Below are 72,089 nucleotides of genomic sequence, written 5' to 3'. Positions count from 1 at the left end.
AGCCTCAGTGAAAAATTTTGTGCCACTCATACATTTCTGGTGGGAGTGAAAATGGGTAGAGCCACTCTGGAAAGCAGTATGGAGATTCCTCAGAAACCGTGGAATGGAACCACCATTCAATCCAGCTATCCCACTCCTCAGTTTATACCCAAAGGACTTAAAATCAGTATACTACAGTGATGTGGCTGGCTTTATTTATTGAGTCATGGTCAATATTTACTATGCAGCATGGTCATACCTGCTCGCTACTGTCTGATGGAGATGGGAAGATTCCTGGCTCCTCTTATCTTAGACTTAACATCCTTGACAATATGAATTATTTTTTCCCCAAACATCTGCAATTCAGAATTTATATGCCAATTAGTAGAGGTGGATGTCTATGAATGTTTGAAACAAGGTGAGGTTTCATTCAAAAAGGCCAATAGGAACAGCTTCAAAGGAGGCAGCAAATGTCTGTGCGGGGCTTCCCAACAAAGGAGTCCAGAGCTCTCAGCAGGTCTCCATTCTGTGCTAGGTTTGGCTGCTACCTCCTGTGCTCCTCTGATCCTGCCCCTCTGTCCTGCTTCCTGTGCCACATGCCTCCCAGGTTTGCTCTCCCTCAGGATCTCTGTCCTGGCTGTCATTCTTCCTGGAATATTTTTGCCCCAAGTCAACATGGGCAGCTCCTTCTAGTCAGATCTCAGGCCAAGGGTCTGCTCGTTTCTCTCTCCTTCTCTGCTAGCTGGCTTTCTCTGCTCCCTCCTAGTTTCCACTCATAATGATAATATCCAATTTGCAGCTGGACATGATTTGAGATGGTTTTCACGTCTTGACACCTTCCTCTTCCAACTACAAATCGACAGTCTCCATGTTTCTTGGCTAGAATTCTCAAAATAGTCCTGTCTGACATCAGACTAGGTGAACTTTCCTGGCTCAGGTGTTCATAGCTGAGAGATGGAGAATATGGTCAAATAAGTTCTAAAGGAGCCTATGTGGAAAAGAGGGGATAAAATATTCTTGTCTACTGTAATACTTTTCTGACATCATTGCTAAATTATTTTAGTAAGTCTAGCAGTTCCAAAGTTTGTTCCTTTGGGTTTCTAAATATTAAAATGCAACATCTGATAATAATAATATTTTGTTTTCTCTATGCCTTTTTTCTTAAACAAAAGAGTGGAAGATAAGTTACAATTTTGTGATCCTAGAATTTATTGTGGGGCTTAAATGAGTTAATTCATATAAAGTACTTAAGACATCATTTAGAACAGAGCAAACAAATATTTGCTATTGTTATTATCATTATTATTCATTTTACAGCATATCATTTTGTAAGACCTTGAAAATTCAGAATAGAATTTGGGAGTTGGTGGAATAGATATATGAGGTAGGGAAATAATCTGATGTAAAATTATAAGAAATGAGTAAATTTTTAATTGTTAAATTATAGGCAGGTTACTTTGTTAGATATGCTGAAAAAATTATTGAATTTAAAAGCTGGCTTCCTATGTCCCCACTGAGCAATATTTCTCAGTAAAATGTTAGTTTTCTTCCCTATGTTCTTTTTTTTTTCTGGTACTAGGGATTAAATTCAGGGGCACCAAGGATGAACCATATCCCCAGTCCTGTTTTTTTTTTTTTTTTTTTTGTATTTTTATTTAAAGACAGGGTCTCACTGAGTTTCTTAGTACCTCACTTTTGCTGAGGCTGGCTTTGAACTTGTGATCCTGCCTCAGCCTCCCAAGCTGCTGGGATTTTAGGTGTGCACCACCGTGCCCAGTGCCCTATGTTCTTTTGACCATTGCAGTCAGCATCCTCTAAGCACCTACTATACCCAGGCCTTTATCTAAGTGATACCCATCTTAGATTGGTCTCTCCCAAGATATAACAAGTATTTTCCCAGAGTAAAAGCAGAGGAGTAGGAAGAAGTCAGGTTGCATTGTGTAAGCGTTTGCATGAGGAAATGAGTTCAAATAGTTTGAGTTTATTGTAGTAGTCCCAGGAAGCAACAGTAGGGAAGCAGGAAATTGAGGTAAGGGAAGAAAGAAGCTAATAATAAGGGGAGCCAGTGTAGATTTCTCAGAGTCGCATCAACGGAGCACAAAGGTGCTACTCCTGAGAAGTGTTCCCTCCTTGGCGCTTGCAGCCTACCCAGCACCTCAATGGGCAGATTCCAGTCAGAAGGGAGAGCCATTGGACCAAGAGTGAACTGTGCTGGCTGTTGGAAGTCCTCAAGGAGGTCCCGCAGAGGACAGTTATAGCATCTGGTACAATAGGGATTTCAAGATGGTAGACAAGAAAAATTTCCACAAGACATCTCATTGCATGTGACATATGATTCTGCAGAGCACTTAATAAAGCACCTAGACACTTCTACAGACTTTTAATACAAAAGTGAGCCATGACAAATAGCTACCTGAATACATATATTCTGTGTGCCATGATTAGGTAAGGATCATTAAAACTAATAATACTGTGGATTCTTAACTTTTGTAGTGTTAACTATCTATAATAATCACTTTGATGGTTAAGTTGAAAAAAATAAAGAGGATATAAAATACATAAAACAGCTCCTAATACTTATAAGCATTTAGTATGTGATTGTAAAGTTTTTACTGTACTCATAGTCTAAGTGGGAAAAAATAGTACAAAATAAAACAATGTATGTTATATATAGTAGATTGTATCATTATTCAAAAATATTTTCTGACTCTTTTTAATAAAAAGATGATACTTCAACTTTGGCCATGTTATTGGTTTGGTCAATAAAATGTGAGTGAGAACTGAATAAAATACTTTTTATAAAGCTTGAAGGAGCATTATTTGATCAGCTATTGCTTTTTTCTCTCAACTTCAAGAAGAGCAAGTCCTAGAATGGTAATACTTTTCTATCCTAGGCCTCAGAATGAAGACGAAAGGGGACAAAATGCTGGCCCATGATAGTCAGAATATAAACAAAAAATAAATCTGTTATTGAAAGCACTGACTTAGGGGCCATTTGTTACTGCTGCATAATTCCACTGTGGTTGACTGATAGATCATAATGAAAATACCACGCTCATGACAATTAGTACATATTTTAAGTTTTTTGAATAGAAAGTGAAGTTATGGATCATCTAGCCAAATTATTAGGTGAAATGTCACTGAAAAAGGAAACAAGAAGTATTTAAGTAGTTATAGGCATATGCTTTAAGCAACGGTTCTCAAAACTATCACAATGCTCTATTTTTTGGAAATTTTAATTATTTCATACATTGAAGTGAAATTCATACATGTTATGATCCAATGCATAACTTTCTAAAAAATTATGACTTGGATATGAAGTAGTCCCTCGAAGCTCCTGTTGTTATCATGAGAATATTCAGAAGTAAAATGATTACACTATTAGAGCTATTCTCTAATTAGTCCATTCTAGTTTAAATGGACTAACTGGGTGGTAAATATAGGCACATGGGACATGGCTGGAGAAGGGTCAATGCACCCCTTTCCCTATCTTCCTGGCTGCTATGAACAGAGGAGCACTAAACCATCGCTCTGCTCTGCCATGATGTTCTGCTCTACCCTGGGCCCAAAGCAATGGAGTTGGCTGTCCATGGACTGAACCCCTGAAACCATAAGCCAAAGTAAACTTTTCCTCCTCTAATTTGCTATTGTCAGGTGTTTTGGTCACAGTGACAAAAAAAAAGCTGACTAATAGAAAATTTAATTATTTAATATTTGAAATGAAATTCATACATGCTGTGCTCCAACAACATGCATAACATTCTAAAAATTCAAAACAATATTCTAACCATTACAAAAAGAAGAATTGAAAGGAAAACAAGTTATAAGGTGATATATAATTTGATATCATAATAGAATAAAATATATTTCAATATGTAAATAAATGTAGAGCCATGCCTATACTTGAAGACACCAGTATAATTCCAAAGTACAAGAAAATGAAAGTGCAGAGGCCCAAGATACTTCTTGAATCAAAATCAGTGGTAGGACACTTAATAACAGATCATACTTGTTAATACAATAAAGAGAAAAATAGCCTTAATTGAAGTAGCAATAAAAATATATTATATATTTAGCCATAAAAGAAAATGCAAAAGTATATTTTTCACAAATGACTTATTACTTACAACTCTTATGCCAAAATAATTCACCTTTTTATAATATATGAATATCAAAAATGTATCACATAAAACATACCTCTTCTTTTAAATTTCTAACTTATGACAAATGTGTAAATAAATTTCATATACATGAAAAGACCTGGGGCATACCATGGAATATTACCCAGTGATGAAAAGAAACAAACTATTTTGATACTTTGCAACACTGTAACTGAATCTCAAAGGCATTATCCTGAGTACAACCCAGTATCAAAAGATTATATACTAAATGATCCAATTTATATGACATACCTTAAAAATATAAAAATCTGTATTAAGCTTGACAGAGAACAGACACTCATTGCTGGTGGGATAAAGGAATGGTCAGAGTAAAAGATATGACTCCTTTGAGGGAAAACTTGAGGGAGAATTTTGCAGCAGAACTATTCTGTATCCTGATTGTGGTGGTGGTCACTTGAAATTTACACACGTCCTCAATTCCTATAGCTACACATGAAAGGGAGGGAGGAAGGAAGAAACAAACAAATGAACAAAGAAACAAAGAAAATGAACTCTACTATAGCTTAATTAATGACATTGGAAGAATCAGAGACATAACCAATAGGATTTATGAAGAAGGTTATTATAAGGAATTGTTGGCTCTTGGGGTGATGGAGCCTGGAAGGTCCCACCTTGCCTTGTGAAGGCCAGCAGACTGGATCCCTGGGAGAGCTGATGAAGTTCTAATACAGCCTTCGACTGATTGGAAGAGAGCAATCCGTTTTCCCCAGCATTCACAAATGTAAATGTTGACCTCATCTCTAAGCACCCTCCTAGATGACACAAAACTAGCCATCGTAACTGTGGACCACATATCCTTCTGTAGGCAAATTAATGATGAACAGGGGGAAGTAGTAATAAGAAAAGTCAAGTCCCATCAAGAAATACCCCAAACATACATAAATATTGCACTATGACTTTCACAATTATATCAGGTTTAACGTCAACATATTAAGAGCATGTGATGGGGAAAACAGAGAATTTCTAACATGCTTTGTTAATGAATGACATTTCATGTAATGCCTTAATTTTTTTTTCTGTCTGTTCTTTGAATGACACTTAGTTTTAAGTCAGTCTCTTAAAGGAATCTCAGATTTTCAAGACCCTTTCATTATAGGGGGTCCTCAGTTCACGAGGTACCTTATAACTGAAAGAGTGTACATTGGATATCCATAAAGCAAGGGCACAGCTTCTTTGCTGTACCCAGGTTTTATGACATAGTGTCATAAAAACAAGAACCACCTATACATGTTACTCAGTTACAAATGCAAACTGAAACAGGTGTATGGATAAGCAGCTCTAGTACCACAATAACACTCTTGACAACAATGTGAGTTTCTACAATTCTAAACAAAATTTCTAAATAAAAGAAAGAACAATTTCTTCCTAGTTCTCATGAAGTTTTAATCCCTGGAAAATTCAACATGTATTAAGGTGTAGAAAAATGCTTTATGTTTATATGTATATACTTCAATACCTGTCTGCTAAATGTCAGTAGAATGCCCCTATTATTGTGATACACAAAAATCCCCCCACAAATTTGAAAAATGCTTCTAAATAAGGATGCCCTCCAGGGAAATCATTATTTAAGCTCTAAAAATTTATCATGAAGGCTATCACTGAAAGTTCTGTTGCAACTGAATTTCAGGAGACCTATTTTTCTTACCAAAATACACAAAGTAATTCGTTTCAAGTTTAGGGAGACTTGAAATATAGATTTCAGGTTAAACTGTTATAAGACCTTGGTCCATTAGCAGTTCATGCAGGGAGAAGGTCTTCTTTTATTTCTTACATATAGTAGATGCTCAATAAATTTGAAATCTAGGGTAGGTTCAGATTTTAAAAGCAAATCATTATTGGCATTATTGTATTATAATTCCTAAATTGAGTTTAGTAAAAGGGAGAATCAATCAAAAACTATATTTTCTTCAGTTTCTTTGTTACTTTCGGTTATCTCATTGCTACTTTACATCAAAACCAGCAACACTACAAACTGTATTTCCAAGGTAATAGGAGAAGTAGAATCTTCAAGAGAAGCTATTGCTTTTCAAATAAACCAAAGCAAGGACTGATGGAAGGTGAAAATCTTGACCTTGGAATCATGCATTAGATGTAAATGCATTGTGTAATTCACCTCATGAGCAATAGATATGTTGCTCTTCTGTTTTGTTTACTTGTAAACTAAATCACCATAACATGTTACTAAGACAGTATGTATAGCTGTTATCTCTGTAAATATTTTGGTATCCTATTAAAATGACAATTTACTGCTTCAGTTATGCTTCTGGTAACGTCATTTGTTTTGAATCATTGAACTAACTGAGACAGTAGGGGCCTTGATTATAACATGTACTGTCACTATTTCTGGAATAAAATACAATAAAATGAAGGGATGTGCTTCTCAATGATTGTTTATTACTTGATAATCACAGAGCCCTTGTAGCTACTCTCTATATTTCAAGAACTCCTATTTTTTCCTCAGGATCCAGCAGTTCTTTGTTTTAATTTATTTTCCTCTTAAATACCTCCTGCTATTTAGGCAATAATTCCTTCTAAATCAATTGTTAGCAGCAGTTAATGACTGGTTGGTTAATTAATAGCTCAAAGCAAAGCTGAGGGTGTTCTCTGTTCTAACAAACCACCAGACTCTAACTGGGGTATTATTGTTACTGTACCCTGTAATCAGTGACTTCTCACAGCCTCGCTGCCATGAAGTATTTTAACAGAAAGAATGAGTTGAACGGGAAATAGGAGACGGCATCATAAAATCAATCATAAGTAATATAGACATTTTAAAATTATTTGCTTGTCCAAATGATCCTTATTTCCATAGGATGTGCCAGTAGACGGGGTAAAATATCAGCTCGTGCTGGTAAGTAAGCTCATTTAACTGTAGCAGATTCCTCTCTTTAATCTCTAAGCCTCTAAGCCTAGAGTAGCTGCAGAAACCTCATGGCATTCTGAACGTTTTCTTTTTCAAAATTGTAGTCTTGAGCTCTGCACTCACTGACAGCAGAAAGAGAGAAAACACACTGCACATTTTCTGCCTGAAAAACATGGTATACTTTGTGACACCAGATATGCCTTCTATATAGCTAATAGGGAGAATGTGTGCTTAATCATTAGTGTGAGCTGCTAAACACCAAGAATCTTCCGTTCTATTCCTAATACCTTCTGCCTTACTCTATGTGCTCAGAGCAAAGGAGTTTAGCAAAGTTGTGTTTTGTATGACAACAACCCTATCAACCAACCAAAACTAGAGAGGACAGATATTCTGTAAGTCCCCCAACAAAAAGCTTAGAAATGCTTAAATGACCTAAAGTTCTACCTCTTCTAGAAAAGTATTTTATGAACAGATTAAACTGAAATGAATGTCAGGAAGATATTTTGTAGTTGACTAAAGCGATGCTTTCATTTTTCTAGACCCTCTTTTCAACCATCAATCCCCTGAGATGGTATTGGCAAGATGGCTTTGGTGACATCATGACCCCCCCCCCTTTATATTTGCAAGACATTGATATATACCAGGGTTAAATGATACCGTGGGGAGTTGAGATGTAAATGTTAGCCACCATTTTCCTTCTACATTTCAGTGTAAGAAGTGATTTTTGGGTGAAACATGAGACTATTGTGAAGGAGTAAATCTTCAATCTCCATTTCTGGCCTTTGCTGACAACAGAGCTTTCAGAACTGATAACAGAGGAGAAACATTGATGGAGCTGAAACTAAGAGGGGAAATTATGGGTAGGGAAGACTCTGAAGGGGAAAAGAGATGGAATATATGTAAACCCTGGAGTAAAAACAAAAAACACAAATAGACAATATTACCAAATGTACAGACAGTGAGGGTCGTATTTGGATGGTACACTCTGGTGAAAAACCACAAATAATGCTTTTGAATGAGTCAGAAAGGAAATAAAATGCAGAGCTCGTGTCCCCTATTTTCTGACAGGATTCCAAGCTTGGTTAGCAGGCTGTTGCTCAGATTTTTTTTTTTTTTTTAGTAAAGTTTACTGCTTAGAGCTCCAGTACATGTATATTTTATTATTTTTGTGATTTCTAAAATCTCATAGTTCACTGAAACTGCCCTGGAATGACAGAATAAACATGCCCATTAAGATAATAAATTGCCAACAAGCTTCCTATCTGCAGAGATGATTAACAACTCAACAGATTAAAACATCCACAGAAATGATTTTTTGACTAAACTGGGTTCTCAAGTGGATTACCATCCCATGAGACTACTGGTAATGGTATAAGCTTCAGAATATAATGTTTCCACCAGCGATATTACAGATATTCTTTACTTTATATCCATTTTAACAGTATTCTCAAAATAGGGAGAGTAGATTTATTTACATTTTGATAGGGGTTTATTTTCTTAATGTTAATATTAATGGAAAAATAATTATCTTTGCTTGCTGCGTATCTAGTTTATTCCCAGGGCCAGATTTTATTTCATTTAATGTTAGCAATAAGTCTTTCTGGTTAGTGTTATAATGTACATTTTATGGTGCAAAGTGAAGACACCAAGGTGTGGAGGTGTTTAGTGACTTGGCCAAGGTCAGCTAGCTGGCAGTTAGCAAAGCCAAAATTTAAGCACAGGTCTGCCTGATTCCAACAATTTCATCCAAGTAAGGAGCAGTGACCTTGGACTCTCACATCCATCTCTAAATCAAAGTGTGAATTTATAATGGTGACAGTTATTTTTTTCATCTCTCAAGCCCTATCCTTGTACCATGTTTGTTTTATGTTTTCTTAAGTTTTATGTGCAACCATCAAATTATCTGGAGAAACAGAAATAGGGAATGCAAAGCGCTTCTTGCTTTCTGAGGTCTCTAGGTTAAGAATTACATGGCTGATCCTGAAATAGAATTCCCTGCCTCAAAGCTCATCCTCCTGGCTGAACCAAGGGTCATTCTCAGGACATGAATCCAAGTACTATGGGCATAATGAGGTTTATTTTACTATATTCAGTGACTTAACTGAGAATCAACAATAGATGAAAATGTCTTAATGCAGCTGCAGAAGTTCTAGGCCTAATAATTCTGCTGAAGAAAGACTGGAATTGTTCACCTAAGCATTCACATGTGAGAATAATGCAACATGAGAATCAACAGCCACAACAGAATCTGTGAGTCTTGAATTTAACAATATTACTTCTACATTTGTTAAAACAAAGGGAACAAAAATGTTTTGCATGTCTTACTTGTATCATGCAGGGCATCCTTATTAAATTAGCTTGTATTTCATGTCCATCACCCAGACTTCTCTGCTCTAAGGCAGGTTGGCATCTAAAACTGCCACAACTATTAATTAGTAACGAATTGTAAAGCTAAGCATAATCTACGAATCTATGAGCCCAGGAGTACCTTGTGGCAGATCACAGACTAATATTTTTATCAATTGGGGCATGTTTACTTTATGTAAAAATGTAAGAAGAAATAAGCCATGCACAATAAATTTGTTTTTTTGCGTACAACTGAGTCAACATATTTGGCTTTTAAACCACACTAATTATTCACACAGTTGTAAATATTCAACATACTGCAGCAGTGGAAACTAATGCAATAAAAATAATTTTCACACATTTTCATATTCTGTGGAAATTGTTCTTCCAATTCCCTAAGTTCCCATATTCTGATTTATTAGAAAATGTTTATTCTCCACTAAATTATATTCAAAGTGATATATTTTCTATGCCTTCATTTACATCATCAGTAAATCATAATCTAAAAAGTTGTTGAAAAGCATAGGAAGTAACTTGGGCTCAGCATCTGATTTTGCAAGTTTCCAATTTGCAAAGAGAAATTTCAGGCTATGATCCAATTTTAGGAAAAAGAACTGAGAAGTCAGGCTCCCCCTGGGGAAAAATCATGCTAAAAAGAGCTGCTAATTGGAGTGGGGGACTTTTAGTCTTGGGGACAGCTTAAAGAGCACATATAGATAAGACATCAACTGAGAGAAATATGTTCCTTGTTAGAACCTTTGTTTACATTTGACTAGTGAGTGTAGAAGAAAATGGAAGAGGAGAAGATCTGGGTAAATCATGTCCCAAATGCCAGTAGAAGCATTTGGTTCCATCTCCTCCATTAGGTGAGAAAAATAAGAACCACCTCTTCATTTTTATACATAAGCAGAGAAAGGAACCAGTCACTCTACCCTATTTTTAATATGAAGAATAAGAATAGAAATTCTAATGTGTCTTCAAATAAACAAGAACAACAACAACAGCAACAAAAAATCTGACAAATCTCAAGGAAATCTTCATAATTTACAATACTGTCTTAAATTGTTTCTTCTAAGATGTACTTTTCCCAAAGAGGGTGTTCCAAAGTTAGACAGTTGTAGCCAACAGAATAGACTCTGCAGAATTGAAGGAATAGCATTCAGGAGTTCCACTGTAGTTTAACTACTTGCAGGGTAAAAAAGTTTGTGTTTGATTATTCCTCAGTCTTTTCCAGTCACTTTTGATTCATTCGATGGTGGGGAGAGGAAGGTGGTTTCTTGGAATGAAATGGCTGGATCACTACCCTCCTTTCTCTTTTCATCTTGAGGGTGCTCATAGTAAGAACCTCAGTACAGACCTTCCTGCCTTTTGCTGACTTAGGACAAGAACACAGAGGCCAAACTATCTGGAACATATACATCAAGTTGAAAAAAATCTTATGAAAAAATATATATTTTAGTGTTCTACCCAGGTAAATATCTTTCAAAACCACCTGAAGAACCAGATTGAAATTCTGAATTCACAGATGTTTCAGTTGCATCACAAGAAGGTGACAGGATGAGGATCTGTGTCATGGGCTATAAAGCTTATGGATAGATATTTTCCAAGTCTGTGATAATTTTCCAACCTGACTCCAAGAATGTGCAAATCCAAACTGAACAGAATATGCTCTGCTTTGGAAAGAAAGGAGGTATATGCATACTTTGGAAAAATATCCATCCAAGATAGTTTTTACATTTAAAATAGTAACTTATATCTATCTGAAAAAAACATTTGTTAAAGAGTCAGCTCGGGCCTGAAAGGAATCAGGTGAATGTGAGTTAACTGGGCTCAACAAGGGTTGGGCTAATAGTCAGCATAACAGATGAGTCCTTGGATCCTATCATTGCCATATGCCAAGAATTATTTAGATTTTATGATATGCATGGTCACAGTTTAAGGATTTTATTTTCTAAGTTATTTTCAGTATGGACATTCAAAACCCAACTTTTTGTTAGTTTGATTTTTTAAATATTTTCTATTGTTTTCATTCTTTATTTTTTTTAACTCACTTGCATCATCTATTATTTACTGGCTACTTTTTCAGGTATGAGAGCTACACAGATGAACAAAAATAAGCTTTTTGCCTTCAAGGGACTTCTGATATGATTTGACCTACCCTATGTTAAATAATCATTTGATAATATTATTGGAGTAATTTGAAAGTTTCATGTGTTTTTTCCCCAGAAAAGCCTAAAATAGAATAGTTTGCAGAAACTCTGAAAGTTAGACACAATTTGAAGAATTCAGCTAATTTTTTTTTTTTATTTTTACTGGAAATCAAGCAGGCCAGCAGCTCCACTTGGGCATCTAGTGCCATTATGAATTATGAAGCCCATCATATTCCTTCCTGTGTAACTAACTCATACTGAGAGCTCACTATAAGTAATTCACATTGCCAAGTTCATTATTTTATTTTCTCATAAAATCTCAAGATCTACACAGGATTGGAAGTTTCCTGCCCTCCTCACAGGAGAGTATCATGTGAAGCTAGCAGCTTGGCAGGAATCTCACAGCTCTTTAAATATTACTTCCTGGCTAGAAAAAGAGTCTAATTCTATGTTCTTCATAGTGTGTAACTCCATGTTGGTGCACCATAAATGCTAAATACCTATAATAACCGTGGTGGTAATCAGAATTTCTTCTCATATAAACTAGTTTGTCTCAACCTTGTTTTTACCCTGTGTCTCCTAGTATAATTGTCTGGCGTTTTCCCTGCTGTTCTTGTCTCTTGTAATTACATCCTACTGACATGTCTCTTAAAGCATCTTAAAGTAAATGGAAGCAAGACTTAATTCCTTCTGCACAAAAGGAGCAGCAGGATGCAGGTGCCTAGCAGCCAGAATAATAATCTCAAAAGGAATAAGCAGGGTCTTTCTTTCCTTGCTCATAAATGCAAAAGAGGAAGAAGGGAAGGCAGGAAAGAGGAATTTGCTAGCATAAGTTGCTGAGGAGGGAAAACACAGCTTGTCTTTGTTTTCTTAGTTTCATTTCATTTCAACTACAGCAAAAGTTCATTGCTTACCATTGGGGAAGGTACACAGACGTGCATATAAATGTCATTTATTGGCATATATGGAGTATATGTTTCACAGAAAACATACACATGTGGCCAGGTGGCAAACACAAAGTTGACCTCTTTTCTGCCTTGCAGTTCATCATGCTGATTGAAAATCAGGCATTTTCTAAAACTATGGCTTTCACAGCACCCTGAATTTCATAATCAGGTGGATCTAAGAATACTGAGGTGATGTTAACTGTTGAAGCACCACTAAGGTTGTCATAACCTAGTGGGCAGATACATTAGCTTAGGTCCAGAGTAGTCTATCTATTACCTCGAGTACAACATAGTTACTTAAGCATGAAAATAAGGAACAAACATTGACTGCCTACTGTATGCACATTGGCTTATGATGCTTCATCTGATCATGCTCCCAACTGTATAAGAAACTATACCAATCTTCGTTTTCCAAATGCAATCATCTAAGAGAGGAGAAGTGTTAGGCCAAGCCAAGATTATTATTATTATTTTTTTTTTTTTTTTGGAGATGTGGGCTACAGGAGATTGAATTCAGGGGCACTCCATGACTGAGTTACATCCTCAGCCCTATTTTGTATTTTATTTAGAGACAGGGTCTCACTGCATCACCACACCCGTCCAAGTCAAGATTTCTGCTTGGGTCTGGCTCTGCTTTTAGTGTCCTCCTGTTGACAAGTGCTAATGATTGATTTGAGAAGAAACAAAGAAAAATGAAAGCTTGAGTCCATATTGTTCCAGGCTTCATTAAAATGAGACACACAAAGTGTGCTCCCATGTGATGGAGAAGCTGACAGCTCTTGCTAGGAAGGAGGAACTTATGTTCAGTGACTAGAGATGTCATCCTTTCCTTAGCCAACCATATTACGTTTTCTGTAGAGTATAATGGAGTGATGTCTGCAAGAATAGACAAAGTACAAACCTATCAACACTAATCAGCCTTATGACCTCAAACACAGGACTGATCATCAGTGGATGAAAAGCAGTCTCTATAGGACAGTACTTCCCTAGAGAGTGGGTGAGCTCCTTACCCTTAGCTGAATGGGGAATGCCTGATTTTTCTTTGTTTTTGCCAGTTGCTTAGCAGACAGAACCATCTCTATACACTCAAAAATACAAATATTCTTTGTATTTGTATTGCCTGAAACACCTTTCTTTAACACTTCCAGGAGAAATTCTGATTGTCCTTCATGTTGAGCCTTGTGTGCTCTTCAGACTGTGAAGAGAAGTAGTCATTCCATCATCAGTTCTCTAATTTACTCTCCATTAGAAATACATTGTTTATTACATAATCCTATACAGAAGTTGTTAAAGTCATTTCCCCAAATCATCTTTGTATTCCCAGCTTTTGGCACCTTGCCTACCTAATACATAGTTGATATTTGATGTATAAATGAAAAAAGTGAATAAAATTCCAATTTGAGTTAACTCTGGGTTAAGTAGACATAAAGGCCCATTCATGAAAAAAGGTCATATGTTGGTCCATCTGAAATGAATAAGTCTTTCTTTTTCCTTTCTTTTCCTCCCCGTTTTTGGGTTGGCTACTTGAGAATAGATGTTTATATTTAAAAATGATGTCACCCCAAAAGATCAAGCACTGGGCATAGATTCTGTAGAATCTTCCATACCATGTAGAGAAATCCTGAAAAACTTTTGCTTAATATCCACACACGTAAGAATGGGATCCTAATTAGAATAAGATACACTCTATGTATATAATGTGTCAAAATACACTCTATTGTTATGTCTATCTAAAAAGAACAACAACAACAACAAATACTTGTACAATTTTCCAAAGTCAGTATGTAATGTTAAACCCATTTATATATTTTTATACCAATATTTTTTTTTTTTTTTTTTTTTTTTTACTGTTATTTTTTTTTTTTTTTTCTCGGTAACCAATACTTTTATTTATTTATTTATTTATTTTTTTTTTGCCATTTATTTTTTTTTTTTTTATTTTTTTTTTTTTAATTTTTTATTGTGGGTTGTTCAAAACATTACAAATTTCTTGACATATCATATTCCACACTTTGATTCTAGTGGGTTATGAACTCCCACCTTCACCCCATACACAGATTGCAGATTCACATCAGTTACACATCCATTGATTTACAAATTGCCATACTAGTGTCTGTTGTGCTCCGCTGCCTTTCCCATCATCCACCCTCCCCCCTCCCCACCTCTCCCCTCCCCTCCCCTCCTCTCTCTCTACCCCCTCCACTGTATAACCCTGAGGGTCTCCTTCCATTACCGTGCAATTTACCTTCTCTCTCCCTTTCCCTCCCACCTCTCATCCCTGTTAAATGTTAATCTTCTTCTCCTGTTCTTCGTCCCTACTCTGTTCTTAGTTACTTTCCTTATATCAAAGAAGACATTTGGCATTTGTTTTTTAGGGATTGGCTAGCTTCACTTAGCATAATCTGCTCTAATGCCATCCATTTCCCTGTAAATTCTATGATTTTGTCATTTTTTAATGCAGAGTAATACTCCATTGTGTATAAATGCCACATTTTTTTTATCCATTCGTCTATTGAAGGGCATCTAGGTTGGTTCCACAGTCTTGCTATTGTGAACTGTGCTGCTATGAACATCGATGTAGCAGTGTCCCTGTAGCATGCTCTTTTTAGGTCTTTAGGGAATAGACCAAGAAGGGGAATAGCTGGGTCAAATGGTGGCTCCATTCCCAGCTTTCCAAGAAATCTCCATACTGCTTTCCAAATTGGCTGCACCAATCTGCAGTCCCACCAGCAATGTACAAGTGTACCCTTTTCCCCACATCCTCGCCAGCACTTGTTGTTGTTTGACTTCCTAATGGCTGCCAATCTTACTGGAGTGAGATGGTATCTTAGGGTGGTTTTGATTTGCATTTCTCTGACAGCTAGAGATGTTGAGCATTTTTTCATGTACTTGTTGATTGACTGTATGTCCTCCTCTGTGAAGTGTCTGTTCAGGTCCTTGGCCCATTTGTTGATTGGGTTGTTTGTTCTCTTATTGTCTAATTTTTTGAGTTCTTTGTATACTCTGGATATTAGGGCTCTATCTGAAGTGTGAGGAGTAAAGATTTGTTCCCAGGATGTAGGCTCCCTATTTACCTCTCTTATTGTTTCTTTTGCTGAGAAAAAACTTCTTAGTTTGAGTAAGTCCCATTTGTTGATTCTAGTTATTAACTTTTGTGCTATGGGTGTCCTATTGAGGAATTTGGAGCCCGACCCCACCGACTGTAGATCGTAGCCAACTTTTTCTTCTATCAGACGGCGCGTCTCTGATTTGATATCAAGTTCCTTGATCCATTTTGAATTCACTTTTGTGCATGGCGAGAGAAAGGGATTCAGTTTCATTTTGTTGCATATGGATTTCCAGTTTTCCCAGCACCATTTGTTGAAGATGCTATCCTTCCTCCATTGCATGCTTTTAGCCCCTTTATCAAATATAAGATAGTTGTAGTTTTGTGGATTGGTTTCTGTGTCCTCTATTCTGTACCATTGGTCCACACGCCTGTTTTGGTACCAGTACCATGCTGTTTTTGTTACTATTGCTCTGTAGTATAGTTTGAAGTCTGGTATCGCTATACCGCCTGATTCACACTTCTTGCTTAGCATTGTTTTTGCTATTCTGGGTCTTTTATTTTTCCATATGAATTTCATGATTGCTTTCTCTATTTCTACAAGAAATGCCATTGGGATTTTGATTGGCATTGCATTAAACCTATAGAGAACTTTTGGTAATATCGCCATTTTGATGATGTTAGTTCTGCCTATCCATGAACAGGGTATATTTTTCCATCTTCTAAGATCTTCTTCTATTTCTCTCTTTAGGGTTCTGTAGTTTTCATTGTATAAGTCTTTCACCTCTTTTGTTAGGTTGATTCCCAAGTATTTTATTTTTTTTGAAGATATTTTGAATGGAGTGGTTGTCCTCATTTCCATTTCAGAGGATTTGTCGCTGATATACAGGAATGCCTTTGATTTATGCGTGTTGATTTTAAATCCTGCCACTTTGCTGAATTCATTTATTAGCTCTAATAGTTTCTTTGTAGAGCCTTTTGGGTCTGCTAGATATAGAATCATATCATCTGCAAATAGTGATAATTTAATTTCTTCTTTTCCTATTTTTATGCCTTTAATTTCTTTCGTCTGTCTAATTGCTCTGGCCAGTGTTTCGAGAACTATGTTGAAGAGAAGTGGAGAGAGAGGGCATCCCTGTCTTGTTCCAGATTTTAGAGGGAATGCCTTCAGTTTTTCTCCATTCAGAATAATGCTAGCCTGAGGCTTAGCATAGATTGCTTTTACAATATTGAGGTATGTTCCTGTTATCCCTAGTTTTTCTAGAGTTTTGAACATAAAGGGATGCTGTACTTTGTCAAATGCTTTTTCCGCATCTATCGAGATGATCATATGGTTCTTATTTTTAAGTCTATTGATGTGGTGAATAACATTTATTGATTTCCATATATTGAACCATCCTTGCATCCCAGGGATGAATCCTACTTGATCATGGTGTACAATTTTTTTTATATGTTTTTGTATCCGATTCGCCAGAATTTTATTGAGGATTTTTGCATCTAGGTTCATTAGAGATATTGGTCTGTAGTTTTCTTTCTTTGAAGTGTCTTTGTCTGGTTTAGGTATCAAGGTGATGTTGGCCTCATAGAATGAATTTGGAAGTTCTCCCTCCTTTTCTATTTCCTGAAGTAGCTTGAAAAGTATTGGTATTAGTTCTTCTTTAAAGGTTTTGTAAAATTCTGCTGTATACCCATCGGGACCTGGGCTTTTCTTAGTTGGTAGTCTTTTGATGGTTTCTTCTATCTCCTCAATTGATATTGGTCTGTTTAGGTTTTCTATATCCTCCTGACTCAATCTGGGCAGATCATATGACTTAAGAAATTTATCTATGCCTTCACTATCTTCTAATTTATTGGAGTATAAGGATTCAAAATAGTTTTTGATTATCTTCTGTATTTCTGAAGTGTCTGTTGTGATATTGCCTTTTTCATCCCGTATGCTAGTAATTTGAGTTCTCTCTCTTCTTCTCTTCACTAGCATCGCTAAGGGTCTGTCGATTTTGTTTATTTTTTCAAAGAACCAACTTTTAGTTTTGTCAATTTTTTCAATTGTTTCTTTTGTTTCGATTTCATTAATTTCAGCTCTGATTTTAATTATTTCTTGCCTTCTACTTCTTTTGCTGTTGTTTTGCTCTTCTTTTTCAAGGATTTTGAGATGAAGTATGAGATCATTTATTTGTTGGTTTTTTCTTTTTTTAAGGAATGAACTCCAAGCAATGAATTTTCCTCTTAGAACTGCTTTCAATGTGTCCCATAGATTCCGATATGTTGTGTCTGTGTTTTCATTTATCTCTAAGAATTTTTTAATTTCCTCCTTGATGTCTTCTATAACCCATTGATCATTCAGTAACCTATTGTTCATTCTCCAATTGATGTATGCTTTTTCCTTCCTTCTTTTATCGTTGATTTTCAGTTTCATTCCATTATGATCAGATAAGATGCATGGTAATATCTCTACTCCTTTATATTGTCTAAGAGTTGCCCTGTGACATAATATATGATCTATTTTTGAGAAGGATCCATGTGCTGCTGAGAAAAAAGTGTAACTGCTTGATGTTGGGTGGTATACTCTATATATGTCAATTAGGTCTAGGTTATTAATAGTGTTATTGAGTTCTATAGTTTCCTTATTCAACTTTTGTTTGGAAGATCTGTCCAGTGGCGAGAGAGGTGTGTTGAAGTCTCCCATGATTATGGTGTGGTGGTCTATTAGACTCTTGAACTTGAGAAGAGTTTGTTTGACGAACATAGCTGCACCATTGTTTGGGGCATAAATATTTATGATTGTTATGTCTTGTTGGTGTATGGTTCCCTTAAGCAGTATGTAGTGTCCCTCTTTATCTCTTTTGATTAACTTTGGCTTGAAATCTATTTTATTTGATATGAGTATGGACACGCCTGCTTGTTTCCGAAGTCCATATGAGTGATATGATTTTTCCCAACCTTTCACCTTCAGCCTATGTATGTCTTTTCCTATCAAATGCGTCTCCTGTAGGCAGCATATTGTTGGGTCTTGTTTTGTGATCCATTCTACTAGCCTGTGTCTCTTAATTGGTGAGTTTAAGCCATTAACATTTAGGGTTATTATTGAGATATGGGTTGTTCTTCCAGCCATATTTGTTTATTTCTGTTACTAAACATTGTTTGTTTTCCTCTTTGATTGTTCCCCCCCCCCTTTACTGTCCTACCTCCCACTGTTGGTTTTCATTGTTTTTTTCCATTTCCTCTTCCTGTAATACTTTGGCTAGGATGTTTTGAAGAGATGGTTTTCTAGCTGCGAATTCTTTAAACTTTTGTTTATCGTGGAAGGTTTTAATTTCATTCTCCATCCTGAAGCTTAATTTCGCTGGATACACAATTCTTGGTTGGAACCCATTATCTTTCAGTGTTTGAAATATGTTATTCCAGGATCTTCTAGCTTTCAGAGTCTGTGTTGAAAGATCAGCTGTTATCCTGATTGGCTTGCCCCTAAATGTAATCTGCTTCCTTTCTCTTGTAGCTTTTAAAATTCTCTCCTTATTCTGTATGTTGGGCATCTTCATTATAATGTGTCTAGGTGTGGATCTCTTATGATTTTGCACATTCGGCGTCCTGTAGGCTTCTAGGATTTGGGATTCTGTCTCATTCTTCAAGTCTGGGAAGTTTTCTTGTATTATTTCATGGAATAGACTGCTCATTCCTTTGGTTTGGAGCTCTGTACCTTCCTGTATCCCAATGACTCTTAAGTTTGGTCTCTTAATGTTATCCCATATTTCTTGGATGTTCTGCTCATGGTTTCTTAACAGTCTTGCTGAGCTGTCTATGTTCTTTTCAAGTTGAAATACTTTGTCTTCATTGTCTGATGTTCTATCTTCTAAGTGTTCTACTCTGTTGGTAGTATTCTCCATTGAGTTTTTAAGTTGGTTTATTGCTTCCTGCATTTCTAGGATTTCTGATTGCTTGTTTTTTATAACCTCTATCTCCCTGTATAGTTGATCCTTTGCTTCCTGGATTTGTTTGCGTAATTCGTTGTCGAAGTGATCTTTCATTGTCTGATTTTGCTGTTTAATGTCTTCCTTGATACTCCAGATCATCTGAAGCATGTATATCCTGAATTCTTTATCTGACATTCCATCTGCTGCAGCTGTTACCTCTTCTAAAGTTGCGTTGACCTGCATTGCTTGTGGTCCTTTCTTTCCTTGTCTTTTCATACTGCTTGCGTATCTTTCCTGCAGGTGCGGGCGGCGGCTCTGCTCTCTCCTTATTCCAATTGGGGTGTCGTGGCTACCACGCCGGCAGGTCACTGGGCCTGTTCTGGGAGCTGGTGGCGGCTCTGTTCTGCCCCTACTCCAATTGGGGTATCGTGTCTGTCGTACCAGCAGGCCACTGGGCCTGTCCTGCTGGTCGGTCGCAGATCTGCCCACCTTTCGGGCACGAGTGGAGGCTCTGCTTTGCCCCTACTCCAATTGGGGTGTCGTGACTACCCCGCCTGCAGGATGCTGGGTCTGTTCCTGGCAAGGGAGGCGACTCTGCTCTGTCCCTACTCCAATTAGGGTGGTGTTTGTACCCCGCCGGCAGGCTCCTGGGCCTGATCCGCCGGTCTGTTGTAGGTCTGCCTACCTTGAAGGCGCTGGCGGCGGATCTGCCCTGCCCCTCCTACCACGCCTGCGGACCCCTGGGCCTGATCTGCAGGTTGATCACTGGTCTGCTCACCCTGCGGGCACGGGTGGCGGTTCCGCTCCACCCCCACTCCAATTGGGGTCACGTGACCACCACACCGGCAGGGCCTGATCCGGGCGTGGGATAAGGATCTGCTCTGCCCCTACTCGAGTTGGGGTGACGTGTGTACCACACTGGCAGGCCACTGGGCCTGACCCGCCAGGCTGTCACAGGTCTGTTTACCTTGCAAGCGCGAAGGGCGGCTCTGCCCTGCCCCTCCTACCACGCCCATGTACTACTGGGTCGTGGGTCTGCCCACCTGGCGGGTGTGGGTGGCGGCTCCGCTCCGCCCCCTTTCCAATTGGGGTCACGCGGTCACCACGCTGGCGAGCCGCTGGGCCTGCTCCGGGGGCTGGCGGCGGCCCGGCTCCTTCCCTCCGGCTCGAGGACAAATTGAGGAGACTCGGGTGACTGAGCCTCACCCCCCTTACCAGAAGACCAACTGCTTATGTCACCGCTGGTATTGATGAAGATCTCTCCTCCACCGCTTTCTGCTGACATCAGATCTCTGCCATGTTGGTATCCTATGCGAATGGCAGCATTTCGTTCCCCTTGCCAGGCAACCCAAGCAATGGGTGAGTCCTGACCTGCCCTCAGCAGGACCCGGACCGAGACACAGTTTCCGCGGGCTCCTAGCCCCGGAACAGGGAAGTTCCGGGAGCCGGAACTCGGCCGCTCCGTGCTCGGTGTAAGCTCCTATAAGTGTGCCAATATTTTATTGAGCATCTGTGTTATAAGTAAGGAATTTATCAATGAAAGCCATAGTCTTTACTTTCAAGTTTATAGTCCAGTGAAAGGCATTTTAAAACATAAAAAAAAAAATCCTTCAATTACAATGATAGATAAATACAATTGTGAAAAGTGATATACAGAAAAATATGGACAGTAATGTAAACATATAATAGGAGAAACTCATGTTTACTGAAGGGGTGACCTTAAAAAATAACATGAGGTAAAAGCAGGGCATTAGGTAGTCCAGAAAGTAGATTGTGCTAGCTTGGGCTATAGTTCTGACAGAGCAGTGGATTCATTTAACACATCTTTCAAATTTTTAATCAGTAAGACTTTGTGACTGGACAGAGAAGAGTGCTGGCAGAGAAGCATGATAAAGATGACTTTCTGTAAATATTGTAAGATAAGGAACAATGATGAGGAACAATGGGTCCAGGAAGAGTGGGTAAATATGAGGAGTTCAATCCTGAACAAGTTTACACAGTGTTTGTATGAGTTATACAATGGAAACAAAACTAAATAAATAAGAATTTCATCAGCCTTCAAATGAACATTTAAAACAGTATTCTCCACTATTCCTGGGAAGTCCAAGGATAGTAATGGTTTCCCAAATCTTAAATATCTCTGTACATTTTTTTTTTACTTGTGATTTAAAAAAAAATTGATTTTTTAAAAAAATAAATGACAGCAGAATGCATTACAATTCTTATTACACATATACAGCACAATTTTTCATATCTCTGATTGTTTATAAAGTATGTTCATTTTGATAAGTCCCTATATTTTGAATCGTAGCTCCTTAAATTAAAACTTTAGGAAAAAAAATACTAATTTCCAGTCTTCTTTATAGGTAGAGTACAGTCATGTCCCCTAAATTCCATCAATCAGATGTACCTGCTGAGACTCTGTTTGGAAGTGAGCCAACAAAAGCAGAAAGCTGGGCACCCATTTTCTCGTGTGCTGGTATTGTTTTGAAGTTGACAGTGACAACAACAACCCTAATAGTCCAGTTCAGAAGTAAAGTTCTGTTATTGTTCCTGAATGCTTAGAGCCAGTTTCTTCAACTCCCTCAATGATTCTGAGTAGTGTAATATTCCCTAGTAATTTCCATTCTGCTTAAAATGGAAAGAGTTATTTTCTTCAATTAAAACAATTCAGTCTGATTAATACATAGAGGGCTAATTAGTAAAGTAATACATATAATATTAATCATAATAATATATACAATATATTACTATATATAAAATGTATTACACATTATTATATAATAATTTTATAAATTATAATACATAGTACATATTATAATATATAGCATATAAAATATTATATATTTGACATATAATATATATTGTAATATAAAACATACTATATACGATATATTTTTATGTATAAATAAATATAAATTACATATAAAAAATAAAATGACACATATCTCTCAAAGAATGGAAAATATCACACAGAGATGCTCTGAAGAAAATAACTTAATAATTTTTAATTTAATAATTAACTTCATAGAATTAAAAGAATGCCACATAAAAGGGAAATAAACTTTCAAAACTTCAGGAAATAAATATAGAAGCTAGTCCTAATAAGTCTATTTATAAATGGTGTCTAGGAGACAGGAAAGAAAAATGGAATGGAAATCTATGTATATAATTCTAAGTTTAACAGATGGAAAATTATTGCATAACACTCACACTCACACTAGGCTTTCAAATTTTCAATTTACATTCAATCCAGGAAATAGCTGCCATACAAAGCCCATTAATGGAAATGTCTGAAAGGGAATTTCATAGGCTGCAGTTTATATACATAAGTTCATACATTTTCCAATAGGTATACTTACCTAAAACCAGGAAATCAGTCTTGCTCAAACTATAATTAAAAATCAAGAAAATTCAAGAATTTTAAAACTTTAAATGTAATCCTTCCATGTAATTCCTCCCAGCTAAACACAATGCTCAGTCAACCACCTGAAGTCTACTCAAAGATGATATACCAGTTTATTAAAATTTGAGGAATTTTTACCAAACCACCAAAATTAGGCTGTAAATAATATATTGCTGTCTTACATACAGGTGCAGATTGTCTTAAGGAGAACTAATTTTTATTTCATGCAAACTACGTGCCCAGCCCCACATTGAGTACCTTTTTTTTCTTTTATAATAACAGAGAGAAAGATGTTTATGGAGAAAATTAGTAGCACATAATTTGTAAGGCGACAAACCTGAGATTCAGGAAAACTAATTGTCTGACTCCAAAGCCTAGCTTTCCCCATCATAGCATACCATTTCCATCAAGATGTAGAAGCCTCAAGTGCCAGCTTCCTGCCCCTACCAGTTAACATTTGTTTTACCAGGTCTGGCCTACACAGGAATGCCCTCTTCCTCTAAAAATTAGATAGGCTAGAAAACCTTAGCTCCATGATTCATTTTTTCCTGGCTATAGTTTGCCCCACAAGCTTTAATCTTGCAGAGGCTGAGCCTATTTTCAGTCTGTGAGGACTGTTTTCAAATGATCTATTGAATTAATCTGAGTTCTCCACTAAACACTCCACTTTCATCCTTCTGTATTTTCAGCCTGTTTCCTATCTAGTCCATTCAACCTAGATCCTACTTAAGCACAGTCATAGACCTGAGGTTAGATTTTTCACTCCTTTTTAAATCTATTTAAATCATAAAGGGCAAGGGAGTAAATTCTCTACTTGACTTTGATTTTTTTTTAATTTATCTCCAACAATTTTAAAGTTCTGTTAAGTTTAGTACTTCGACTAAGTACTTCCAGAATGCGCAAACAATGGTGTTATAACTCTCTTTAACTAGAAGCCATTATTTAAGAATTGTGTGTGTGTGTGTGTGTGTGTGTGTGTGTGTGTGTATATATATATATATATATATTACTATAAGTAAGTATATACACATTAAACAAAAGATCCCCATTGAAACTTTAGCATTATCAACAAGTGACATTTATCTCACTTTACCTATTACAAAGCACTTTCACTTTCATATTTATTGTCTATTATTCATTGTAAGGTAGTGAATACATGTATGAGCCATAATTAAAGAAGAGTAAAGTTTCACTTAATGATACAAACTTAACTAATGGGCCTGCTTTTTGATCCCAAACTTCATTTCTCTGGAAAGTAATCAGCACTTATGACATATATAATAAACTATCCACCCAAATTCACTCAAATACATTAGTGAAACATTACGTTTCTGATAATAAGTTTAAAACTTACATATAAGGAGCAGAAAAACATTTTACCATAAGTAAAAAAATATTAATTCTTCATTGAAGTTTAAATCAACAATATCAGTACTTTTGTAAAGCTCTAAATGTAACTAAACAGGTTTGGGGTTGGTTTTTCCCAGTTGGCAATTACATGTGATTGAAGCTGAATTACTGACAGACATGAGACTAGAAATATTTATATGAATGCATGTAGGTCTAACACATTCTATCTCGTTGACATGTAATAATTTACTCACTTTCTTCAATAATGGGCCTATACTACTAAATTAATCCCTGAAGAAATTTATAGTAAAAAAATATAACATATAATATAAGCTTGTAACAGAATTGAATGTGTGCTTATGAAAATAGCTGTTAGTGGAGTTCAGAGAAAGGAGGAGATGGCTGTGATAGGGAGCAGGAATCAGCAATCCATGGGTCAAGGCTGGCCATGTGGCCACCACATGCTTTTGTGGATGAATTTTATTTGAAACAGTCACACCCATATAGAAGCAGTATTTTCTATGGTTGCTTTTGTGTGAGGACAGACCTGAGTCTGTCAGTCCAATAGAGACTTAAGTCCCCAAAGTCTAATATTTACAATCTGATCCTTTCCGGATTACGTTTCCTTGCCACTTTATGGCAGTAGAAGAGCCATATCTGGGTCATACTGGGAAGAAGGTAGAAAGGGTTGAAATCAGGTGATTCAGCTAACACACACACACAAAAAAAACCCCAGAGGTGTAAGTAGGCTGTGACTGGGAACAAAGGATAGTGAAAGTCTGACATGACTCCAAGAGAGAGTGATATTTGATATTTAGGTCATATAAATTTGAAAAGGGAAATTGATACAATTTGATCACCTTTTATACCAGGGTCATTAATTGACTTTTTTCTGAAGATCTTCATGGACAAGCCACTAATGTTGTGACCCAATTAAATCCCAGTGTCCTTGTAGCCTAGATTTGGATATTTTAAAAGAAGATATTATAGAAAAAAAATTTTGAAGCTAAAATTACAAGGAATTGTATTCTTTGTTTTTTTCTATCAATATTAAAAATGATCCCATTTGCAATAAAACCAAGATTTCTAAAAATCCTTCTACTCCTATTTTCTTAATTCCTATCTTTCTCCCTGTCCCTAACCTTTCACCTTCTATTTTCCATCTCAGCTTACTCAATATTTGGTACTATCCCTCCCTCCACACCTCTGCTTTCCTTCCTCCGTCAATTTTCCTCCCTCCCATTTTCTGTTCTTTCTCTTCCAACTATCCATCAATTCTCCTTTATACAATCTCAGGACACTAGAAAAGTGGATTCCCCTTATGGCAGGGGCTTGGAGCTTTTTTTTGTCATTTAAGACTGGCATCTTGTGAGACCTATGAACTCTACTTCAGAACAATGTTTCCAACTGCCTAAAATAAACTTCAGAAGACCATAAAGGAAACAAGATATATTGAAACACAGCTATCAAAATATTGAGATGAAAACTGTGTTATAGGAATAGATGTTTTATTAACACATTTAATAACAGGTTCTGGTGATAGTAGTAACTGCTGCAATTACCAAGTCATACATAGTATAAATAATATTTTGAAATATCTGAAAAAACAAAATATTGTCTATAAATACATGATTTCTATCTGTGAAAAGTCCCAGCATTATTAATATGATTGTAGTTCATTGCTACTTACGTTCAGAGTCAAAAATGTTTAGTTTTAATTAGAGTTTCACAAAAAGAATGATGGAGGTTTTTATCTTTGGGTTTTACTTATCTATCTATTTATTTATTTTACCAGCCCACCCAGTTGGATCTAAGTTAAAAACTGCTTTTTAGTTATTTAGGGAATAAAGAAGGAGAAAAGCTAAACAAAAAAATAAAGGCAAAAATATTTTTCACAGGTAGAAACCTTGAGAGAAGGCTAAGAGTCTTGTTAAGAAATGAAAATTTTTAACCATCAAAATTTTTGAGTGAAAGTTAAATTAAATGTGGGATTTTTGTTAAGGATTAATCTGTTAGCTGCTTACAAAATAATTTGGGGGAAAGGAGATATTATTAAATCAGTGGTAAGGCTTTTATAATAGTCATGCATGAAGTAAACTACATTGGTTGGTTGCATTCAATTTGGAAATAGAACAACAAGTATTACTTGACTTAGTATTTTATTTAACTAACTGAAATTTTTAAATGAGAAGTAGATAACAATTAAGCAAATGTTTTCAAAGAATATTGATTATTTTGTTCCACAAAAGAGTTGTATCCCCTAAATTCTGCAAGACACACATGCACAGTCAGAATCATATACAACTAGAGAAACTAGTAAAATGGTTAGAAATCTACTGTGTTGAAATTATTCAACAAGGGAATTGCTTGAAAATTCTCTCAATACACAAGGATTTTGGAGAATGGTTTATCTGTATGTCATGGAATAAGTATTAGAATTGGAATATAAATTCCCACTGTCATTGCTAACTCTTAGGCAAATTTCTTTAAGTTTCAGTGCTTTGTCATTCTTAAAATGAGAACAATACTAATGATAGCTACTCCACAGGGATATTGAGAGAATAATTACTCTGTATAAGCAAAGCACCAGTCATGGTATTGGATACACTGTAGGTACTTTCTGTGTGTTGATTGTATTTCAAAAATAAGAATGCACTAGATCCACAAATTAAGATGCTATCATTTAAAATCATCTTCAAATGAAAGGTCTCCTATGTTCCCTTTTCTTCTTGAATAAATCATGTGTTTGTTGTCCTAGAAAGAAAGCTATAATTTTCTTCCCCATAAAATTTCCTTGATCCTCAAACAATACTGAGGCTATAGCACTTAAGTATTCAGACTATTAGAAAGTTGATTAGTTAAATTGGGTACTTTGAAAGAATTTTGATTGCATTGTATACTCCCATCTTATTGCCTCGGTACAAAATAATTATACTCTTTTGAACTCAAGGTTTCCTGCACTAAGCCAGCATTCCTGAAGCTGTGCCTTCTCTGTGAAGGTAGAGCTTAATGCTATAAAGTGTGGTTTTACCGTGTTCTCTGGATAATGAAAGCAACTGTTAAAATAAGAAATTTGAGTTCTATGCAGTAGCTGGTAATGCAGCACAGGAAACTGGGGAGGGCTTAAATGCTGGCTTCAATGCTACAAAATTCATTTAAAGATGAGCTGAGTTTAATCTGGAAAAAAAGAAAAAGAAAAATAGCTTTTACACTTTTTTTTTTTTGAAAGGAAAATAGGTACTCAGGAGATACAGTCAGCAGTAAGACTCTTTCCAAAGAAAATATATTTTAATGAATTAAACCTTTTCAAAACAATGGCTGCCTCTTTCCTCAGAGATAAAATGCCGGTCATGTTCCCATGACACATTTTTTGAGTTAAACTTGTATTCATGTTGGATTTTTCTGTGCCTTCCTCAATCTGACTATGACTTTTTACCTTCCAGATTCAAGAAGTCCACAGCAACTTCCTATTGCCCATCACTTCAACTGAGCAAAACAGGATCATACAATTGGAAGTTTAAGCCAAGATGAAAAACAAGCATGATTTTTTCCCTGGCCCTTTCCTGGACAATAATTAGTCTGTTTTTATGTATGATACTTTACTGAGTTTGCCTGAGAAGTCAACAAGCCACCTCTAGTCATTAATATGACACTTTTCCTGATAAAACCACATTAAATTCTCTTCTCAGATTTTACCTCTTTGCATGCCTCTCTGTATACTGGAGTAGGTTTTCTTTGAAGACTGCTCTGGACTCAAACCTCATAACCAACGATTTATCACTTTTCTGCTTGCATTTCGAGAGACTCCTCGTGTTCCTCTGTAGCCCACACACTGACATAGAAACAACACTATTTTTTTCTGCTCCCAAAAGTTTGCATAATTGCAAGAGCTGTGTGTGGGAGCTGTGTAACCATGCTGCCACAGGATGAAAGGCAAAGGCAATTTTTGTAATTCTGCTACAATTTAGGAAAAAGTATTGTAGAATTGCAGAAACAGGACCTAGGAGAATATGGAAAACAGAGGTCACAAATTCAAATGCATTTTTAGTCCAGGTGGGTAAAATTATGTAATGTGGTTATATGTAAGACAACAGAGTACTGCGATCTCTGGTGAATTGGATACAGTAATTGACATTAATTAAACACTGTGGTGTCCAAACAAAACCAGCAAATGAGCCAGTTCCACCCACAGTTTTTTCCAGTTCTGTGACCCGTAACCGGTCAAACTGCTCTCCTCCTACTCCTTTAACCCTCACTCAGGAATATATTCTCCCTCTTGCAGCTCAGATAAGAAAATACTAATATTATACTAATGTTAAGAAATCTGATTTTCTCACCAATATCCAATCCAAGGAAAGGTCTTGCTGTTTGCTTCTAAAATATATCTCATTTCAGTGTTCAAGACAAGATTACTATGAAGATTGTCATCGCCTTGGGTTTTGGCCTACGACCAAAAAAAAAAAAAAAACCTTCCAGCTGATATCTAAGTGTTCAAAATTATGCTTCACACAACCACAGAAACCACTGTCCTTAAATATGTGATAAAATTGTGATAATATACTTTTCTCACCTAAAAACCTGCAGGGAACTTCAATCATTCCTTGTGCTCATTCTAAATTCTTAGTAAGGATAAGGCCCTTTATAAGCACATTCATTTTCAATGACGCTTCCTTATCTCTTAACCCCCTTTGAGCTCATCTCTTATTTTAAGCAAACTTGCTTATTACCCTGGACACCAACCCCAGTTTCTGAATTTCAGCTCATCTTTTCCTCACTTGCTTTTGCCAGAATTATCTTTCCAATTTCCTTTTCATAGGTCTAGCCCCTTGCTCCTTCCAAACACTTCAAACTCAAGAGCTCACAGAAGAAATCACAGAGAAACCTCATAGATTTGGAGTGCATCAGTTATGCAATTACCATCTCAGCATTTCTGGACATACTGAGTTTTAAATCTCATATAGTTGCCCAGCACATAATTACAAGAATTATGCAACTAGAAGTATGGAATAGTAGCTAAAGTACAAATGAGAGTTGGACTGGGTTCATATCTTCACTTCTACTAGCTGTGGGCCCTTAGCTTATCTAATCTTTTAATTCTGTTATTTGTAAAGTAAGAGTGGTATAATGATATTCATGAGTAATTCATTCAACAAATATTTATGGAGCATCTATTCCATGATCCAAAATGTTACCAGTGCTAATGATACAATAGTGAAAATCAAAGATAAAAATATCTAACTATGTGGAGCTTGAGGTTTAGTGACTTGTAGGAAGAATAAATGAGATAATCAATAGATTAGCACTATATTTCTCATAGGTTAAGTAGCATGTGAGTGTCAGCTGTGAACAACATTCTTCAGCTAAAATGATATAGTAACTTGAGTGAACTAACAAATATTTCATGGAGAAAATGTACTATAGCTACAGGGATATCTCTGCACAAATTTAGAGGGAATTGAACTAGATATTGCATTTAAAGATCAGCATGTGTTTGGACAATGATTAACACTTAGTAAATGATTTTTGTTGGTATAGCTGCTGCTCTGGTTGTTATAAATAAAAGCCTTCAAAGTATTCCGGTCCCTAGCATGATACAAGCAAGAATTATTTTCCTCTTCCCTAATTTTGTTCTCGCAAGAATCTAATGCTCCCTTGGGAAAGAAGAATTTGTATGCCACTACAAATACCAAATCACAGTCTCCTCTCTGCAATCATCGTTTTTGCAGTTTCTATCCCTGTAGCTACCTTTTTAATCTTCTCATTTAATGAGGAAATTATGAGTATTTTCTTTAAAATGTCAGTAGTTATGCATATTTGTCAAAATGTAGTTTTCCTATACCAAATGTGGCAGAATCTGTTGAGCCAGGTGCTATATCCCTAGAAACAGCAGGAGTAGGATCAAGAAAATGTGTTCTAGAGATTCTAGAAACACTATTGGCAAGTCTGTCTAGATCTGAGTGATTTAAATATTATTAAAAAGAGAACCTTGAGATCCAGTAATTACTTCCTTTTAGATCAAGGTCACTATGAGAAAAAAAAAAGTTAACCATATTGAGAATTAAAAAAGGCAGAGAATAACAAATCACTGATGATAAAAGAGAGCTTGTGACAGGCCTTCTGTAAGGCCTTTGTGCCAAATGTCCCTGGGCATTATCAGGCAGGAGAGGAGCTCTACTTCTTGGGAAGCAAACTGCTTAAATATACCCCTGAAGTTAAACACCAAGGTTGTCAAAAAGCCTCTTTTGAACTATTTTAAAAGACCTTGGGTACCTCTCAACTCATTCCCTCTTATTTGATTCAGATGTCACTGATATCATTTAGAAAGACCTTAATATATCCTCTCATTTATTCCTCACAAAAAGCCCATTTTCCCAACAAAGAAAATGAGGGTATTCTTGTAACTATGTGGCTGGCAAATTGGCAAAGCCATGGCACAAACCCTTGTCTGTTGAGCTCCATAACTAAGGTTTCATTTTTGTTGGTCCTCACAAATACATGAAGTACTGCAGTTTGGAAATTGGTTCATAAGCATAAGTGTTGGGGAATTCACATCACCTCGCTGGGTTTTCAAGGCATTGTGCTTCTTTGCTTGGGTTTCAGAGTATCATAGGAAGTTGCCCTTAAGGGTATCTGTATGGCTGAGTCATATGGGTATGGAGCAAAGACTCAGGATTCTAAGGACCCTGACCTCTATGCAGCCTCTAGTATAGGACAATGGATGGTATTTGCTCAGATAACATCTGAACAGTCTGCAGAGGATAATTCAGCTCATACACAACTCCAAGGTGATTGTTCCTGCCCATGTGACCTCTTCAAATCCTGTGACTCTGCCATTGCTGTTCTAAGTTGGCAGCTTTGTCACCACCTAGAAGCCAGATAAAAATGCAGAATCTTGGGCTCCATCCCAGACCTCCTGTATCAGCATTTGCATTTAATGAGATCCACAAGTGAACAGTAAGTTAAGAGTTTAAGAAGTTCTCAGATGTATTATTTCTACAACAAGCCTGAGACAGAGGAAATCTTTGTAAGACTTTCTACAATCTCATCTGCCTAGGCCTTTGGACAAGGTTTCAATCCAGATGCCTCTCTGGGAATCTACCTAGTAACAGATCCCAGAGTCTTCTTGTTAAGAATTATCAAGCCTCCTATTCTCATGACCTATCTCCCATCTCCTCTTTACAACCCACAGGATTGTTGTTGGGTTTTTCTTTTTTTTTTTCTTTCTTTCTTTTTTTTTTTGCTTTCCTAATCTGGGTGGACTTTAGCTCCTGTGTACTCTTGGTCCTGTACATTTCATCTGTCCTTACTTAGGTCCACTAAGAACCTACTAAGAGCTTAATCCAAAGAGATTAGGAAACTACCTCCAATTTCTACTTTGCCTCAACCTTTAACTGAAGAAATTAAATAGAAGGACTTCTATATTTGAATTAGGAAAAAAGAAAGAAGCAAATGGCAGGTGGGCTGGGAAGGAGAAAACATTGATGAACTACCAAAAAAAAAAAAAAACAAACAAACAAACTCCACAGCTCTTCTGTATAATGCAAATGTTTGAAGTGCATTTTCAGTAGCATGTTTCTGTTCATGTTACGTAGTGTGTAGATTACAAGAAACGAGGGCCTCGATTTGCTTTATCTTGTTCCCACATAGATGTTAGAAATACTTGTGGATAATTGTAATGGACTTAAAGCATCTCTGGCTTTGAGAGTCATCAACAAGAAAACAAGCTCATTCTTGTCCTCTAAGTAGAGGGGGCGGCAGTGCAGCCTAGCAGAGAGGGCTGACATGCAACTCTAGCACTTATCAACTGGGTGGCTCTGGAAAAGATCCTTAATTTCTCAACTCTTCTTCTTGTGAGTGAACATAATATTGATTAAATGAGAAGATGAATGTAAATGTGAATTCAGTATAGGACATAGGATATACTGAATAAAGATGAGCTTCTGTTATTATTTCTGCATTACACTCACCTAGGCAACTGAAAAACTATGAGAGATTTTGATCTAGACATCTAGGATAGTAGATTTTATAAAAACTTAATTGGAACCATGAGTAATATTAATAATTTTTTCAGTAATTTTTGAGCATGAATTATGTGCTACTTTCTCATACATTATCATCCATATTCCTCATCACTTTTGTGGCTGCTTTTGTCTGTCTCTTTTACCTAATCACCAAGCCTGTTTTCTCTTTTCCCAAGAACACAGAGAGAGACCAGATGGGTAGCCACCCTTGCACATGGGTGGGACCACAGAACAGAGTGGAGTGGAATGTGTGAGTAACATGGCCTCCTCCATGGGCACCGGAGGACAGTATGTTAGAGATACAGGAGCTCAAAGATGGAAAGAGCTGAGGATCTTCATCTCCTCCCCCAGGAAAGTCTCAAAGCAGACTAGGAATGACCATTTTCAGTCTGATATTGGTAGGAAATAAAACTCTCCTATGTTCAGTTTCTGGCTTGTATTTGCTACAGTCACTAATCTGATCATGATTAATTTACGTTAGAGGTTAAACAGTTTACCTAAGGACACACAGTCTATGACTGGGGACCAGGTATTCTAGGTTCCCACAGCCTGTGTTCTCATTCATTAAACACTACTGGAATCAAGATTCACTGTAAGAAAACCAGAGAATGTCTTGGTGTTAGCCACCTAAAAAATTATGCAGAACAATAAATAGTAGCAGGGGATGAGTCTCAAACCTAGAAACACCTAAACTGGATTGTATTAGGGAAGCAAGTGCATGATCAGACCAGTCACCAACCCTGGGTGTTCCCCACAGCTGTCGTCAGCTGCTCTTGGGAAGTGGTAATTTATTAGCAAAACAATTTTGCCTCCAGAACTTGTCATTGATTTTTTTTTGAAATCTGTTGTCAGTTTTACTTCTCTCTTCATGGGGTATTGAACCAGTGAATTGTGTGTTTGGAGCCTCTAATGAGGTTGGAAATGGTCCTGTGAAGTCACCATGGAGCTCTCACACCTCTAATTGAGAATCAAGTTTGAGACTGGGCAGAGATCAGGAAATGTTCTCAAAGTGCATGCTCACACTGGCAGCTGTTTTCTCAAAAGGCTCACAGGGCCTTTTCCCGACCAGAACCTTCAAGAATTAGGGCACATCTGTCTCCACTTGATTGAACAGATATTCTATATTCAAGTAAAATACAATACCTATGGTAACAATGAACACTTGCATGCTACATTTCAGATAACAAAGTACTTTCCAATGTATAGTTTTAGTGTCCCTGGAATGAAGGCATTTTATTAGTGTGATTCCTAAGAATCAGTGAAGTGATTTGGCAAGAGCAGAATAAAACAATGTATGAGCATTGGCCTCTGCACTCCAAAGCCATCATCAAACTATTGCAGCTCTCTGGGCCCAAATTCTCAAAGATCCTTGTCATCTCACAGCAATACAAATCAATGGGGCTGACTGTCACATTTTCAAATGATGGAAGCTGACCTATAAACAGAAAAATTACAGCCTCTGAGTGAAGGGGCTTTTTTTCACCATCATCTCTGCTCTCCTTCCAGTCCACTCAGGAGCAGTGTGCCAGGCTTGGTCCCTTCATATCTGCCAGGTGCCACTGCTTTGTCTTCATAATTCTTTGGTTTAGGTAGTGGTCGACACGGTTTGTGTAATTGATTTTTTTTTTTCAGCTTCCAAGTCAAGAAGCAGAGTTCTGCAGGCTCTGAGCTTCTCCTTCTGCTCAAATCTCAGCCTGGCGAAAGCCAAGTGAAATAACCCAAGCAGAGGGCAAGATGGTTTGCTCTGCTTTGCAACCCTCTCCCGGGCACTTCTCAAGAATATTTACACATGCAAAGGGGAGCATTCAGTTTATTATTTTCAAAAGACTCATTACTGCCAGTTCCATCTCCTCAGAGCTGAACTGTGAATGTGTCTTCCCACCTTACCACAGTATATGGTTAAAAAAAAAATCCAAAAATGGGCTGAAAATATCTGAGCCAACTTTAATGCTTCTGTGAGCACACCGGTGACATCCATGGTGAAGGCAGTGCCAACATTAAACCCAACGTCATGCCTTGATGAGTTAATTGCCCTAATTGAACATTAAGTGCAATGCAGGAAAAGGGTATGTTAATGCACGAGGCTTTATTTGTTCACACATAAAATAAAATGGCAAATGGAGATTTAACATCTCATGAAAATTTGTGCAAAGATAACGTTTAAAGAGAAATAAGAAGTGCTCAGATTTGCAGATGGGGATGTCTCAAAAATATTCATGTTTCATCAGTTTTAAAAGAAAAAAAAAGAGGTAGGAAATAGAACTCTTAGCACAGTTCCATGTCTTCCCCACTCAGCCTGGGTTAGTGGAAAGAGTAGGAGCCCTAGAATCAGGAAGACCTGAATTTTAAATTCCTCTGCCCCTCTTATTGGTTATATGGTGATGGCCAAGACTTAATTTCTGTTTCAATTTCCATATAATGTTGAGAATAAGGCCTGTTTCTCTTGGGATATTTCAAAAATTAAATAAAAATCACACACACACATACACACACAAACACCACAAACACACAGGACCTGGAGTCATTCTTAGTAAACAACAGGTGTTTAATAAATGTCACTTCCCCCCTTCACAGTGCACTGCATTGGAATACAATATTCCAATATTCTGCTTATTAGTAGAATCAAAAAGTGGATAGAATTAAGTGGAAAGAAAATAGACAGTAGGTGGGCTGGGGATATAGCTCAGTTGGTAGAGTTTGCATTGCATGCACAAGGCCCTGGGTTCAATCCCCCAAACCATAAATAAAAGAAAATAGACACTAGAATTTGATGGGAAGGTATTGTAAAAGCTGGCTGAAGGTCAGTGTGCAGGTTGACCTAAAAGTGACAGGACAGAAATAGTGGGTTTCAGAGCCAGCTCCCAAGCACAGGAAAATCCCTGACACCTGCATTGTCCCCACCACAAATGGATGCTAATGAAATGAGAGACTATAGAGATTAGACCTTTGTTATTGCTGGGGAAAGATAATAAAACAGTGGCAACCTACCCAACTCAAGGTGGGCACAGCTGCTGCTTCTATAAATTTCAGTTTAGGTCTCAGAGAAGTTGACTACCAGACTTTCCACTACTCAGCAGCATAGCATCAAGGGCATCCAGAAAGCACCCATATACCACTCACTTAGACACCTACAACTCCACCTCCTCCTGGGAACAGAGGGAGGATTGCCCTTGTTCAAGATTCATATGAGGCTGACCCCATTCTTTACATAAAAAGGATAGAATATTAACACAGCCCTGGACATATACTGGCAGAGGGGAGCAAAGTGTGCTCGGCAGAGCACATCTGGCTCTACGGCCACCTCTATAAAGAAGGAGCCCAAAGGAGGGACCTTGTGTCATTCCTTATTTCTACACACTTCATCCAAATTTCTTTAACTAAAATGAAACTTTTACAGAAACTATTTTACTGTCAAAATTCAATGTAAGATCTTCAACAGTGGATGCAACAGAGCAATGTAAGTTTCCAGAACAAAAAGGGGAATTTTTAATTACAACAGTCATTGCAAATGCTCTTCACTTACCCTCTGACCTCAGCAACTCTCAGCCCTCACTTCCACTTCCCACAATGCCTTTTGCCTCCAGTGATTTACAGTGTTTATATACAAAGGAGTATTTTTGGTTTAAAGAGAGAGTTTTTAAACCAATACCTCATACTGTTTTATTTATCTAGCCTTTCAGTGACATTTCAGTATTTCTTTTCATGAGCTCCGAAAATATGCAGAATGCTAGATCTCTCCCCACTCCAATATTTCCACCCACTGGTGGACACACCTTGTCTAATAATCCCCTTGCCTTGATGTGGGCAAAACCTATGATGTGATGGAATAGTCACTCCTTGATTCTGTTACATTATACCCACACTCACTTATAGCAGGGGAGAAAGATTCTCCTATGGGTTTTGAAGAAAAATAAAAATATTTAGGGTAAGCAATGCAAGCCTCTGTTTTTAATTTTTAATGCATTTACTTTATGGTTTGGATGCAATAGGTCCTCGAAAGTTTCATGTGTTGGCAGCTTGTTGCCCAGAATGGTGATGTGGTAGCTGATGGAAACTTTTAAGATGTGGGCCCCAGTGGGACATCATTGGGCGCTACCTTCACTAGGGAATGCTGGTTTCCTGGACTGAATTCTCTCAAGAGCAAGTTGTTACAATTGCCTGAACTAAACCCCTGAGTCACTCTCTGCTCTCTTCCTTCTGATATGAGGTCATCTGCCCACACACACTCCCATTGTTCTGATCCGCCACCAGGCCTTCATGACAGCCCAGCTGATACCAGCACCAGGCCCTGGGTCTCCAGAACTATGAGCTAAATCAAGCTTTTTCCTAAAGTTAGCTTGCCTTGGTGCCTCATTATCATGATGAAAAGTTGACAACTACATTTTCCTAGAATATTTCACAACTGAGAACCTAGAGTTTGTTTTCCCATTTACAGAGGCAAGCAGACATGCCATGTTGGATGTTTAGTACAGCAAATGTCAAAGTGTGTGTCTCAAGTGGGTCATCAGTGTTTGAAGCAAGTTTTGTAGAACATTTCAACAATTTATTTAATATCTCTGAGTTTCCATTTCACACTTTAAAAACTGAGATAATAATAATGATGATGACGATGATGTTGATGCCTAGATGACATATTTGTTTTCAGAATTAAATGTAGTAATGCCTATTGATTGCCACATAGCCCTGTACCTAGAGGACAGGCAGTCCAGTAAGCCAGCTAAACTTGTTCCAGATGTTTTTCTTTTTCATGGGAGAGAAGACCCATGCCAGACAAACTGGTGCAATGCAATGAAATTCTGGAAATTGTAGTTCAAAGTTATGGAAGGACTCTTTGACATGCAGTGGTAGAGAAGGATGCTTTATTAAGACCTGCTACATGGCAGGGACAATACTTGATTTTTATTGTATAGGTTGGGAAATTTGAATATTATTATTCCTATTCTACAGATGAGGAAACCAAACCTGAAAGACATTAATGTCTTATAGCTGATGAATGGAAGTTCTAGTGTTTATATCCACATCTATCTTATTTTATGTAGAATTCTGTTTACACAAAGAGGGCTTACATACAACTTGTAATTCGCTATAAATTGGGCTATAACCTAATTAATCATCCTATTACTTACTAATAAATATCTATGCCAACCATATTTACAAGTGCATATGATATTTAAAATTGAGTTAATTATATTTTTTGCTAGATTCCCCCAGCCATAGCAACTTCCTTTTCTATTATGAGTTGAATTGTATTCTGTCAAAAAGATAAGTTGAAATCCTAACCCACAGTACTTTACAACATATCCTTACTTGGAGAGAGGGTTTTTACATAGGAAATCAAGTTAAAATGAGGTCATTAGGGTGGACCCCAGTCCAACATGACTGATAACCTTATAAGAGAGGGAAATTTGGACACAGACGCATGTAAAGAGAAGATAATGTGAAAAGACACAGAAAGATGGCCATCTACCAGCCAAGGAAAGAGACCAGGAACAGATTTTTTTTCCCTCACGGCTCTCAGAAGAAACCAAAATCACCTAGATATCAGACATCTACCCTCTAAAACTGAGGGAGAATAAACTCCTATTGTGTAAGTCATTTAGTTTGTGGGACTCTGTTAAGGCAGATCAAACAAACCAAGCATCCTGTGTTAGCCAGCTTTCCATCACTATAAAGAAATATCTGAGATAATTGACTAGTAGAGAGAAAAGGGTGTTTTTGTGGTTCATTGGAGGTTTCCAGTCCATGGTCAGCTGGCCTTGTTCCTTTGGGCCTGTGGTGAGGTAGCACATCATGGTGGGAGCATGTGGTCAAGAAAAGTGGCTCACATCTCATCACTAGGAAGCAAAAGTGAGGAATGGGCTGAGGTCCCACAACCTCCTCCAAGATCATGGTTCTGATGACCTCAAAACCTTTTATGATATCCCCTCTTTTAATCATTTTATTACCTCCCAATAAGCACCAAGCTGGGAACCAAGATTTTAACACATGGCCTTTGGGGAAAATTTAATATCCAAATTATACCAACCCCCAACTTTTGCTCTGCATATTCTTTGTCCAAGTCATTGTATTCACTCAGCGGGCTCTGTATCCACATTTTTCCTAAGTGATTATAGCTTTAGCCTTCTCTGTATGGGAAATTTTATTCTTTCTCCCTTTATGCATTTTCAAGCTTATTTATCCTCTGTGTTATCATTCAATGGCTCTGTCACTAAAACACTTGCAGAAACAAGACTTGAACATCATCTTGAAATATACTTTATGAAGACAGAAAAAAACAATAAGTAAAGATGCATGTTTTCATGTGTTAGACAAATTGAGTATTGGTGAGAAACCTAGTCTGAATTGATTAGAGTTCATCCCCCAAAGAAATAAGCTAAAAAAAAAATCTATGTGAACATATTTTAAGAGAACTTTAGGAAAGTCTGAATTTTATCCTGCAGCCATGAGAAGTAATCAAAGAGATTTCCAAGTTGTTGTTCTCTTTTGTTTAACAGGAGTATTATAATGGATGCAGTCTTTCAGAAAAATGCATTTGGTCATAGTATAAAAATATTGATTAGAAAAAAGGACCACCATCATGGAGATCAGATGGGAGGTTATAAACAGTCACAGGCTGAAATGTTAAGGCCTAAGATGATAATGATGCAACAGAAATAGGAAGAAAAAACATGTACATGAAAATCTTATTTACAAATAATCAATAAGTCTTATAAGTCTTACTAGAATATAAGATGACCTTGAGTTCTCTGGGTGGGAGATGCAAACTTAATTCACCTGCTAGTGAAAAGGAAAAAACAACAATAACAAGTAGCTTACTCTGCATAACATATGCTATTTTCACAGGCCTGCTTGGTGAATAAAATATATATATTAATAGTTATTAATAAAACATTTCTGTTTTCTAGGTATAGGTTAGAAATCTTTTCTCAAATACAGCATGAGTCCAACACCATGTGGAGTTTTTAAAGTTGAATTGCACTTGCTTGTTAAAAGTCACATGCAAAGTATTTAACCTCTATTTTGAGGCAAGAGATTTATTCTTTTCTTCAGAAAGTGAAGGGAAATGTCATTTTTATTTTTAAGAGAAAAACCTGATTATGTTTACCTTGTGTTCACTGAACAAGTGTTCCTCTAGGCAAGTCAACATGTGAGTGTGTTCTGGTGTGTGCACACACCCATTTACACCTGATCATACAAGATATACTAAACTATATTATAAAAAAACTCACTTCTTCAGCACTTTTCAGGTACCATGAAGCTTAGTATGTGCTAAATGATCATCTAAAGAAGAGCCAGTCTCTTCCGTTATTTCTAAAGAATCCATTTTAATATTAGATGGAGTACCTTACTCTGGATCTGCATGAGCAACCGGGCCAGATAACAATGGGAAGACTAAAAACATCTTATGTTTAAATCAATAATCTTAATTAAGGACAAGTAATTCCTCAATCACTTTCTCCCTATTACATTCTTCCCTTGAATTCAAAGAAGAGAAGTTGACAACTAAAGAAAGCAACAAAATGCTGCAGAAATGCCAAGGGCAATTGGGGATTTTGAAAAGGGGGAGCAGATTTTATGGATGGCAAACATTTGCTCATGGGAATGTCAATTTTAAGACTCTGGACATATTTAAAGTGCTGTCACTATCTGAAAAGTGACAAAATAATGTAAAACCCCCAAAGCCTTAAAGTCATCATTTGTTATTATATAACATCCCTAAATCTCAGATCATTGGATGTTACCTTCCCTGGACAAAAGTTCCAAGGTTTTGGCAAACTTTTTTGTGAACTATTTGCTTAACTTCCTGTTTCAGCCTAGGCCAGGCAAGTACAGAACTTCCTCTAGTCTAGAAATGAAATTCTTTTCATTTCAGGGAAAAAGTATGAAAAGAAACAACCTTTGAAAAATGCTGATGAAATGTAACTTTTTCCCATAATAATCTTCTGGCATTTATGACAAAGATCTTCCGTTACTTAAAACTTGCAGTGAATTTCATTCTTGGCGTAGTTGCAACCAAAGAACTGACAGCGGAGGGATATTAATATATCTCTGAGCAGTGAGGGAGCTGTTTTTCAAGTGAGACAGAAGCAATGAGTGTTTGGAATACCTCATACTTCAGTGAAATCCAATTTTCTCTTACAGGTTTCACTCAGTAGCAAGAAGGCCTGAATATTGCAATGCTTAGATTCTAACAGTGCATGAAACAGAAAAGACACTCTTCAGGGATGTTTTGTTTTTTTTGTTACTTGTGAATGTAGTTTTATCTTGTCCAGTTCCAGTGAATTCTAACCACCAAGGTGAGACCTCGGATTTCTAATGATTTGTAGAGAATTATGTTTCCAGTAGTTTTACATATCCATCATGTCTCAACCATCTTGGTTTTGTGGACGCACATTTTCAGGGATTTTCCGGTAGACTGGGTAATACTTTAAAGAAAATTCTTAGATGGTAGAAAAGGGAGGTTTCAATAAGATGATATGGCATATAAGAAAGGAACTATGTACATTTTCTGGTAGGAGGACATTAAAAGGTTCAAAAAGCTTCAAGGATGGAATAAACACTTAATGGAATTAACATTTGTGTGTTAACCCTGCAAATAGGTCCCTACCTAGTCATGAGATCACCATAGGCTCACTGGGGCAATGTAACTTGGAAAGCCTGTATCCTCTATGTTAAATTTTTGATACTAAGGGGAAAAAATCAAACATAAAGAAGGTTGTTATGGCCAGTGAGGTATCTCAGTGGTCCTTTGTAAAGTCTGCCATTATCATGTAGAATCATAATCAAGGATTCAAATCTGAGAGGTAGCTCACAAAAGCATTTTTTGTCTCTTATGTGTGAGTCGTTGTTTTAGCAATTGATAGAAAGTCACATTGTAAGTATGGCAAGAATTTGGGAGAACTTGAATCTCCCAAATGAATCTCTGTTCAGAAAGAATAATGTCTGTTAGTTGAGGAGATTAGGGGACCCTATTTTAAACTCCAGGTTTAAGATATATGTGAAGATAAGTCTTAGAAGGAAATGATCCACTTTCAGGAGTATCCACAAATATGTGCTATATTTATTATGGTTCTAATGGCTGAGAATTAAAATTTGAACCAGCCCAAAGTGGGGTCTCAAATATTTTCTGTATTGTATCAAGAGCCCCCTAACTTTGAGGGGTGAGCATCATCAGTAAATTCTTCAATTACTAGATGGGTTCATATTAGTGATAGTATTATTTTATTGATAAAGAAATTAAAGCAGCCATGTCAATTATTATAGCAACTCAAGTCACAATAGCTAATTATGGAACCAACCTAGGTGTCCTTCAATAAATGAAAGGATAAAGAAAATGTGGTATATATATATATATATATATATATATATATATATATTCAATGGAATATTACTCAGCTTTAAAGAAGAATGAAATTATGGCATTTGCCAGTAAATGGATGGAGTTGGTGAATACCATGCTAAGTAAAATAAGCCAGTTCCTAAAAACCAAAGGCCAAATGTTTTCTCTAATATGCAAATGCTAATTCACAATAAGGGGGGGGCACTAGAGAAGAATTGAGTTACCTTAGATTAGTTAGAGGGAAGTAAAGGGAGGGGAGGGGATAGGAAGGATAATAGATTGAAACAGATATTATTACTTTATGTATATATGTGACTGCATGACCAATATGATTCTATAACATATAAACTCAGAAAAATGGGAAATTATATCCCATCTATATATGATATACCAAATGCATTCTACTGTCATGTATAACTAATTAAACTGAATTTAAAAAAATAAAAATAAGAAAAGCCTTGGCCAGATAGCTAGTTCATGATAAGGTGGGATTTGAACCTGGCAATGATGTATTAATAGCTGATTTTCCTCCTCTTGATATCAAACAACTTGCTACTCTATAACTAGTTGATTTGTTATTGGACACATAATCTTTGTTTAAAAAAGAAATTCTATAAAGATAGTGACATAAGATTTTCAGTGACACCCTGTACTGGAAAATAAAATCCATTGAATCAAGGTGAGTCTAAAGAAACTTTTCCTAAAATTTGTGAATAATATCATAGCAATAGTTCAATCAACAATTCACTAGGGCTAGGGATATAGCACAGTATTAAAGCACTTGCCTAGCATGTGCAGGAACCCTGGATTTGATCCCCAGCATCACAAGAACAAAAGAGAAATAAGAGTCAAACAAAATGCACCATCTTTCAATACATGGATCTTGTTGCATGGTACAGGATGGAATAACCATTTTTCATCCTGAGTACATCAGAAACAATAATGAGTATCAGCAGAAATATTTTAGGGTATAATTATGCTCAGAGAAATAATAATTATTAATTTTGCAAAAAGACTTAGATATTGTTTGAGATAATGAACCATTTGCTATTCTGTTCGTTTTGTTGGCTTTTGAGTCTTGATTTGATCAAGAGAAGACATGTTGATGATGGCACTTAAAATGACCAGAAGTCTGACGTTTAATTAATGGTAGGAAGTGTGTATTTTTTGTTTTAATTTTGCCATTCTGACTTATCAGCATTTCTGTGAGGAGAAATTAAACAGGCCTTTCCTCTCCCAGTAATATATTCTAGTCTCTTCCCCTTCCTCCTTCCTCTACTTTGTCCCACCACATCACTGAAGAGGATATCTGGTCCACTGGATCTAAATATACTGAGCTCCAACCACATTGCTTCCAAAATTTCTAGTAAAATTGATCTGTAGCCATTAGAAACATCCAGAAATTTTGCTCTCAAGGAAATCATGTTTTCTTTTTTAAATCCCAAGATGCCTGTAGGAGAACAAAAGGAAACCTGGTGATACAGAAACCTAAATGACCTACCTAGCAGATATGATAATGTATGCTTTTTTTTTTCTTTTTCCTCCAGAGTATGAACAATCCTTGTGAGTTTTCCTCCTACAGAACAGAATGATGTAGGTTTCAGGCTGCTTACCACCCGTTCCTTGACTTGTTCAGGAATGTTCTATCTCCACTAAAGTGTGCATTATATAAAACAGAATTGATTGGCCTGCCTGTGGTGGTGAGAGGAGTATCTTTGTTTAATTAATCAGTATGTATGTTGAGTTGAAGATTAGCAATTTTTCTATATTCTTTCTAGGGAATGTAGAAAAAAAATCAATGCTCACAAAGATGCTCTGATCCTAACCCCCACTTCCATTTCCTCCTCCACCTTCACTCATTCCCAACACCCTTTAAAGATATCAGACAACTGTGGAATTGGTGCTCTGAAGTCAAGCCCTCTCTGTATCTTTCTCTCCTACACATATACACCACACACACACACACACACACACACACACACACACGAATAGGCATGTTTTCTGCAGCAGTAATCTAATCTGGACACCAATAAGAGCTTTCATAGTCAACTACTGAAAAGAATCTCCAGAGAATGAGAGGTGATGGGAAAGTATACATTGTCCTGAAGTTTCTGATCCCTCTCTAAGAGAGGAGTTATGCTCAGCCAATGAACAGCTCCATGTTCTTCATCCCAGGATTCATTTTCCAAACCCTATGTTCTTTCTTATTGACCACAGTAATATCAGTTATCATTACACACTCAGTCTGGGTGATACGGGAGACTTCCTTTGGCCAAACACTGCAGCTGTAAGTTTTCACCAAAGCCAGCCTGCTCACTTGTCCTTCCCTTTCACAGATACACAGAATAACTAGAGTCCATCCGAGGAACTTGGAATGAGAAAAGAGATCAATTAATGTTGCAGAGACTTTCATGAGAATCTTGTAGTTCCTGGCTTTGCATGATCTGATAGATGCCTGGAAACCCTGATGAGAACTTCAGACGCAGAGATTTCTCCATCAAAGATCAAGTTTTGGCAACCATCCATTTTCCAACTCCACTGTACTTATGTGGACCTCTTGTATTTTAATTATACCAACTTTTACTTATTTAATAGTTTTTCAAGCTCATTTGTTATAAACAAATATTTGCATTTCAAATACATAAAAGTGATACAGAGATTCTTAGATCATTCTAAATAAAATTTCTAGGTTTTTGTGATGCAAATTTATATGGTGGTCAAGCTTGCTATTTTGGAAATGTCAGTGTTTAATATGATCCTAACTTTTTTTTGTAGAGAAAAGCTCATCTTTTTCCACCCTCTCCGGACTTGCTGCTAGCCTTCCTTTCCCAAGGTTGAATTACAATCAGTTAAACATGAGGAAATTTTAAGTTGGGAATAGCCTGCCAATGAAACTCATATGGAATTTCAAATTCTGGTTTTAATCATTAGTTTTGACTTTTTCACTAAGTAAATCTTTATACCAGAATACTCATGAGACAATCCTGAAGTATCATTAGCATAACTGTTGAGCCCTAGGGATTAGGAATAGCACAGGTCTGGGCTGACGTCCATCTGTGCCACTAACTAGCCGTGTGACCTCGAGCCAGTTTTTGTATTTACATGAAGCTCAGGTTGGAGCTCTGTATTTAGCTTTTGTGAGGATTAAATATACTAAGGCATGAAGAATGCATTATTCAATGCCTGGAACATGATCAGTACCCAATAAATATTACCTAATATTATTATATTATTAGTTATTCTTCTTCCCTCAAACATTAAAGAAACTGAACATACATCACTGAATGAAAAATAGACTGGCACCAGAATTTTCTTCATAAAGATGAGGCTTGCAGAAAGCAGAGCAATACTTTTCAAGTTTGAAGACAGTGAGATGTTTTTAATCTAGAATTTTATATCCAACCAGATTACAAATATGCCAGTGTCCACCAAAGACCACCAGGAACATACTTGTAGTTGAACAAGATTGGGTTAATAGATCCTTACTGTAGTAAGGAAGACTTCAACTCATGGAGATCCCTGGGAAAATCTATATGAGAGTCTTAGGAGAGTTCTTGTTATAGGATGTAGGCTTGTTTTCAGAGATTTTGCACTGAGTTCAAGGAAACAGGAGCTTTGGTGCTGCCATCATGTAAGAATGATTGTATGATTAGTTACCTTAACAATTTTTATCTCAGCATCAGATGAAATGAAACAGAGAGGTCTAAAACTTAATTGGTATGGAAGTAACAGTCATCCATTTTAACTAAGAGAAGGAACATTGGATGTTTTTATGATTTTCTCGGTGTTCTTCTGTTATCTGTTCTTAGACATGCTTTTAGAGTGATTCTGCTTTAGTTTTCTTTATTATGATCAGACAGTGTATTGACTTTTGTAAGAAACTACATTCCCTAGGCACTCATCAGACCTCATTAACCTGTAGATCAACAAATCCAGAGACTTTGCACTGGACACTATAATGCCTGAATGAGGCTTCATGTACAGTCCAAGGCTTATTGAGGGAAAGCACTGTCCATCCTATCCCTGCCCTCCCAGGGACTAAGGAGGTCTATGCTCAGAATGGACACTAGCCACTGTGCCTTTCTTTTCCCCTGAAGTTCTTTAGCAACCCTACTCAACAATGGTGTTCAGGTTCTTCAAACCTGTCACTAATAAGGACATACAACGCAAAAAGGAAACAAAGGAAATGACATCACCTACCTTAGGGGAATCTGAAAATGAGGGAGATAGATAACATTTTCCAAATAATTAATATTTTAAAATTATTGATCTAAACTTTTATATCATAAAAGGATCAGAAAAAAGTGAAACAAAATAGAAGACAAAAACTTTGAGAGGAAGGAGGGTGTGGAAAACAAGAGAACACTTCTACACTATCAGGCGGAATGTAGATTGGTGCAGTCACTAGGAAAAACAATATGGTAGTTTTTCCAAAAATAATTACCATATTATCCAGCAATCTCTTCGCTTGGTATGTAAACAAAGCAAGTGAAATCAGTATGTGGAAGACGCATCTTCACTGCCATGTTCATTGCAGTGTGACTCACAAGAGCCAATTAATGGAAGCCACCTAAGTATTGCTCGAGGAATATACAAAGAGAATGTGAGGATATTACATTGTGTGCAAATATATGCACAAATATATAGGTATATATATATATATATAAACATGTGTATAGTATGGATATTCATATACACAGATACACACATACGTATACATATGTGCCTTAAAAGGAGGTTATCATACCTTGTGACAACACAGATGTATACAGAGGATATTATACTAAGTGAAATAAGCCAGGCACTGAAATAAAAATACTATGTGATCTCAGTTAAATGTATAATATTTAAAAGAAAAAGTCAAACACAAAGAAACAGAGAATTGAATGGTGGTTTTAAGGGCAGGGCAGGGAGGAAAAGGGGAGAGTCAGAAAAAGTTACAAACCAGAAGTTATGTAGCATGAATAGGTTTATAGATCTAATGCACAACATGAAGACTAAAGTTACCAATATCATATTTCATACTGAAAATTTGCTAATAGAAGGTATTAGGTGCTCTGTCCCATCATGAACACAAAAACGTGGTGAACTACAGAAGGTAATGAATAGGTTGATTGACTTAACTGTATGAATCATTTCATTATGTATATGCATATCAAAACAGCATGTTGTGTTTCTCATACATATATAATAATAATTTTAAGAATCATAAATCAGAATAATTATGTTATAATATATCAAAAATATTTAATATTCTATTTTGAAATAATATAGCCAACTAAAATCAACTGTCATCTCAAATAAAACACAGACCTAATATAGAGTACAAAAATAAAGCCAGGCATGATGATACACACCTATACTCTCCTCTCAGTGACTCAGGAGGTGGAGGCAGGAGGACTGCAAATTTGAGGCCATGTTCAAACCAGCCTCAGAAACTTAGGGAAGCCCTATCTCAAAAAAGTGATGGCTAGGGTTGTAGTTCAGGGTTCTATCTCTAGTACTGAGAAAAAATTTGAGTACAAAGATAAACATACTATCACTTTTATCATATTCTAAATATGATAAATAGCTTCAAGATTTATGAATAAAGATTTATGATCAACTTATTTAATTGCTCTGTTTGGGGAAAATAAACCCACAAGATGAATTCTGAATCTGGGGAATAGGAGACAGTCCCAAAAAATAACATTTGAAGACTGCATTTAACTGATTTGGATTGACTTGAGACTTGGCTGGCAAGCTACAAAATGAATAGCAACAAACAGTGATGTGATGTTTTGAGCGCCTGATGAGGTGTCCCAGAAGAATTCATTCAATCTCGCTGAATGCACAGTTGAACATCACCCTTTCTGAGGTTGAAACAATACAAATCTTCATAGAAACATTTTCAAAGTCCCTAGAGGATTTGGATTTTGAATTGAATGGGCTTTGGCACAATTTTCCTCTGTTTAGGGATTTTTTTTTACTTAAATAAAAAAGCAGGGGTGTAGGCAGCCCTCCGGTAAAATTAGTCAAATTTAACAAATGAAATTTCGTTCCTTTGCTTGTCTATTTCTATTTACAGATGAAATGTAGGTATAAGAGAGAGAGAAAGCAAAGAAACTCTTCTATTGACTATGAAAGACATCCCAGAAGAGGGACATATGGGAGGCTCTGCCCAGGTGGCAGAGAGGCGAGTGAGGTGGACACTCAAAGGTGAGTCCTGCCAGCTTCCCACTCTCTGCTGCAAGTCTTTAGGGAACTGAAAATTCACTTCTTCTGGCGAATTCAGTAGCCAATTAAATGTGAAAATTCTTCACACCTGTTCCTGTTCCTAAGGCAAAGGGATTCAACATAGGAGAGGACTACAACCATGTGAATTGCAAGTTGCATTCAGAAATTGATTTTATTCTGGTAAAATCATGCCATTAATCATGCAGTGCTTCAACTGCCCCATCTGTAAACATCAAAAATCTTTGCCTACACAGTCCTCACAGGATGGTATTAAGTCCAGAAAGTACTTTTCCATGGAGAAAGGAAATGCATGAACCCAGGATTTTTCCCAACCTAATGAAATACTGACTTTCCTTCAAATCTATGTGGGGATATTATGATCTTCCAACATACCACCTACATTCCAAATATTATCATCAATATTGAAGTTCCTTGTATGACAGGGGTCTGAAAATTCTTCTCGATAATTCAGTCCCATATAATTATGTACCTGATCTAATATTCATTATGAAAAATTAAAGGGTAGAAATCAGTAAGCAATTGAAGCATAATATGCACTCAACTAATTGTCTAGAGGTATAATTAACTAGTTTATATTACTGAAGTGAGGGGCATAAATATAAAAGAATGAATAAAATAATCTCATTCCCAAATGAACAGTGTTACCCTAAAGACCATATTTGCTTTGTTTTTATGATGTGTACTCAGTTTTTATTTGAACATGATGGTATTTTTCTGTGTGAACAAAATATCTTTCTACTCGAGCCAGTCTCTCTCTTCCTGATTTGTGTACAACAAGGATTTACCCTCCATGGTCCTGAACGCTACGGTGACCATGCACATGCCTTCCCTGTCCCTACCACCCCTGTTCAGCACACACCAGAACCAGCATTTTTGCTGCTTTAAGTAAAGGACCCAACCAGAACAACTGTAGGAAGAAAAGTTTATTTGGGGACTCACGGTTTCAGAGGTCTCAACTGGTAGACAGCAGCCTCCATTCCTCAGGGCTCAAGTTGAGGCTGAACATTATGGCAAAAGAGTGTGGCAGAGGGAACCAGCTCACATGATGATCAGAAAGCAGAGAGACACTGTACTTCAGATATAAAATACAAACCCCATAGCCACGCCTCCAATGAACCACTTCCTCCACCTGCGTCAAGTTACCACTCAGTTAATCCCAGATGGGATTAATTCACTGATTAAGGTTAAGGCTATGACCAATCATTTCTCCTCCAAACCTTCTTGCATTGTCTCACATGTGAGCTTTTGGGTGACATCTCCCATCCAAACCATAACTACCTGCAAGAGCAACCCAGGAAGCTAATGAGACCTTATGGTCAAGGTCAGAAGACCAGTTTCTGCTTAAACTCCCCTCCTGTTCTCTGGCTTTTATTCATTTCAGTGTGCACTAAAACTTCCTAATATTTTGAAGTCCTTCTTACATCAGCCCACTAATGTCACTAGTAATTGTTTACTAAAAGAAGACTCTAGTGCCTGACCTAACTTCCTGCCTCATCCTTGTCTAGGCTGCCCTGCTCCCTACCTTGGGTGTATACATCAGTGTGAAACCCTTTCCTAGATTGCATGGCCAACCAATGCCTCCGCCAGACATCTAAGACCCCACCTAAAAGGCCCTAGGTGGATTGTTCCTATTACTTTACATCGATCCCCTGGATTCTTAGTTTTTAATAAAGTCATTTCCTTTTCATCCTTCAGAAATAACAAAGTAGATCTTTTGTTTCTCCTAATGAGAGTCCTCTCCTTCAATAGAACTACTTTAAAAATCCTACCAATCTTTAAAATCAGGTCCAAATTTACTCGTTTTGTTTTCTTGTTTGTTTGTTGTTCTGTTTTTCATAGAAAATGTTGTGATATCTACTAGTAGAAATACCCTGCATTTCCTTTTGGGTATCTCCCTATCATGGTTGTCATTGTCACCGTCATCTCCATCTTTGGACTACCTTAAAAGTTCTAAATTCAGGCTGGTACCACAAGTAGTATGTTTATTTCCAACACCCAACATCTATTAGATATCTATTAGATGCTAACTCCTTGGAGGCCAGAGTACTATGTCTAGGAGTTGTGCCTCATCAATATTGAGCCAGTCAATGACTGACACTCTCCTTCAATATTTTCTCATTCAGTTCTGTAAATGACAAAATGAGAAGGAATGATGAGGGAGTGCAGACGAAAAAGATCAGGGCATGCCAAAAATCAAAGTTCTACTGTCCTATCTTTCCCCTCATTTGCAAACTGATTCTATGCCTTTGTAGCATGTTGTTTCATAGGAAAGAAAAGAATAAACTTGGGGGAGGGCACTTTATGAAGAAAAATGAGGTGAACTGTGTAAGATTGCAAGAAAAGGGAAAGCTACTATTTTTTCTTGTTTTCTAGTTTCATGATTCATTTTCATCTCCATTTTCTACAGAAGACACTAGAAGAAGACAAAAGTATCTAAGTTTTAACAGATTAAGGGGGTGTCAAGTGTGGCTCAGTGGTAGAATTCTTACCTAGCACACACACAGTCTGGGCTGGGCTCAGTCCCCATTACTGCATATATGGCAGATTTAATCCTGTCCTCTATCCCCATAATGAAGTTAGTAAGAGATCAGTCAACCAGGAAGCAAGAATGGAGGGAAGTCCTGCTCCATCCTCCTAATATTTGCCTCTTTCCCTGAACTCACAACTGGTCAGGTTGGGACCATGGTCCTTCTGGGATCTACTGGAACATACAATACCTTGCCATCAGGAAGACCCTCATGGATTCAAAAGAGAATCAAACAGATGACCACTGTTTTCCCAGAACTTTCACTCTTTAATGTACACACAGACTTCACATAATTAAATAGCTGGAAATGTACAAAATGTTATTTGCATATCACACACAGGTGTCACAGTCAATCTTTTCCATTTACAGGGGAAGAATCAACAGCATTGAGCACATATGTATTAAACACTTACTAGTGGCATCACATGAAAGACCCTTATTTATAATGCTTGGCACATATTAAATGTTGAATAAATGACAAAGAATGTATAAATAGCCCCTTGTTAGGAAATTAGGTATTTTTCTTTCTAAAGTCTACTTCTCATTTCACTCCAATTAGATTAAGGAATGTTGCAAAAGTCATTCTATCTTTACTGTGTTGATATACCATTCTTAAAAGCTTATGTACAGACTGGGCCTGGTGGTGTATGCCTACAATCCCAGTGACTCAGGAGGTAGGAGGATTTCAAGTTTGAGTCCAGCCTCAGAAAGTCAGTGAGGCCCTAAGCAACTTAGCAGTATCCTGTTTCTAAATAAGAGATAAAAAGGGCTGAGAATGTAGCTTAGTGGTTACGCACCTCTGGGTTCGATCCCTTGTGTACAAATACACACACACACACACAAATAAAATAACCTTGATGTACAAAGTGTCAAGGGTCCTAAGTGATGATGGGAATCTCTCCTTTTTTCTCCTCAGTACCCATCCTATACAAGGTCTCTCTATAGACTCAATCCCTGGTTTAGAATGGATGATACAGTAGCAAGAGCATGAGATTTAAAGTTCCCTAGATTTGTAATTAAACTATACCAGTGATTGGGCCACCTATATCTAAATCATCTGTGAAACAGAAATCATGGTACTAAGTACATATAACCTCTGTGAGCCTGAGGTGGGAGTACAGACAGAGATATAGTCAGTTACTGGCAGGGAGAACTAAGGTATGTAAATTGCTGCCTAGAAAAATACAAGACTCAATCCTTTATTTATAGGCCATAGATGCCCAAAAGAGTCATGAACTGATAGCACCTTCTTAAGCACTGATTCAAACCAGTGATTAACATTCTTCCAGCAAGTGGGTCATAGAAGAGGACAGGGGCTGCCTGCTTTCCACCTCTTAAATGCCCCAGTGGAGCTGCCCTTCCCACTTAGAGCTCAACTCAGATACAAAGGCACTCCAAGAGTGGACCTACTGTCACTGTCTCAACGACAGCCAAATGGCAGACCGCTGCTGCCTTTCTTTCAGTCTCATTCCAAACCCTCAACTTTATTACACCCTGCAGTCTCTAAATTGCTATGCAGGATTTTCTGAGGACTCGTCTGTGAGAACATCGTGGGCTGTTGGATGTGTGCACGCACTTACACAAATAAGTAATGGAGAGCTGGTTCAGGCAGGAGGACTTATATATTTTTTTCTCAAATGACATATTTGAACATTAAAAGCAATGTATTCTGTTCTCCTGCTAGCAAGAATAATGAAACCAGAGCATTGCCTTCCCAGCAGCTCTTGTCTTTGAATCATGCAAACCAGAAATGATCCTCTGTTTGTAGGCAGTAACAGCCCCCAGAAGCTGCAGGAACATTGCCAAGATCCCTGAAAAAACCTCCACAGCTAATTGGGAACTGGCTTATTAGTGACACTTTTGAGAGTCAGGTTGTCATTGAAGAGAAACGAAGGGGAACACGGTGGGCGCTGTAGCCTGGAATTAGGCAGTGGGAGGAGGGCTGGTTCCTGCTCTTCACAGGAACATTGCTCTGTAATTTTCTCAAATGCTGTGCTCAGCTGCCTTGCAAAAGCATTGGATCTGGGGAGGCTGCAGGCAACACCTTAGCCTCCACTCTCCCTTGAACGGTGCATCCCAGGATCTGCAGTAGGAAAGCTCTGTGGCCATTTCAAAGGTGCCCTGAATTACTTACCACAACTGACAAAAACTAATCTCACCCTCTCAGTTGCCTTTGGACCATGTGCCTACATTCTTCGTGTAGTTAAGTGAAAGTATTTTATTTCATAATCATTAGACAATTTCGGTAGCAAATAACCCCTAAGGCTTTATGTCCATAATAAAATCACAGTAAAAGGAGGAATGAGTTGAAGAACTTTAAAAAAAAAAGTTTTAATTAAGTCAAAATACCTGTCAGGTGAATAAATTAGGAAGCATTACAAGAAATGCATATGACTAGTGGTTTCAATTAAAACCCTTGATTTATTTAAGAGATAGATAGATAGATAGATAGATAGATAGATAAAAGACACAGTGTCGGTTTCAGTCAAGCAGGTGCTGAACATATCTAAGTGTTGCCTCGAAGCTACTAGTGAGATGTTGCTCTGATAACAAAGTGGGTCTTCACTCTTGCCTGTTTACATCATGGTGCCTCATCTGGAAAACACTTCCTGATTTCTGTGCTAATAGGCTATCCCTCACCCAAAAACATTTTTAAAGAATTGAACACAAGAAGACTCTATGACCTTCAGCATTAGCAAAAGAGCTTGTGTGGTAAGAACACACACAGCTTCTGTTTGTTGTACTCCCTACTGGGTGAAATGATGGGATATTGCTTCTGCCCTGTGAGAAAGAACAAAGCCTAGATGCTGGAATTAACTCCTGGAGATCCACACTGGGGTGGTGAACAACCCTGAGGAACTTTTTCTGATAGTACTCAAAGTCTACCTGAGCACAGAAAAATTGGAACGTGAAAAGCATAGTTTGTAGCTACCTATTTTTTGTCTTACTCCATTAATCATCTATCTGATCACTTTCTGCAAATTCATTCTTTTCATAACAGCACTCTAGCTTGTTCACATTCCATAATTCAGCTCAACTTGTGACATAACAGATTCCCTCAATTTTAAGGTACTTCATTTCTCTCTCCAGCTCTTGCTCTGAACACCACATACACACACGTGTATGTGTGTACATACATACACACGTGCATACAATGCATTTTAGTAGCAGACCATATCGGGTTTGTTGACCATTTTCTTCTCTTTCTTCTCTGCTAGCAAAGCTTGCCTCCCACAAGAGAAGCTAAAATGTCAGTTATCAACATTCATAGCTTTCAGAAATAATAATGTGTCACAGATTTAGGGTGGCCATGTGACAGTCATGACAGTTTGATACAGTTGTTGGATGAGGTGTGTCAGAATCCTGAAGCCACAATGTGAAGATGTGACACAATTCTAGAGCAACCATGTGATAAAGTTTATAGGTGACAAAGTGACACAATTTGGGGTGGCTGTGGGAGACTGTTTGGGGTTAGCCATGTATCAAAGTACTTGGGTGGCAGTGTGACACAGATCTTTGGTGGCCATGGAACACAGACCTGGGATGGCAAAATGATGCAGTTGTGGGTATGTGCAAAATTCTTGGGATGGCCATGTGATACAATTCTGGGATTTGTGTGACACGAGATTGTGTGAAATGTCTCCAGTCACTGAAATCTAAAGAATATTTGCTGGAGAACTTCTAGGAAAGACTCTAAAGCATGAGACGGAAAAAGACTTCGCTGGGGCTGGCCCTCCTACTTCTCACCTTTGAACAGACTGACAGAAGTACAGGATGATGGACGCTGCAGCAGTCTTCAAGCTGCAACCATGGCTGACCTTTCATTCACTGGGGATGTAGACAGTTGAAAGCTCCTGGAACCTTGATGGCATCCTGTGCAAGTGCAGCATCCACTGCCCTGCACGTCCTTAGATTTCCTCTTGAGATAATAAACTCCTGGTATTCATGTCATTACACACGTGTGCACTGTTTAGTTATATCACTTGTATACCATTTCACTAAAATAGGAAATTATAAGCATTTGCCTACAGAAATTAAATGTATTTTTTTCTGGCAAAGACACATGCTACTTTTGATGAAAGTTCAGGGCAAAAATACCACTTTGAAACTTCATAGAGGATAACGTGAGTAATCTGCTTTAGTTATAAATAGGATGTAGGCAGAACCCTAGACCTAGAGTAAAGACACCAAGACTTTTTGTTTGAACAAGTAATGTGCTGAAGACTCTGTGGTAAGTAGGGCTACTCAGTGAGCAACCAACTGGCAGAGGAGGCCCAACGGCTTCTGGAAGATTAAAAGTCTCCCAATTCTTGCTCGCCACGTTCAAAAACAGTGAAAACAATCAATTTGCCCCAGGGTATCTATACCTACAACAAAATTACCAACCAAAGAGGGGGTAGTTTCCCTAGGATTCAGTATAGATGAAGCTAAAAGCAATTTCCAATATCTATAATTTGTAGTTTGCACAATAGTTGAGCATAAAATCTAAATGCCTTGGTACTAATGGAAAAGGTTGTGAATAAGCAAGTGTATGAAAGAGCCAGTGGCCAAATTGTATCATCTGTGCAGGACATGGACATGAATAATGGCAACATTGGGATTACCAGATGGCTATTCCCTAGTTGGTTTTTGTAAACGCAAATAGGCTGAATCCCTTATCCCAACTCACTTGGTACTATGAGCAAATGGATGGTCTTGTGGACAAATTGGGACTGAGGAAACCTGAAGACAGAGTTAATGAAACTCTCACTAAAAGACTGGTAGAGGTCAAATCATTAACTATATAAGTGAAAAAAATGAATGAATATCTCAGTTTTCTCACAGTATTGAATATAATAAATATATATTGTCACATATGTGTCTACTTAAATATCCATATGGAGAACTAAATGACAACTTTAAATTACTCCAAAATAAAATAATCAATTGAGCACTTATTCTTTTCGAATATAAACTTTCTGATCTCTGCCAACATGTCTTATTTCAGAGAGGATTCTTTAACATTTAAATAGCTATTCTTCAAGAAACTTTCTGAGGCCAAATACATGTACAAAATATTCCTTACATTTATACTGGTTGTTTGAAGCAAGCCTTCTGTAGCCTTGAAAATTCAGTATGAATATTCAAGATGATAAATAAATAGATATGACTCCTCTAATATTATGTAAATACTGAGGCTTTCTTCAAAAACTAGTTTGTTACAGAACATGATTTGAGAAACACTGATTTAGTCTTAAATATAATGCAAAGATAATAAATGTTTAATTTTTGTGTATATTTTTAAATTAGGATACTCAAAGTTATTCTAATTATTTGAAATTTAACCTGTATCAACTGGATTATTACTCCTCAGAAGTCCCTTTTTGACATCACCACTTTGGAATTTTTAATGTCAATGCATTATTTTGATGGTTGGAGTAGTTTCTTCAAATAACTTTTCAAAATTTGTTCATGGATAATACATTTCCCAATTCCACCCAAATATATGGTAATATTTTGCCTTTTGTTTTATTGCATTATATTCATCTTCACTGAATACAAAATCATTGGGTCTTCAGTCTTACTCTCATAATGCAACTTAAAATATGTTATGTACTACTGTGTACAAGTTAGGAAAAAGTCTGGTTTTGTTCTTCTGTACATAACTATTTTTCAGGGAAAAGAGTGTGATTACACCTATATACCCACAGCCTGTTTGTTTTGGTTTATATAATTTAATTTTTTGCTAGGATGTGTTCAATGTGGGTATCCAAAATAATTTCAAATGAAATTTGCAACATATTTTAAATCCATATGGTTCATTTACTGGAAGTCTCAGTTTGTTGGGGTTTAGACATGAAAAGCATCCTTTTGATCCAATAATTGATACCTTCCCTTCACAACAGTGCTGGCCTTCCCTACTGTGTTTAGTTTCCTAATTGGCATCTAGATTTGACTCAATAAAATATTATATGTTCTAGAAAATCTCATTTTGGTTATTAAAAGATAAAATGTTATCTTTTAATAACCCTATTTCTTCAGCTATATTTGTGATTTTAGAGTTTGAGATGCAGGGGTTTGGAGTAAGTAGCTCTGTGAGCAACTCTCCTTCAGTAGAGATTTCCTTTAAAATTGAGGAACTGGAAAAAAAGGGAAGAGGGAAAACATTCTTACTGTTGCTAACACTTGATTGGTAACTGTTTCCTTGCATGCTTCCCAAACTTGTCCATATTATATCATATATAATATTGTATTTGTGCAGAACACAGGGGAAAATCATGGGAGGCATAATTGGGGCCTCCATACAGCTTGGAAATAATAACTTTTTTTTTTCAGTACTAGGGGTTGAACCCAGATGTGTTTAGCCACTGAGTCACATTCTCAATTCTTTTTATTTTTTATTTTGAGACAGGGTCTCACTAAGTTGCTTAAGGCTTTGCTTACTTGCTGAGGCCGGCTTTGAACTTGTGATCATCCTGCCTCAGCCTCCTGAAGTCAATGGAATTACAGGCTTGTGCAACCCACTCCTGGCTTAGAAAAATACTTTTATTGTAAGACAACAAAATATTAGTACCATTGTTTCAAGGTATCCATGAGGGACTGATGCTAGCATTTCCTGTGGATGCCAAAACCTTTAGACATTCTAGTTCCATATCCAAAATGGAGGAATATTTGCATATAAATTATGTATATCCTCTCCTATGCTTTAAATCACCTCTAGATTACTTGTAATATCTAATATTCTATAAATTCTATATAAATAGTTGTTCCACTATAATGTTCAGAGAATAATGCCCCTCTCAAAATCCCATACATGTTTAGTAAAGACATATTTTTTTCTGAATATTTTCTTTCTGTGGTTGAGTGAATTCATAGATACAGAACTCCCCCCACAGAGATGACTTTATTGGATATATGTTAAATATTGAATCTATTTGTCCTTCCTCAATAAAACATCAATCATATTTTTAATCAACTACTTGATTTTATCTAAAGAAAATGTTAGTACACCTTTAAAATTCTTCCCTCTCATCCTTTTCCCCTTCCATTTCTATGCAACAACCTATGTATTTTCTGTCACTTTGTTTTGCTAGCCTTTTCTGAAATTTTATTAAAGTGTAATCATATAATGTATGTTCTTTTTTGTCCAACTTCTTTCACCTACTCAGCTTTATCATTTTGAGATTTAGCCATGCTGTTGCATGTATCGATACTTAATTTTATTTCCAAGAGTTATTATGTATAAATTAGCTTTACATTGCTGTGACCAAAGTTCCTGATATGAACAACTTAGAGGAGGAAATATTTATTTTGACTCACAGTTTCATAAGTTCTCTCCGTGGTTGGCCAACTCCATTGCTTTGTCCATTGCTCTGATCCTAAAGTGAGGCAGAATATCATGGCAGAGGGGCATAGCAGAAAAAAACTGCTCAGCTCATAATAAACAGGAATGACAGAGAGAGAGAGAGAGAGAGAGAGAGAGAGAGAGAGAGAAGAAGAAGAAGAAGAAGGAGGAGGAGGAGGAGGAGGAGGAGGAGGAGGAGGAGGAAGAAGGACAAGATATGGTTCAAGGACCTGCCCCAGTGATCTACTTCCTCCAGCCATGCCCAGTAATTGGTTAAAATCATTAATCCCTAAAATGAATTAATCCACTAACGAGGTTACTGCTCTCACAATGTAATCATTTCACCTCTGAACATTCTTGTATTGCTTAACACATGAACTTTTGGGGGGACATTAACGTTCCAAAATACAACATATTCTATTGTAGATTCACTTCTATTTGTTTGTGGATTCATCTATTAATGGTTAAATTGGGGGTTTTCACTTTGGGGTTCTGTCTCTCTTTCTTCCCACCCACTGCTTTGCTCTTTGTTATGGTTTAGATATGAGGTGTCTCCCAAAAGTAACACAATGTAGGAAAGTTTAGGCGTGAAATGATTGGGTTAGGAGAGCTTTAACATAATCTGAAAATTAATCCAGTGATATGGATTAACAGAGTGGTAACTGTAAGCAGGTGGGGAGTGACTGGAAGAGATGGGTCAGAGGGGACATGCCTTTGGGATTTACATTTTATTGCAGATGAATGGAGTACTTTCTGCTTCCACATTGCTATCTTCTGAGCTGCTGTCCTCCTTCACAGTTTTCCACCATGATGGGCCGCCTTACATTGGATCCAGAGCAATGGAGTCAGCTGCCTATAGATTAAGATCTCTGAAACCATGATTGTCAGATAAACTTTTCCTCCTCTAAAGTTTTTCTTATCAGATGTTTTGGTAACAAAGGTGCAAAGACTGACTAAAACACTCTTTTAGCTCTTCTTTTTCCCTTTTCTCTTCATGTTTTATAGATTTTAAAATTAATTCTATAAATTTTATTGCCTAATTTTTCATACTATACTCTATTACTATTACTCTTTCTTCTCTTCATTTGGTGGAGTTGTGGTGATCATGCTTAATGTTTCTATCACATGCTCCTATATGGTTTGCTTTCAAGTTGTCATTGTTACTGGTGGTTATTCTCTCTGATTAAACAGTGCCAGGAATTGAACATAGCACTTTAAACATGTTGATTGGGTACTTTGATGCCAAGTTATACCCCCAGTTGGGACACACAATAAGGTGAAAATGATTCTTTGAAAATATCCTTACATGACAGTTTAAGAGATATCCATCCCAACAGATATATAAATTTCAATGTATAAGTACTGAAAAACTGAGAAAATAAGGTGATAAGACACCCCCAAAATTCTTAATTCCCCCTTAATTGAATACATATTTTTGAACTGGAAGACAAACTATACAAAGAACTCAAAAAGTCTGTTTAAAACATGAATAAAAGAAGTGAGAAATGAGCTAAGGAAGACAATACAGATTATTTTTAAAAATGTCAATAAAGAGACATAAATTCTAAAAAAGAACTAAAGAGAAATCTTGGAAATGAAAATGCAGGTAGTCAAATAAAAATTTAATGTACAATTTTACTAGTAGATTAGATTAAATGGAAGAACACATATCAGGGTTTGAGATAAGGCAAATGAACCAGATCTTTCAGATAGTAATTTAAAAAATAAGAAACTATGAAGAGACTATGCAAGAGTTCTGAGGCAAGATTAAAAGACAAAAAATTAAACACTTATGTCATGAGAATGGAGGGGAGATACAAGATAATAAAACAGAAAAATTATTCAGTGAAAGAATAGCAGAAATTTTGCCTAATCTTGTAAGTGAGATGGATATGTAGGTACTGGAGGCATTTAAGACTCTAAATTGACATGACCAAAAAAGAGCTTCTCCATAACATATTATCATTAGAAAGCCAAAAATTTAGGACAAAAAAAAAATCTAAAAAAAAAAAAAAAACTGTAAGACAAGGCTGGAAACGTAGTTCACTGGTCAAGCACTTGCCTAGCACATGCAAGGCTCAGGGTTTGATCCTCAGCCCTAAAATACAAGAAAAAAAAACTGCAAGAGAAAAATTCAAGTCATTTATACAGACAAACATATGGTGGTGGGGGGGGGGGAACAGCATATTTCTCTTAAGAAATTCCACAGATTAGGAGTGCATGGGATGAATTTCAGGTCCTCAAAAAAATAATTGCCAATCTATATTATTATATATGGCAAAGTTATCCTTCAGAATAAAAGAAGAACAAAAAACCTTTCAAAGGTTTTGCAATGAAAGCAAAGACTGGTGGAATTCAAGATACTAAGCCAGCACTGCAGAAGATACTTAAAGGAATTCTACACACAGAAGAAGATGAAAATAACCAAGAGATCAAGAAAAAGAATAAGTCTCATTAAAGGGGTAGATAAGCAATAAAATTGGGAGTGACTCAAACATGAATAAAACAAAATGTCCAAAAGTAATACATACCTCACTATAATAACACTGAATGGTTTTAATTCTCTAATTAAAAGACAAGAAGACTGAATTAAAATTAGACCCAAGTACATGTTTTCTGCAAAAAGCATTTGTTTTCAATCACCTCTACACCACCTTCCTCCTCTCCTGGTTCGCTTTCTTCTACTCTATTGGTGTTCCATGTATTTATTTATTCTTTATTCTACTCTATTGGTGTTCCATGTATTTATTTATCCTTTATTCTACTCTATTGGTGTTCCATGTATTTATTTATTCTTTATTCTACTCTATTGGTGTTCCATGTATTTATTTATCCTTTATTCTACTCTATTGGTGTTCCATGTATTTATTTATTCTTTATTCTACTCTATTGGTGTTCCATGTATTTATTTATTCTTTATTCTACTCTATTGGTGTTCCATGTATTTATTTATTCTTTGTTCTACTCTATTGGTGTTCCATGTATTTATTTATTCTTTGTTCTACTCTATTGGTGTTCCATGTATTTATTTATTCTTTGTTCTACTCTATTGGTGTTCCATGTATTTATTTATTCTTTAATTGATGCATTATAGTTATATATAAAATTTCACTACATTGTGATATATTCACACTTGGACCCAGTATGATTTTTTCAACTGAATTTCTCACTTCTTTCCCTTTCCCTCCTCTCCTTTCCTGACCCACTTGGTCTATTCTACTGCTCTCCCTTCCGCTTTCAGGAGATCATTTTTTAAATTCTTTTTTTTCTCTTCATCTTTTGTGCATGACAGAAAACATCAGACTCTTTCTGATCTGGCTTATTTCATTTAGCATGATATTTTTCAGTTCCATCCATTAATTTACTAGCAAATGACAATCTATTTCTTACTGTATAGGTATTTAAAATTTTATCATGTTATGTATTAAAATTTAAATATATGCAATATTACTTTTATTTTTTCTGATGATGATAATTTGTGTGTTCTCTGTTTTTATCTTGGTTCAAGGGCTATCTATTTACATACACACATGTAAATATATTATATATATTCATATATAAATATGTACAAATGAGATAGATCTAGATCTAGATATAGGTATAGATGATATAGATATAAATACAGATATAGATATAGATATAGATATGTAGGCAGTCCTAGGGAATTGAGTCCACGGTTCAACATATGCTAGGCAAGTGCTCTGCCACTGAGCTATATCTCAAGTTCTATCAATTTTGTTAATTTTCTTATAGAAATGCTTTTGAGGAGTTGGGCATGGTGACTCACACCTGTAATCCCAGCTACTCCAGAGGCTGAGACTGGAGGACGACAAGTTTGAGCCCAAGTGGGCATGACAGTGAGACCCCATCTCAAAAAAAAATATTAATGCTTTTGGCTGTTTTGGTTTTCTTTATGTTTTTCTATTTCTATTTAATTGTTTTCTGATATAATGCTATTTTCTTTCTTTTATCTACTTTGAGTTTCACTTGCCCCCCCCTTTTTTGTAGTTTGAGTGGAAATCAAAGTCATTTTTCTTTCCAGTAAGCATTTTGAATATACTTTTCCTTCTCAATACTTTAATCACATCCTACAAATTTTAATGTTGTATATCATGTTGATTTATTTCTAAATATTTTAATTTCTATTGTGACTTCTTCTATAACTCGAAGGATTTTAAATTTATATTATTAAGTTTTCATGGGGGGGGATCCAACATGGCAGCGAGAGGGGAGGCAGCGCTTTCAGTACCTCCTCAACAACGGGGTCAGAGAGACGCATGGATACGCTTAGATTCGACCTGCTGAGAAACTCCTAGCAAAATTCCACTAAAGAGAGACCGGCCGGGAATCAGTAGGATTTTTGGAGGTGACAGTTTGCGCTAGACGAGTGAATCTCCGCCACGCAGCGCAGAGGTCCAGACCCGCCAGCCGCTGCCCGCGCGACTCGGCGACTGTTGGCTGCCTGCACGTGGCCCCCACGTCAGGGCGGATAGCCTCCGAGGCGCAGCGCATCAGGAGCGGTGCAGGGACTCTAGGAAGAGGTCTCTCGCCAAGCCTTCATGAAATAGCAAACCGGGAGCTGAAACCAACCAGAGACAGACCAGTCCCACCCCTCCCTTCTGACACTCCGGCAAGGAGCCTGGGGCCCGCCATAGCAGAGAGGTGACATCACCAAAGTTCCGCCAACAGAATTCCTTCCCAGAGGAATCCACATTAGCAGGTGTGTGACTCCCACCCCCTCCAGATACAAGCAGCCAGGAAACCTTGGGAATCTCTCTGGGGGCGTGTCTGTAGGGAAGCAGAGGGGATTCCAGATCCCCACCTCCCCTTAACACCAGCGGCGACACCCAAGATCTTAGCCGCCAGTTTCTGGGGGCATGCCCACCAAAGGGGTCCGGAAAAATTAAACTGTTGGTTCCCAGATCACCCCACCACAGCACTGGGGCTTAGATGAATGACAGAGAGGGTGTTCATCGTTCGGGATATAGGACACGCGGTGGGGCTGCAAGTGTAATCAGATCCTTGGGGAACCGCCTCTGGTGAACAGGACCTGGCCGGCTGGCTGGGAGGAGGAACAGGGGGAGGGGCCGGATAAGTGAAAGGGCTCTGGACTAACAGGATTGAGAGACTCCCAGGAGCCACCATACAGGGATTTCTGTCAGCACATAGAGGGCAGAAGCTCGGCTCAGAGGGCACAGCTCCGCCTATTGGAAGAGAAGAAAATGGGATTCAGCCATAGAACAGGGGATGCCAGCATGGCAGAGATCTGATGTCATCGGAGAGCGGCCGAGGAGAGAACTTCATCGGTGCCAGCGGCGATGGAAACAGTTGGTCCCCTGGTAGGGAGGGTGAGTCACAGATACCCGAGTCTCTCTCGCTTTGTCATTGAGCCACAGGGGAGGAGTGGGGCCACCGCCCACGCCCGCAAGGTAGGCAGACCTGCGACCAACCTGCAGATCAGGCCCAGCGGTCTGCAGGCGTGGTAGGAGGGGCAGGGCAGAGCCGCCGCCCGCGCCGGCAAGGTAAGCAGACCTGCGACAGACCGGCGGATCAGGCCCAGCGGCCTGCCAGCGTGGTACACACTTCACCCCAACTGGAGTAGGGGCAGAGCAGAGCCTTCGCCCACGCCCAGATCAGGCCCAGCGGCCCGCCTGTGTGGTGGTCAAGTGACCCCAATTGGAGTGGGGGCGGAGCGGAACTGACACCCGTGCCCGCAAGGTGGGCAGACAGGCGACCAACCTGCAGATCAGGCCTAGCGGTCCCCGGGCGTGGTAGGAGGGGCAGGGCAGAGCCTTCGCCCCCACCTGCAAGGCAGGCAGACCTGCAACAGAACGGCGGATCAGGCCCAGGGGTCCGCGGGCATGGTAGACACCTCACACCAATTGGAAGAGGGGCAGAGCAGAGCCCCCGCCCGCACCTGCAAGGGAGACTTTTCAACTACACAAGAGCAATATAAATATATAGGGGGGGAAAATTTCAAAAACACAACAGTTTCACCAAGAAGAAAGAAAAGCAAGCAGTATGAAAAGACAAGGAAAGAAAGGACTACAAGCAATGCAGGTCAGCTCAACTTTAGAAGAGGTAAAAGCTGCATCAGATGGAATGTCAGATAAAGAATTCAGGATATATATGCTTCAGATGATCTGGAGTATCAAGGAAGACATTAGACAGCAAAATCAGACAATGAAAGATCACTTCGACAAGGAATTACACAAACAAATCCAGGAAGCAAAGGATCAACTATACAGGGAGATAGAGGTTATAAAAAACAAACAAACAGAAATCCTAGAAATGCAGGAAGCAATAAACCAACTTAAAAACTCAATTGAGAATACTACCAGCAGAGTAGAACACTTAGAAGATAGAACATCAGACAATGAAGACAAAGTATTTCAACTTGAAAAGAACATAGACAGCTCAGCAAGACTGTTAAGAAACCATGAACAGAACATTCAAGAAATATGGGATAACATTAAGAGACCAAACTTAAGAGTCATTTGGATACAGGAAGGTATAGAACTCCATACCAAAGGAATGAGCAATTTATTCAATGAAATAATACGAGAAAACTTCCCAGACTTGAAGAATGAGACAGAATCCCAAATTCTAGAAGCCTACAGGACGCCAAATGTGCAAAATTATAAGAGATCCACACCTAGACACATTATAATGAAGATGCCCAACATACAGAATAAGGAGAGAATTTTAAAAGCTACAAGAGAAAGGAAGCAGATTACATTTAGGGGCAAGCCAATCAGGATAACAGCTGATCTTTCAACACAGACTCTGAAAGCTAGAAGATCCTGGAATAACATATTTCAAACACTGAAAGAAAATGGGTTCCAACCAAGAATTGTGTATCCAGCGAAATTAAGCTTCAGGATGGAAGATGAAATTAAAACCTTCCACGATAAACAAAAGTTAAAAGAATATGCAGCTAGAAAACCATCTCTTCAAAACATCCTCGGCAAAACATTACAGGAAGAGGAAATGGAAAATAACAATGAAAACCAACAGTGGGAGGTAGGACAGTAAAGGGGGGGGGAATAATCATAGATGAAAACAAACCATGTTTAGTAACATAAATAAACAAATATGGCTGGAACAACAACCCATATCTCAATAATAACCCTAAATGTTAATGGCTTAAACTCACCAATTAAGAGACACAAGCTAGTAGAATGGATCACAAAACAAGACCCAACAATATGCTGCCTACAGGAGACGCATTTGATAGGAAAAGACATACATAGACTGAAGGTGAAAGGTTGGGAAAAATCATATCACTCATATGGACTTCGGAAACAAGCAGGAGTGTCCATACTCATATCAAATAAAATAGATTTCAAGCCAAAGTTAGTCAAAAGGGATAAAGAGGGACACTACATACTGCTTAAGGGAACCATACACCAACAAGACATAACAATCATAAATATATATGCCCCAAACAATGGTGCAGCTATGTTCATCAAACAAACTCTTCTCAAGTTCAAGAGTCTAATAGACCACCATACAATAATCATGGGAGACTTCAACACATCTCTCTCGCCACTGGACAGATCTTCCAAACAAAAGTTGAATAAGGAAACTATAGAACTCAATAACACAATTAATAACCTAGACTTAATTGACATATATAGAATATACCACCCAACATAAAGCAGTTACACTTTTTTCTCAGCAGCACATGGATCCTTCTCAAAAATAGATCATATATTATGTCACAGGGCAACTCTTAGACAATATAAAGGAGTAGAGATAATACCATGCATCTTATCTGATCATAATGGAATGAAACTGAAAATCAACGATAAAAGAAGGAAGGAAAAAGCATACATCACTTGGAGAATGAACAATAGGTTACTGAATGATCAATGGGTTATAGAAGACATCAAGGAGGAAATTAAAAAATTCTTAGAGATAAATGAAAACACAGACACAACATATCGGAATCTATGGGACACATTGAAAGCAGTTCTAAGAGGAAAATTCATTGCTTGGAGTTCATTCCTTAAAAAAAGAAAAAAACAACAAATAAATGATCTCATACTTCATCTCAAAATCCTAGAAAAAGAAGAGCAAAACAACAGCAAAAGAAGTAGAAGGCAAGAAATAATTAAAATCAGAGCTGAAATTAATGAAATCGAAACAAAAGAAACAATTGAAAAAATTGACAAAACTAAAAGTTGGTTCTTTGAAAAAATAAACAAAATCGACAGACCCTTAGCCATGCTAGCGAAGAGAAGAAGGGAGAGAACTCAAATAACTAGCATACGGGATGAAAAAGGCAATATCAGAACAGACACTTCAGAAATACAGAAGATAATCAAAAATTATTTTGAATCCTTATACTCCAATAAATTAGAAGATAGTGAAGGCATAGATAAATTTCTTAAGTCATATGATCTGCCCATATTGAGTCAGGAGGATATAGACAACCTAAACAGACCAATATCAATCGAGGAAATAGAAGAAACCATCAAAAGACTACCAACTAAGAAAAGCCCAGGACCGGATGGGTATACAGCAGAATTTTACAAAACCTTTAAAGAGGAACTAATACCAATACTTTTCAAGCTACTTCAGAAAATAGAAAAAGAGGGAGAACTTCAAAATTCATTCTATGAGGCCAACATCACCCTGATACCTAAACCAGACAAAGACACTTCAAAGAAAGAAAACTTCAGACCAATATCTCTAATGAACCTAGATGCAAAAATCCTCAATAAAATTCTGGCAAATCGGATACAAAAACATATCAAAAAAATTGTGCACCATGATCAAGCAGGATTCATCCCTGGGATGCAAGGCTGGTTCAATATACGGAAATCAATAAATGTTATTCACCACATCAATAGGCTTAAAAATAAGAACCATATGATCATCTCGATAGATGCGGAAAAAGCATTTGACAAAGTACAGCATCCCTTTATGTTCAAAACTCTAGAAAAACTAGGGATAACAGGAACATACCTCAATATTGTAAAAGCAATCTATGCTAAGCCTCAGGCTAGCATCATTCTGGAGAAAAATTGAAGGCATTCCCTCTAAAATCTGGAACAAGACAGGGATGCCATGTTTCACCACTTCTGTTCAACATAGTTCTTGAAACGCTGGCCAGAGCAATTAGACAGATGAAAGAAATTAAAGGCATAAAAATAGGAAAAGAAGAACTTAAATTATCACTATTTGCAGATGATATGATTCTATACCTAGCAGACCCAAAAGGCTCTACAAAGAAACTATTAGAGCTAATAAATGAATTCAGCAAAGTGGCAGGATATAAAATCAACACGCATAAATCAAAGGCATTCCTGTATATCAGCGACAAATTCTCTGAAATGGAAATGAGGACAACCACTCCATTCACAATATCTTCAAAAAAAATAAAATACTTGGGAATCAACCTAACAAAAGAGGTGAAAGGCTTATACAGTGAAAACTACAGAACCCTAAAGAGAGAATTAGAAGAAGATCTTATAAGATGGAAAAATATACCCTGTTCATGGATAGGCAGAACAAACATCATCAAAATGGCATATTACCAAAAGTTCTCTATAGGTTTAATGCAATGCCAATCAAAATCCCAACGGCATTTCTTGTAGAAATAGAGAAAGCAATCATGAAATTCATATGGAAAAATAAAAGACCCAGAATAGCAAAAACAATGCTAAGCAGGAAGTGTGAATCAGGCGGTATAGCGATACCAGACTTCAAACTATACTCCAGAGCAATAGTAACAAAAACAGCATGGTACTGGTACCAAAACAGGCGGGTGGACCAATGGTACAGAATAGAGGACACAGAAACCAATCCACAAAACTACAACTATCTTATATTTGATAAAGGGGCTAAAAGCATGCAATGGAGGAAGGATAGCATCTTCAACAAATGGTGCTGGGAAAACTGGAAATCCATATGCAACAAAATGAAACTGAATCCCTTTCTCTCGCCATGCACAAAAGTTAATTCAAAATGGATCAAGGAGCTTGATATCAAATCAGAGACACGCCGTCTGATAGAAGAAAAAGTTGGCTACGATCTACATACTGTGGGGTCGGGCTCCAAATTCCTCAATAGGACACCCATAGCACAAGAGTTAATAACTAGAATCAACAAATGGGACTTACTCAAACTAAAAAGTTTTTTCTCAGCTAAAGAAACAATAAGAGAGGTAAATAGGGAGCCTACATCCTGGGAACAAATCTTTACTCCTCACACTTCAGATAGAGCCCTAATATCCAGAGTATACAAAGAACTCCAAAAATTAGACAATAAGAGAACAAACAACCCAATCAACAAATGGGCCAAGGACCTGAACAGACACTTCTCAGAGGAGGACATACAATCAATCAATAAGTACATGAAAAAATGCTCACCATCTCTAGCAGTCAGAGAAATGCAAATCAAAACCACCCTAAGATACCATCTCACTCCAGTAAGATTGGCAGCCATTATGAAGTCAAAGAACAACAAGTGCTGGCGAGGATGTGGGGAAAAGGGTACACTTGTACATTGCTGGTGGGACTGCAAATTGGTGCAGCCAATCTGGAAAGCAGTATGGAGATTTCTTGGAAAGCTGGGAATGGAGCCACTATTTGACCCAGCTATTCCCCTTCTCCGTCTATTCCCTAAAGACCTAAAAAGAGCATGCTACAGGGACACTGCTACATCGATGTTCATAGCAGCTCAATTCACAATTGCAAGACTGTGGAACCAACCCAGATGCCCTTCAATAGACGAATGGATTAAAAAAATGTGGCATTTATATACAATGGAGTATTACTCTGCATTAAAAAATGACAAAATCATAGAATTTGCAGGGAAATGGATGGCACTAGAACAGATTATGCTAAGTGAAGCTAGCCAATCCCTAAAAAACAAATGCCAAATGTCTTCTTTGATATAAGGAGAGTAACTAAGAACAGAGTAGGGACGAAGAGCATGAGAAGAAGATTAACATTAAACAGAGATGAGAGGTGTGAGGGAAAGGGAGAGAAAAGGGAAATTGCATGGAAATGGAAGGAGACCCTCAGGGTTATACAAAAGTACATACAAGAGGAAATGAGGGGAAAGGGAAAAATAATACAAGGGGGAGAAATGAAGGTCAGTAGAGGGGGTAGAGAGAGAAGAGGGGAGGGGAGGGGGGATAGTAGAGGATAGGAAAGGTAGCAGAACACGACAGTCACTAGTATGGCAATATGTAAATCAATGGATGTGTAATTAATGTGATTCTGCAATCTGTATATGGGCTAAAAATGGGAGTTCATAACCCACTTGAAGCAAAGTGTGAAAAATGATATATCAAGAACTATGTAATGTTTTGAACAACCAACAATAAAAAAAAAAAGTTTTCATGGGGCTGGAATTGCGGCTCAGCAGTAGAGTGCTCACCTAGCATGTGTGAGGCCCTGGGTTTGATCCTCAGCACCACATAAAAATAAATAAATAAAATAAAGATATTATGAAAAAAAAGTTTTCAGACATTTGGGTATTTCCTAGGTATCTTTCTATTATTGATTATAAATTTAATTCCAATGTGATCAGCAAACATAATTATTAATTATTAGTACAATTATTAATACAATCTATCTTGATAAGTATAACACATCATGTACACTCGAAAGGATTTTGTATTTGATGGGTTTTGACAGAATCTTCTATAAATGTTATTTATTTTAGTTATTTGTTGAAGTCATTTATATCATTACTGTTTAAATCTCTTATGTCATTACTGTTTTTCTGCCTACTGACTTCTATAAGTTTATAAAGCTATTAAGGTGTCTAACTAGAATTATGGATAGGTCTATTTTTTTCCTTGCAATCAGTGCTATCAGTACTTTTCCACATGTATTTTGAAGCTCTACGATTGGAAGCATGTATGTTTAGAATTGTTATTTTCTTTTGATGAATTGATTCCTTTGTTATAAGAAATAATCTTTTTAAAATCTTTGATAATATTCTATACTCTGAAATCTACTTCATGTGATATTACTATAAATATGCCAATTTTCTTTTAATATTAACATAGTATACATATCCTATCCTTTTACTTCTCCTTTATTTGTAGCTTTATACTTTGAGTGATTTTCTAAAGGTATGGGATACAATTAAATTGCATTGAAATTTAACTTTATACAATGTGTATGCTTCAAATGGCTATGTGCAGTCTTGACTGAAAAATGTTTTTTAATCTTGTTAACCCTCTCTTGCCTGCTCCTCCCTCCCCTATGGCATCCACTCTCTTCCTGGTTCTGAATTGTCCCTCTTCTACTTCCAGGTCATCTTTTCTTTGTCTAAGATTCACATGACATACTTGTCCTTGTGTGTATGATTTATTTTGCTCAACTTCATGTCTTCCAATCCCATTCATTTTTCTGCATACAGGATTTCTGGTACATGGTATAGCACATAATGTCAGGGTTTATTTTGATATAATTATACAAGCACGGAATATAATTTTCTCTAATTTAGTTCCCAGTAATTTCCTCCTTCTATCCCCTGTTTCCTTTCTTCTGCTTTACTGGTCTGCCTTCTATTTATTTATAGTTTTTTAATTACTACTTTATGGATATACATAAAGGTAAAATTCACTGTGGTATGTTCACTTATGCACATATACTTTGGTCAGTTTTATTCCACCATTCCTCCCATTTCCTCTTTCTCTTCCTTCTCCCTCAATATTTTTTCTCCACTAATCTGTCTTCTATTTTCATGGGATTTCCCCCAACTTTTCCCCCACTTATTTTGGTCCAGCTTTCACATATGAGAGAAAGCATTGACTTTCTGAGTTTGGTGAGTCTGGCTTAATTTCATTTATCATTATGTATTCCATTTCCATCCATTTATCATCAAGTGCCATAATTTCAATCTTCTTAATGGCTGAACAAAACTTTATTGTTTGTGTCTGTGGGTGTGTGTGTTTTCTTCATTCGTCTGTTGGGTTTTGTGAACTGGGCTACCATAAACATTAATGTGACTGTAGCATTGTAGCATGCTGATTTTAGATTTTTTTTTGACATATACCAAAGAGTGGGATAACGGGGTCATATAGTGGTTTTATTTCTAGTTTTGTGAGGACTCTGTACATTGATTTCCAGAGTGTTTGTATTAGTTTGCAGACCAACAAATAATGTATCAGAGTATATTTTCCCCCATCCTTGACAGCATTTATTATTATTTGTGTTCTTGATAATTGCCATTCTGACTGTAGTAAGATGAAATCTTTGCATAGTTCTGATTTGCATTTCCCTGATTTCTAGAGATATTAACATTTTTCATATATCTGTTGGTCGTTCATGTTTCTTCTTTTGAGAAATGTCTGTTTAGTTCTTGTTCTTTTGCCCATTTACTAATTTTTTGGTGTTAAGTCATTTGAGTCCTTTATATATTCTGGTTGTTAATCCCTTATCTAAGAACAGGTGGCAAAGATTTTCTCCCATTCTACAGGATCTCTCTTCACATTATTAATCATTTCCTTTGCTTTGCAGAAGCTTTTTAGTTTGATGCCATCCCCTATTGATTCTTGCTTTAATTTCTTGCACTCTGAGACTCTTATTAATAAAGTTGATGCCTGTACCAAAATGTTGGAGTGTTGTCCCAGCAGTTACACAGTTTCTGATCTAATTCCTAAGTCTTTGATCACTTTTACTTGATTCTTATGCAGCATGAGAGTTAAAGATCTAGTTTTTTTCCTTCTACATACAGATATCTACTTTTCCCAAAGTCACATGATGAAGGCTATCTTTTCTCCAACATGTTTTTGGCACCTTTTTCAAGTATCAGATGACTGTTCCTATGTGGATTTGTTTCTGTTTATTCTACTCTATTCCATTGATCTTCATGTCTGTTTGGGTTCCAATACCATGATGTTTGTGTTACTACAGCTCTGTAGTATAGTTTGAGGTTTAGTATTGTAATGTGTCTAGAATCATGTTTCTTTGCTCAGGATTGTTTTGTCCATTCTGGGACTCATATTATTCTAAATAAATTCTTTAAAGAATATCATTGATATTTTAATGAGGGTTTCATGGAATTTGTATAACAATTTTGGTAGTGTGGTCATTTTGATAATGTTAATTCTGCCCATCCAAGAATATGTGAGGTCTTTCTGTCTTCTAAGCTCTTCTTAAATGTCTTTCTTCAGTGTTCTATTGTTTTCATTGTAGAAATCTTTAACCTCCTTGATTAGATTTAATCCCACATATATTTGGAGGATTATTTTGAATGGAATAGTTTACCTGATTTCTTTCTCAGTAGATTCATTATTGGAGTATAGGAAAGTCATTAATCTTAGGTTTGTTGATATTCTATCTTGCTACTTTGCTAAATCTGTTTATCAGCTCTAAAAGTCTTCTGGTGAAGTTTTTCAGGTCTTCTAAACATAGAGATGAATGTCATTAGCAAATAGATAATTTGACTTCTTTTCTATTTATATCCCTTTAATTTACTTCTCTTGCCT

Source organism: Marmota monax, unplaced genomic scaffold (assembly GCF_021218885.2).
Source record: "Marmota monax isolate L192 unplaced genomic scaffold, Marmota_monax_Labrador192_F-V1.1 WCK01_AAM20220418_F8-fsc00002, whole genome shotgun sequence".
NCBI classification, from domain to species: domain Eukaryota; kingdom Metazoa; phylum Chordata; class Mammalia; order Rodentia; family Sciuridae; genus Marmota; species Marmota monax.
Note: the sequence above shows the minus strand (reverse complement) of the source record.